The 72,089-nt window shown below is 40.3% G+C and overlaps 2 long non-coding RNA genes across 4 annotated transcripts; both read right to left on the reverse strand.

Annotated features, from left to right (window-relative positions):
- Positions 1-2,622: 2,622 nt before the first annotated feature.
- On the reverse strand, positions 2,623-22,596 carry LOC120401687. Of its 2 annotated transcripts, none has more exons than XR_005596646.1 (4): positions 22,330-22,596; positions 19,914-20,005; positions 14,100-14,230; positions 2,623-2,827 (listed from the first exon to the last, which is right to left on the reverse strand). It is a non-coding gene; the product is annotated as an uncharacterized LOC120401687 (long non-coding RNA). The 2 variants fall into 2 exon arrangements; XR_005596645.1 differs by lacking the exon at positions 14,100-14,230 and adding an exon at positions 14,587-14,635.
- A 5,878-nt stretch (positions 22,597-28,474) lies between these two features.
- On the reverse strand, positions 28,475-33,248 carry LOC120401686. 2 transcript variants are annotated; one of them, XR_005596644.1, is made up of 3 exons: positions 33,049-33,248; positions 31,751-31,840; positions 28,475-28,999 (listed from the first exon to the last, which is right to left on the reverse strand). It is a non-coding gene; the product is annotated as an uncharacterized LOC120401686 (long non-coding RNA). The 2 variants fall into 2 exon arrangements; XR_005596643.1 differs by lacking the exon at positions 31,751-31,840.
- Positions 33,249-72,089: the final 38,841 nt, after the last annotated feature.

Here is a 72,089-nt window from a genome sequence, read left to right on the forward strand (position 1 = left end):
CTCCCCCTTCTTCTTCCTCTTTTTCTTCTTCTTCTAGCCCTAGTCCCATCTACATGGGGTCAGCTCTTCGAGTCCTCCTTCTCCATTAGTCTGTCTTGAAGAAGTTCCTCAGAAACTCACAGCTAATCAGATCCTTTTGTATGACATCCATCCATCTAGTTTTGGGACTTCCAACTCTTCTCTTTCTCTCCACTTCTAAGTTTAACATCCTGTTTCCTGTATATTCTTCTGATATTCTTTTCACATGTCCAAACCATCTAAACCTGGATTTCTTCAGCTTTTCTATAATTGGTACGACCTTTACACCTCCCCTAATTCTTTTGTTCTGCACATGGTTCATCCTTGTAACTCCAAGCATCCATCTTCACATTTTCATTTCCACTATCTGCTTTTGTTTCTTCCTCAGTGCCTAGCATTCAGAGCCATACAAGGAGGCAGACCTAATCATCATCTTGTAGAGCTTAATTTTTAATTTCACAGGCATTCTCCTATTGCAGATCACTCCATTCACTTATCTCCATTTAGTTCATGATTAAGTTCACCACTATCCTGTACTATCAAATCTAGGCACTTGAATTTCTATACCTTTGGAAATGGCTGGCCTCCGGACTTACAGTCTTCTTGCACACACCATTTGAGTTAAAGTGTGGATGTAGGAATTGAAAGACAAGAAAAAACTGAATGAACCCAAAACTTTTAGTCATGGGAAAATTAGTTATGGATGGAAAGTTGCATGTCCAAATGTAAATGTAGATATATTTTATAAAATTATGGGTAAAAATGAGACAGTAGGTATTAAAATGAAGTGTATCAGTATATAGATTAAAAGTGGAACCAAGTTTGTCAAATATATACAGATGGGTCTAAAAATATTTTTAAAAACAGCAGGATAAGTAGAGATGGTATATTGTATAAAAAAATTAGAAATTAGTACATCCCGAGGAATATCAGACTATGTAACTGTCATGACAGCCAAACTAGTAGCAATAATCATTAACTTGGATCTGAGATGGACACCCACCAGTGAGTGTCATATTTTAGGAATCCATCTGAGGCCTTATGGCAATAAAAAAGGGTAGAAGTGATTTAATCAATGAAATTATATTTCTAATAACAGAGTTAGTACAGATGGGGATACACATAGCATTGCTTGGATCCCAGCATTTATCATGATAACAGGGAATGAAATGATGGAGAAAGCAGCTGAACACATAAGAAATATAAGGTTTGACAGAGAATAGCCTTAACCAAAAGGAATTCAAAAGCCTAGTACAGAAAAAAAATTTGGATTGATGAAAAAAGAGAAAGATGTTTTGAATTGTACCCTTGACTTGAGAATAAACACATATTTCAGGGCATGGATAGGACTAATGAAGTGCTTTTATTTAGAGTACTAATGACTAATGACCATTGTGTCTTAAACAAAAATCTTTTTTCAAATATAGTCTGGAAAAGAGAAGACTGAGAGGGGACATGATAACAGTTTTCAAGTACATAAAAGGTTGTTACAAGGAGGAGGAAGAAAATTTGTTTTTCTTAACCTCTGAGAATAGGACAAGAAGCAAGGGGCTTAAACTGCAGCAAGGGAGGTTTAGATTGGATGTTAGGAAAAACTTCATAACTGTCAGGGTGGTTAAGTACTGGAATAAATTGCCTAGGGAGGTTGTGGAGTCCCCATCATTGGGGATTTTTAAGAGCAGGTTAGACAAACACCTGTCAGGAATGGTCTAGATTGGGGTCTCCAAACTACGGCCCGTGGCTTTGATTTGTCCGCCCGCCCCCAACCAACATCAGGCAGCGGGACCCCGGCTGGCTGGATCCAGCACGGGGAATCCCAGCCTGCCGCCACTCTGGGGTTCCCGCCGCGGGCTTCTGCCAGCTCGGGTCTCAGCCCTCAGCCAGCCTGGGTTCCTTCACACAGGCCAGCAGCGGGCACTGGATGGGGCCAGCGGTGGGACCCCGGCTGGCAAGGAACCAGCAGCGGAAACCCCAGAATGGCGGTGGAACTTCATGACGTCACTGCATTCCTGCCAGGGTCATAGGGCCAATGAGCACACAGTAGGTAGGTTAGTAGTGGCAGAAGGAGCCAGATGTCATTGTTATTTCCCTCGTTTTTTGTATTAGTGCATGTCAGACTAGTGACAAAAGTATATTTGTTGTGTTTAAGTCCATTGCTATTGGGGTGATTATGTTGGGAAAAGGACAGAAGAGAAAGGTTGATTCTGAATGTTGCATGTTTAAAGAACAATGGAGTGTGGACTATTTCGTTATCAAATCAGGTAGTAAAGCATTGTGTTTAATATGTAACGAAACTATCGCAGTGCTAAAAAAATACAACATTATGAAACCAAGCACTTGTCGAACTACTCTCAATTTACTGGAAAGCTACATTCAGATAAATTAGAATCTATGAAATGTGGCTTATCATCACAGTAGTTTATATTTAAGAAGAAGAAATCTGAGAACAAAGCTGCAACAAGAGCCAGCTTCCTAGTGGCACACCTATTAGCAAAATGAGGAAAACCATTTACTGATGGCGAGCGAGTTAAAATATGTATGATTCAAGCAACCGAAGAAATATGTCCCGAAAAAGTAGATTTATTTAAGACAATTAGTCTTTCAACCAACACAGTTGCTCGCAGAATCGAGGACCTTGGCAGCTATATAATTTTACAGCTGAATGAAAAGACTAAGAACTGTGAGTGGTTTTCCCTCGCACTTGACGAGTCAACCGATGTTTCCGATACTTCACAGCTGCTGTTGTTTATTCGCGGGGTCGGCAGTAATTTTGAAGTTTTGGAAGAACTAGCTTCTGTGCATAGTATGCCTGGAACAACCAGAGGTGAAGAGATTTTCAAAGAAGTTGAAAAGTCACTTTCTCACTACAACCTGCAATGGAAACAACTGAAGTGTGTTACAATCGATGGAGGTAGAAACATGTGTGGTTCAAAAAAAGGTTTGGTTGGACAAATCTACAAAGCTTGTGAAAGTGCGAGCTGTCCCAAGCCTATGATTCTTCATTACATTCTTCATCAGCAAGTATTGTGTGGGAAATATTTGGATTTGTCATGTGTTATGACATGAATTTCATTCGCTTGCATGGACTTAACCATTGTCAGTTCCAAGCATTTCTGGTGGAAATAGAATACAAATATCACGATTTGCCCTAACACACTTCAGTTCGATGGCTTAGCTGTGGAAAGGTCATAATTTTTCGAGCTTAGAACTGAAATTGAAATGTTCTTAAATTAAAAAAGAACAACCTCTACCTTTACTCACAAACAGTGAATGGCTTTGGAAATTAGTTTTTTTCGTAGACTTGACCAAGCACATGAATGACTTCAGTCTTAGACTACAAGGGGGAAATGGGCTTATCTGTGACATGTACACCCAGTTGAAAGCATTCAGGCAAAAACTAGTTCTTTTCGAGTCCCACCTGATGAGGGACTGCTTTGCTCATTTTACATGTTGTGACAAGTTCAACCAAGAAACTGAATCATGATTCCCAACTAGGGGATATTGACGAATATCACTTTTCACATTGCCACTCTTAATTCTTTGCTGCTTCTTGCATGGCACTGCGTTTCAAGCTGGGTGCCTGACCAGCAGTCCCTGATCTCCGCTCTTCCTTCAGAGCTGGGTGGTGATATATGTACTTGTAGGGGTTAGATATGAATGACTACAGACACAAAGACAGGGGGACTGATCAAACAAGTTTGAGAACCAATGGTTTAGACCATAAATATAAAGTTTTTATATAAAACAGCTGTTTATTAAAAAGTAATTTGCAAAAACGAATGTTTATGCATCAGAATTGGACAGAAATGGGAGAGGGAGGAATACTTTGCTTTTGTTTGGGTTACTTTTTTTAGAATGCATCCAAGTCACATTTAGTCTTAATCTGCCACTAGCTATAAAGGGGTGGCTGTGGGGTGGGTCCTGCTTCCATTTCTTCACATGCCAACATTTAGCACGGAGCAGGAGAGAGATATGTTTTCGATGAAGAAAAAATCCCTCTCCCTCCCAAAAAAATCTGAAATACCATATGAAACATTCTGCATTAAAAATAATTTAAAATCATTCAAAACAGATTTTATTATCTATATTCCTGCATAGTATCCCTCACTGGGATGATGTAACTAAGGGCCTGCGCAACAAATTTTTTGACTACTTGGTTCTGATTTGTGGAAATCATATTTTGTTACTATACCAGTAAATAACCACTCAACACCAAAGACTCCAAAACCACATTTCTTAGTAGATGCTCTGAGTTACCTATATACATGTCTCTGTATGTGTGTTTCTGCACAACTTATTCTCCACAGTCACTGAGGGCCAGAATTTATGCCTGTGAATGGGGTGGATTATGCCACCTGGGCTGTTGCAGATGGCCAGAGGGCACTAGGGCCACTGCAGCTTTTTCCCAACCAGCTATTGTACCTGGGCAGGGTCCACAGTTGAGCATCTAATAGGATTTCTGGACACAAGGAGGGGAGGGGTTGTACGTATGTGGGAGGGGAGTGTGGTAAGTGGAAGCACTGTAGCACAGGAGTAGTATACCAAACTATAGGATGCCAAAAGAACAAACAAAGAACAAACACAAAGACTGTACCTGCCTACACAGATTTATCTGAAAATAGAAAAACAAACAAACCCAGCAGACAGCAAAAGAAAGGGTGAGGAAGTAGATAAGGGTGCATTACTAAATGAGGTAACTTTTCTGGGCTGTATGTACGCTCCATAAGCTGAAGGGGGTTGGAGTTGTTTTAAAATATAAGGTACAATTATATTACTTTTTTCCTGATATTAGGGTGGTCAGGTAGCATATGAAGATGGGCAGAAGTTGAAGGGAAGGTAAAAAGGGTACGGAGACGTATTTCTTGTCCTAGGAAAGGGGAAAGGAGAGAGGTGATGAAATTGAAAGTTAGATGGAGATGGGAAGAAGGTGGAAGAGATTAAGATATGGGAAGAAGGTGGGAAAGATTCAGAGATGAGAAGAAGATGGGAAAGGATACATGGGTAGGACAGAGAATATGGAGGCAGAAGGAGATTACATGCATGATGGACAGATGTAAGGGAGGCCAGGCTGTGGAGGGGAAATGCAGGTTGGGGAATGACTGGGCAAAGATCAACCACTACTGGTTACAGAACAAAGCTCAGTGAGGAGTCCATAAAATGTCCCAGGCTGCAGGTGATAGAGGAGCATAAAGTGGACTGGAATGCCTGATGTTCTCCTGGCTTCCTCTAGAACTGCAGGTGCATAAAGGGATAAGACCCCTGGGTTTCTTGGTGTCCTGAGCTTCCAAAAGAGAGTAGCTACTACTGAGCCTTGTAGTGCAGAGTTGCATGGACTAAATACAGCAATGAGAACAGGGGATTCCTGAGTTCTTTCTAATCCTGACCCTTACACAGATTCCCACTCTTAGGCCTTGGTCAAACCATACCCTTTCTGCTTTTATTTATACTTACTTTCTCACAGGGGTGTGGTGAGAATTAATTAGCTAATGCTTGTAAAAGCATTATATGAGGGCTAATATTCTCCAGAATACACACAAAACTCTCTACTGTTAAATTCCAGACATGCCAAAACATCATCTCAAATAATCCTTATACTGACCATATGGATAGAGGTGTTAGCACAGCTTCTAACATTTTCAAGGGTGTGGCAGTATACTCTTTGGAAGCTCACCCCAAAATGCTAATACCACCTTTGCTTATAATGCACCTAGTCAATTATGCAAAGCTTTACATGGGAGAGATAATTCAATGTTTGTAATTGTTAATGGGAGATGCATCTGTAACTCCCCACTTATTTGGCTGAAATTGTGTCCTGTACTGTATTGCTTTGGGCTTACTCAGCATTCAGTGTGTATTTTTGATACAGCACAGGCTGATCTAACTAGACACAATGTGACCCATGCATCAAATTGCACTAAAAAGATTTGTTTCCTTAATGGATAAAAACAGGCAATTCCTTTGACAAGAGCGTTTGCAGCTGCCCTTTCATATTAAAGATAACTATGCTTGCTAATAAGCACTTGACACTGAATCCACATTGCATTAATGTTTGTCCATTCGGAAAGCAGGAATGCCAACATGATGTTTTGAAGGCATTTACTAGCTTCTACAGCATAGTGTGCTAGTTGGGGATTCACTGCAACATCACAGAAGCTTTCAGAAATATGAAGTGTGGTGATAAGATCCTGCCCTTCATATTCTCAGCAATAGTAAAATTCAGACTACAAGACAAAATACATTTAAGGTGACCCTAAAATCAAGTGTTTTGCACATGATGAAAGTGCTACCTCATGGGAAAACTGGTTGAGACATTCTATATTAAGGGGGAGAACAGTCTGAACTGATATCTTGCCTACCTGGAATGAACAGTGCTGCCTAGAGCCTGGCAACATACAACACAGAATTGATTCATACTGACTGCAACAACTGTTGCCATTGCCAACCCAAGCACTTATAGAGGCAGTATCACCTACATTGCACAGTCAGTATGATCAGATAAGGAATTTCCTGGGGGTTGAGGGGGAGGAGCAAGGACTCACCCTGTCTCCTTGCTACTCCTAAGTGCAGATAACAGAAAAATACTCTGCTGAAGTTGAGAGACAAGTGAATATCCTTGACACTGAGCCTCCTAGTATTAGAACTACTTTTACGTTTACTCAGTCACATACAAAACCCTCCATGCCTGCAAGAGTACAGCTGTTAAAAACAGGAGGCCAAACCCTCAATGAGGCATCTGTAGAGCTACATCCATTGTTGTTGGACAGGGCCAATAGTTCAAGTAGTGCTTATAATGCATGGAGGCTTAATGAGAGATGGCAGGGTGAAAAACTGTGATTGCGGTACCTTCATCTACTGTTCCAGCTCCCAGATGTCTGCTGTTAGCAAAACACACAGTTGAAGGTACACAGAGTACAGTTCACATTTTTCTCTAGGCAAGTGCCCTGTCCAGCTCTCCTCTGATTGAGTACTTTCCGGTCTGGACATTGTATCCCAGTGATGTTATTCTGGGATCTTAAAACAAAAACATTTTTATAAACCAATAAACTGCACTGAGAATAGACCCTGTTATAAACAACTTGTTTTATCCTTCGAGCACAAGAAGCTGAAGACTGTTCTGCTTTTGACCCACTGGTTCACAAAGTAGAAGAGATTGTTTGAGGGTCCCAAATCCCTGTTTCTGAGAGAATAGTTGCTTTGAGGTGGAAAAAAGATACAAGACAATCCTTGATTTCAGAAGATGATAAAGTTATGGGTGACTATAATTTTCATCCTTCATTTTGTGTGAATTAAATGTTCATAAAAGTGAACTAATATCACTGCATAGATGCTATGTAAAGAGCTTGCCAACACCCTACTCCAGCTCTGCAAATGCAACTCAATCCACCTCTATTGTTCTAGCCTGTGCAGTACTTTAGCAACATAAACAATATATCACTAAAGGATACAGGTGAAAGCTCTTAAATTCTTTACAATTGAGACTAATGCCAGGATGTAGGGATTTGACAAATCCATTTGTTCCAGATTATTCAAATATTGAATACCTGCTCTGACATTAATCAGACATTGATATAGGTATTGATACTAGTATAGCTATGAGAAGGGTCCTGTTATTGGTATCAATATAGTAACTGGTATCAGTATAAGTATCTATATGGGTACTATTATGGAACTTCGTAATGGTACTACTATGTGTGTAATAGTACTGCTTTCTGTTTCATCCACTGATGCATTGAAACTTGCCACGTTTTAAAACCTGTCAGGGATGGTCTAGATAAGGCTTGGTTCAGGGGAGTAGGTCACAAGGTCTCTTCCTGTCTTATGATTCTATGTTCTAAAGCTCAAAGCCAACACAATAGGCAAAGTTAATTGAAGGATTGCAAAAATTAAATAAAATCTGCATGCCAGGAGCTAGAAAAATACAGTAGGAATGAGTGAGATGGTATGTAATGGCCTAGATTAAGGAACTATACACCAACTATGCTTATTTACCTGGTATACTAATAAACTTCCTCAGACTGTTCCAGGAACTAGTACAGATGTTTGATGCATTCGTATTTTGAAAGTTGCTGCTGCAACCAATACCGCCAGATTCTGTAGCTGCCCCATCCATCCAAACTCCACAGCCATTGAAGGTTCTGGTTAGAGGCTGTGCTGCCTTGGAAAGCCATATTGGCTCTGCAGGGTGCCAGGTGGCAGCAGCAGCAACAACAAAAGCTTTTACAAGACTTTTTACTCTATTAAACAAAAACAAAGGTAACTGTTTAGAGAGGAAAGGGAGCAAGAAGTGAGAGGGTGCCTTGCCTTTCCCTATTTTCATTCTTCTCTTGCCCACTGCTGTCTTAGTTTTCCTCTAATCATCCTTACTTTTTTTCATCCAAAAGGCACAAGAACAGTGAATCTGTGCCCCTAAGTATATACAAAGTAATTGCAGACACGACAATACACAGTGTAAGCGTTACAATAACAGGATCATGGGTTTATTCACCTAATGCCTGAACACATCTTGGAGTTTTTTTAAATTAATGTGGCTATTTTTAACTAGCTCATTTTTTGTAGCTGAGGCAACAGAAATGTGACTTTCAGATGACTGAATGATAGCCTGGTAGTCAAGTTTAAGGAAAGAGGTTCCCTGCACAGGATGGAGCACGGAAGAAGCCACAGAAGCAGAAAATGGAGAAGAAAATGAAGGGAGTGTTGAGGTTGGCTTTTATGGAATGGAGGGGCAGGAAGGAAATGTGGCAGAAGATAGGTCAGAGATGTAGGTCAGAGTTCAGTAATGCAGGACCACTCTCATTCCTTTATTAATGAGTTGTATGGTGTCAGTCCATTCTAAGCCTTATATTAAACCTTCTGTCCAGAGGGGGGAGGGAGAACAAATCCCTTCCACATCTTTGCATAAAAACCTATAAACCATCATTTGTCCTGAATATTCTCTCATTTCCACAGAAGCCAGGAGAGATGTGTGTTCGATGGTTCACAGTAAATCAGCCAAGCCCATTTTGAACTGTGGATATTGTAAGCGTAACATCCATTTTATTTAAAAAAAATGTGTCTAAAGGCTTGAGAAGCTATACTACAATATGGTCTGATTTTCACCTGTTCACACTTTTCATGGACTTCGACCTACATGAGAACTACCGTAGAACATAGGCTAGTTTTCTGTGTCTTAGGTACTTATATAAACACCAATCCTAGTATCTAGGTGCCAGTTTTGACAAAATTTAGTTGAAAAGGAAATTTATTATAGGTTTCATTGCGAAATGACTGGTTATGTGTCAGCAGTTACAGCAGAGAACTGCATATGCATCAGTGACTCTGAACAGAATGTGTGCTACCACAATCTGATATGCATCACTGAATGTTACAGAGATTACAATCACTGCAGAAGACATTAATTGCCATACTCTGTAGAAGACAAAAACATATAGAAGACCCCTGCAGCGATGGCAATCATCATAGGAAACCAAAGTGTAGTACAAAGAGTATAAAACATGGAGGTCGTAATCCCAGAAAATGATTATTTCTTTCTAGCAGAGCTGGGTGAAATTTTTCATCCAAAACTTTTTTTTCACTGAAAAAGTGCATATTCGGAGCAACTGACACGTTTCATGATTTTGTGTTGGTTTGGAAAAATGTTTCAGTCAAAACTAAACCCTTCCCTTTTTCAAGCTAGATTCACAAAGGGTTTTAATAGGCACCATTCACAAAACAGAAGAGGAGATACCCACCAATATCCAATAGTCCAGTGGTTAGGGCACTCACCTGAAAGGGGTATGACTTCAGTTGAAGTCTTTGCTCTGGAGCAGGGATTCAAACCCACGTCTCCCCCTCCAGGTGAGGGGCCTACCCAGAACAGCCAGGTGGTTAGGGCATTCTCAGTCTCTCCTGCTGAGTGGTCATTGAGTCATGGGTGGTGGGAAACCCAAGTCCCTGCCCTAATAATTGTATTAAATGAAATGGTTCTTTTTATCTTCAACAGATGAGACTGACAGCAATTCACCCCAGAGTAGTCTATAACTTGGTAGTTAAGGCATTGGTGTGGGAGTGCTCTAGAGTGGAAATCTGAATCTAGGTCTCTAATACCACAACTGAAGGCTATAACCACTGAGCTACTGGGTATGAGAGGGCAGGCATTCCCTCCACTTCAGTTTTGTGAATCTGGTCCTTCATTTTCTTGCCTTTTATTAAAAAAGGATAAAAATGCCCAAAATGAAATTTTCCCAACACTTTTCCAAAAATTGTTGGTATCAAACTGACTTGATTTTAGGAAGGCATCTGACACAGTCTCACATGACAGTCTCATAAGAAAACTAGGGAAATGTGGCCTAAATGAAATTACAAGGGTGGGTGCACAACTGGTTGAAAGAACATATTCAAAGAGCAGCTATCAATGTTTCACTGTCACGCTGGGAGAGTGTAGCTAGTGAGATCCTGCAGGTGTCTGTTCTGGGTCTGGTACTAGTCCATATTTTTATTAATGACTCGGATAATGGAGTGGAGCGTATGCTTATAAAATCTGCAGATGACACCAACCTGAGAGGGGTGGCAAGCAGTTTGGAGCACAGCATTAGAATTCAAAATGATCTCGACAAATTGGAGAATTGGTCTGAAATCAACAAGATAAAATTCAATAAAAATATTTGAAGTACTTTGCACACGGGTAGAAAAAAATCAAATGCACAACTACAAAATGGAAAACAACTGGTTAGCAAGTAGTACTGCTGAAAAGGATCTGGGGGTCATAGGAGTTCACAACTGAATATGAATCAACAATGTGATGCAATTGCAAAAATGCTAATATCATTCTGGATTGTATTAACAGGAGTGTTTTATGTAAGACAGTGAGGTAATTTTCCCACTCTACTCAACACTGGTGAAGTCACAGTCTAGAGTACTGTGTCTGGGCACCACACAGTAGGAAAGATGTGGATAAACTGGAGAGTGTTCAGAGGAGAGCAACAAAAATAATAAAAATTTTAGAAACCTGACCCATGAGGAAAAGTTAAAAATCTGGCCATGTTTAGTCTTGAGAAAAGAATATGAGGGGGACCCGATAATAGTCTTCAAATGTGTTAAGGGCTGTTATAAAGAGGACTGTGATCAATTGAACTCCACTGACTGTAGTAGGACAAGAAGCAATGAGTTTAATCTACAGCAAGGGTGGTTTAGGTTAATAGGAAAAACTTTCTAACTATAAGGGTAGGTAAGGTCTGGAGCAAGGTTCCAAGAGAGGTAGTGGAAGTCCCAGTACTGGTGGTGTGACGCTGGCCAGGTGCCAGCTCATGCCAAAGTCCCCATGTCTCAGTAGAACACTGACAAATACATAGTTGGAGTCAGTCTGACTCGCCTATGTGCTATTACTGTTAAAATAGGTATAGAACTATACAAATGTGTTTAGTGTTCAGACTTTATTGAATGCTTGTGAGTTGGTGCATTAATCTCACTTATAACATCTGTAGCCCTTATTGTAAGGTAATGTTTGCACAGTTGTATGGTAAGACTCTGTCCTGGTGTAAATCATCAGACAGGAGAGACACATTAACTAGTGTGAAATACTAATCTCCAACAGAAGGTGTTACGTCCTGCCCAACAGGAAAGGTTCATCAACACAGAAGGACTGTTGTGGGATAATAAAGAGGACAGAAGATATTCCCCCCACAACTGTGAAGAGGAGTCATGCAAGTGGATTCCTCCCATAAGCTGATTTTGCAGCTCACTGTACAAAAGTGGAGGGGGATAACAAGAAAGAACTGCTTGGACTCTGGGGGGCACAGTTTTCTAGGCATAAGCAAGAGGTCCCCAGCTGCTTAGCTTGGATTAGCCCTAAAGGACATATAGCGCTTGCTTTTTTATAGAAGCTTCTATTCTTTTTAAGATTATAACTCATTTGTGAATCTATGTTTACCTGCTTTAACCTTGTAAATAACTTTTGTTTCCTCTTTCTGTAAATAAATCTGTGTATAGTTTATTATATGATTGGCTACAAACATTTTCCTTGGTATGGGATCTAAGGTGTAATTGACTTGGGGTAAGTGACTCATCCTTTAGGACTGGGAGTAACCTGAATATTGCTGTGATTCTTGGTGTAAGGCAGCATCTATCATAAAGGTAAGCTCACCTGGGTGGTAAGATAGATTGGAGTACCAAGGGGACTTTCTTTGACTCTGTGTTTAGGCTGTTAACAGCACCTGTGGAGTTTACACTTGATAATTGCTTGGTGAAATCAAAATATAGAATACACAATCAGTTTGGAGTTTGTGCCCTGCTTCCTAGCAGTGTGCCCCAAGTTTAGTACTCATGCTCTTGAGTCACTGCAGGCATCTTGAGAGGAGATTTTTAAGAACAGGTTGGACAAACACCTGTCAGGAATGTTCTAAGAACTTAAGAATGACCATACTGGGTCAGACCAATGGTCCATTTAGCCCAATAACCTGTCTTCTGACAGTGGCCAATGCTAGATGCTTCAAAGGGAAAGAACAGAACAGGGCAATCATCAAGTGATCCAAGGTTTACTTGGTCCTGCCTCAGTGCAGGGCTGGACTTGACTTCTTGAGGTGCCTTCCAGCCTTACAATTTGCAGAGCTTTACTTTCAATGTAAATAGAAAATTAAAAGCACCTTAGAAAAATATTGCCATTAAATATTTTATGGATTCTACAATCACTATTTAATACCCTAATCTGTACAGAAGACTCGTGTAGAGATGACAATGTCTGTAGAATACTGTAACCTGTGTAGTAGACTCATACAGAGATTAGCATCTCAGTAGGAAACTAATGTATTACATAATATGTTACATAGGTTGTATTTTACTGTAGAAAATATAACCCACAGGCTTGATGCTGCAAGCCAAATGTTTGCTAAAGTGAGCAGTTCTATTGATACTTAGATCAGGCCCTGCTATTCTAATCTACAGCACTAACTAGCATCGACTACAACACAGGCAAGAGAATGCTATATTTCTATCCAGATTTGCAGAACAGCTAGTCTCCAACTCATGGCAGGAAACTCCTCTACAAGACTTTCTTTGCACCTTGTGATCCATGGGGAGAGGAAGATCCATGCCTCCCAATCTCATAATCTGTAGAGAGACAATTCCCCACTGGAATCCCACAATGCACCAAGGAGCGCCATTATGGATTCCTCCCAACATCGAGGGATCTTTGTACTAATAGATAAGCTGAGGGAGTGCTTAGAACTCCTGTCTATTTCTTGAATGTATAGTTCCCAGTTAGTCCATTGAGATATGTCCAAGTATTTGGATATAAAGATCATAGGAGGCAAAAGAAATGATCCCACTTGGATGAGCCACTGGCAGGTGGTATACATGATATACTGATTTCACGGGACCTTTGTCCTTTATTAAGGAAACTATTATAAGCATCTTAATTTTCTATCTTGGACATTGTTGGTGAAATTCTGGCCCCACTGAAACTAATAGTAAAAACCCCATTGACTACAGTGGGACCAGGATTTCACCTTGTAACATGTTTGGTTTATGCAGCCAACAAGGAAATCCACTGAAAATATTATTTTAAAGTATTTACACAAACATCAGTAATAGAAGCGGACAAATACTACAAGAAGTCCCTGAGGCTGTTTGATTGCTTTTTAAATGAAATCTGAGTGATCAGATTTTAATATAATAATAGCCCAGCTCATGTGTGTCACTTCTCATCAGTCTCAAAGCACTTTGAGGTTAAATATCATTATCTCCATATTACATATAGGGAAATAGAGGCATGGGGGAGTGAAGTGACTTTCCCAAGGTAACACAACAAATCATTAGCAGTGTTGAGAATAGACTCCAGGTCTCCAGTTCAGTGCTCTGTCCACTAAGTTACACAGCCTCCTGTGATAAAGTTAGTGTCATGAGTGGATATATTTTAGCCTACTTTATGGATGTTGTGTCCTTGATGAAGAAACGGGCAGTTCAAGTCTGATGAAAGACTCTCTTCCTGACTGATTTCAATGGGTGAGAGTACTCACTCTCAGACACAGCTTTAAGTAAGCTTAAAAATATATTTTTAGAATGTGTGTATATTATATAGGAAATAAACACACACTATACATATTACATACCAAAAACAACATTAAAAAATTATTCAGGTTGCAAAGTTGAAAGTTTGGAAATGCCCATTTTACAGTTGCCTTTGCAATGTTAATTCTGCCCCCTTTTACATTCATCCTGTGCAGCGAGTGAGGCAGGTGCCCTACAAAAAAGAAAATGTGATTATGTAAAGCGTGTGTCATACAGCATATGAACCAAAGGGTCTTTTATGTTGGCACAGCACCAAGCACAAGAAAATAATAACTAATAACATCCCAATACAGAAATAAGGATAAGAAATAAAATTATAAACGCCAAACAAAAATTTGGGAACTTACAAGATGTGCTAACTTCATTATTGCTATTGTGTTCCATCTATTTACCTATTTAGATTGTAAGACCTTGTATTCAAGTACCTGGACCCTGATCCTACAAACCTTTCTCTCACAGTCCCGTGTTAAGGCCTCTAGGAAGCACCTGTCTCCACTATTCTGTTGCTATGACTTTGTTGTCTCATACCTTTCAGCTGATTTCCAAATAAAGGACGATGGTCTTCGGACTGGGCCTACTGAAATCAATGGGAATTTGTTTATTGCTTACTATGTTTTTTTAATCAGATGCTATATCCCTTGATTTTAGATCACTAAAGAATTTTCAGAGTGCAACATTGGCTAAACATACGTAACCTAATTTTGAATACAAGGTGGTTTCACTGCCGATATAATAATTAATGATGTGCAAACATACAAAACCTCTGAGGTTCAATTAAAATAAATATCTCCAGTTAGTCGTACTTTCTAAACCTTTTATTCTAAAATATTGGAGAGGAAACATATGATCCTAGAAAAATTAACCTTTAACAGCTTCTCTTCTTCCCATCCTCTAAAAAGACTTATTTTGAGTGTTGGGCAAATGTAGGGATCATTCCTTATTTTTATCAGAATTAGTTTGCCCATCTTAATTAAAGTCAGTGTTCTATGCAATTCTGTGAGATTGCAGGAATGGAGAGTTTGTTAATTTACATTTAAATCAAACTGCTATTCTGAACTTCTGATGTAGTTGCATTTTTAATTTGTATGCTTCAAATACATTTATAAATGCTACTACTGGAATTATAGAGAGCCTTATTCCATAGCTCTAAGTCATTGTAGATCTTTGCTAAGGCAATATGTGCACCATTGCCCTTGGCTGGATGGAATCAGACCTACCTGGTTGTTTCCACTCCAGAGGCTGGAGTTTTCCGCTCCAGACTATCCCCTACTACTACCACCAATAGTTGTGGAAATTCTCCTTTTGCTAAGCGATAGGGACTCTCAGAGTTAGGCACCCAGGTGCTCCCTGCATCCTGGACTTACTTTTGCAATCAAATCAGGGGAACTCATGTGTGGGGCCCAATCCAGTAGCTGTGCTTGGGGGCCATCTAACTACACATGATGCCTCCACTGTCACTGCACTACTTCAGCCTCCTTTATAACAGTTAGCCCAGGGGTCAGGTCACTAAGCTGGGATGTAAGTCGAGTTCACCCTTTGCCTGAGGAGGAGAGATCTGAACAAGGCTTTACCCACCTCTCAGGAAAGTGCTCTAATCACTGTGCTATAGAGCATTCTGATGGTGGGCTTCCTCACTCTCTCCTATTGAAGCTGTTCCAATTTAATTACATAATTGAATATTAATTTCACCATGGAGTGAGACTAACTCTATAGCCCAGTGGTTAAGTCACTCAGCTGAGAGGTGGTAGATCCCTGATCAAATACCTTTTCCTCAGGTAGCTGTAGGGGTTTTGAATAGGGGCTTTAGCACTTCCAAGGTGAGTACTGTAGCCCCTAGGCTAAAGGAAGCTTGTAGCAGTAACAGCATCATGCATAGTTAGATGGCCTCTGAGGGTACGTCTACACTACGGGACTAATCCGAATTTGCATAAACCGGTTTTGTAAAACAGATTGTATAAAATCGAGTGCGCGCGGCCACACTAAACACATTAAATCGGTGGTGTGCGTCCACGGTCCGAGGCTAGCATCGACTTCTGGAGCGTTGCACTGTGGGTAGCTATTCCGTAGCTATCCCATAGTTCCCGCAGCCTCCCCCGCCCCTTGGAATTTCCGGGTTGAGATCCCAGTGCCTGATGGGGCAATAATCATTGTCGTGGGTGGTTCTGGGTAAATGTCGTCAGTCACTCCTTCCTCTGGGAAAGCAACGGCAGACAAGCATTTCGCGCCTTTTTTCCCTGGATTGCCCTGGCAGATGCCATAGCATGGCAATCATGGAGCCTGTTTTGCCTTTTGTGACTGTCACCGTATGTGTACTAGATGCCGCTGACAGAGGCGATTCAGCAGCGCTACACAGCAGCATGCTTTTGCTTTTGCATGACAGCAGAGATGGTTATCAGCCATACTGTACCATCTACCAATCCATAAATTGGTAATAAGATGATCGTGGCTACCAGTCCTTTTGCACTGTTCCATTTGCTGCTGTCATAAGTGCCCCTGGCTGCTCTTAGCCAGGGGCGCAAAAGCCAAAATTGGGAATGACTCCCTGAGTCAATCCCTCCTTTTTGGTATCTAAAAATAGAATCAGTCCTGCCTAGAATATGGGCAAGTGTACTAGAGAACCACTGTATCAGAGAACCAGAGAGCACAGCTGCTCTGTGTCAGATCCTGCAGAAATTATGAGCTGTATGCTATTCACAGGGGGTGCTCCTGCAACAACCCCACCTGTTCATTCCATTCTTCCCCCAGCCTTCCTGGGCTACCGTAGCACTGCCCCATGTGCTAATAGGTTGATGACGAGGACGGGTACCAGTCGTATTGTACCATCAGCCAGCCATAGCGTGGGGGGAGCAAGGATGTTGGTGTTGAGTGCTGCACCATCGCGTCTATCTGCAGCATTCAGTAAAGATAGGGTGACATGTAAAAGAGTCAAGAGAGGATTGTTTTCCCTTTCACTTCTGGGGGTGGGTGGGGGGGTGAGTAAATTGCCGAGCTATGCCCTGACCCACCGCGGACACTGTTTTTGACCCTAGAAGCATTTGGAGCTCAGCCAAGAATGCAAATGCTTTTCAGAGACTGCAGGAACTGTGGGATAGCTTGAGTCCTCCAGTCCATGAGCATCCATTTGATTCTTTGGCTTTCCGTTACGCTTGTCACGCAGCAGTGCGCTGAGTCCCTGCTATGGCGTCTGTCTGGAGATATTTAAAAAATGATTTTGAATTTCGTCTTCTGTAATGGAGCGCTGATAGAACAGATTTGCCTGCCCTTACAGCGATCACGTCCGCATCGTCCATGCGGGAGCTCTTTCTTTATTTTCATTTTTAACTGCATCACCACCCGTGCTGATCGGAGCTCCACGCTGGGCAAACAGGAAATATTCAAAAGTTTGTGGGGCTTTTCCTGTCTACCTGGCCACTGCATCCGAGTTCAGATTGCTGTCCAGAGCGGTCAGTGGTGCACTGTGGGATACCGCCCGGAGGCCAATACCGTCGATCTGCGGCCACACTAACCCCAATCCGATATGTTAATACCGATATTAGTGCTACTCCTCTCGTTAGGGAGGAGTACAGAAACCGGTTTAAAGAGCCCTTTATACCAATATAAAGGGCCTCTTAGTGTGGACGGGTGTGGCGTTAAATCGGTTTTACGCTCCTAAAACCGGTTTAAACGCGTAGTGTAGACCAGGCTTGAGCATAGCTACTGGATCAGGCCCCACGCATGAGTTAGGCGGAGGCACTCTTCCCTTGGTTTGTAAATCACTAGCAAAGATAAATCAGGGGGGTATGTAGGTGCCTGACTTTGAGAGAGGCAGGGCTCTTACCAGCATCAATGTGTGTAGATTGTGTAGAGGTCACCTGGCACTCCCCATTCATTATATAAGGAGCATAAGTGTGTAACTCAGGCTCTGTAGATCATAGTGTTGTTCCTTTGATTTTTGTAGGTGCTTAAAAGTTAGATATTGCAATGTTCAGGAATCCTAACAATCCTTTTGAACTCATATGTTCTTCTAAAATGACACTTGTCAATCTGCACTTGACAATGTATCTTCTTGTGTAAAGCACTAATTCCATCTTATAGATTGTCTCTGATTTGGAGGTAACAAGCTCTGAGAACCTTCATGGAGACTACTTATAAGTCTTTGATTGACACTAGTGGAATTGTCACTTCCATTCACCTCCTACTTTGCAGCAAATAGCTTCTCCAGAGGAGTGGGAGTCTTAGCTTTCTTTTAGTTTGCAGTCAATGTTACTATGAAGTCAGGTGGTAAAAAGGAATGAAAGAGCAGTTCATCTACCACCATCAACTTCAGTTACCCAGGATCTTCCTTACCTGGGGAAATAGAATGACAGTTTTGACCTCACGCTACTCTGGTCTCCATCAAAAATAGAGCAACAAGTCACTCAGCAAGCATAGGGCATTCTCTTTAAAGTGCAAAAGTAACAAATATGTGTTCTGAAAGGTGTATTGAATGCATTTAGGCAACAGTGATTTTTTAGTAGGAAATTATATGAAAAAATGATTGGATAATTTATCCATGGTATGTACTAAGCTTCTCTGAGAACCCCCACTAGCTTTCTGACAGTTCTGTATCTAACATTTCTCACATCTTGCTCAGACTATCCCCTAATGAAAGATGGTATACTTAAGACAATTCTGATGTGGATCAGAGAATATTACTATTTGAAATTTGTGCAGCCAGAAATCTAAACCTTTTAGGATCTTTTTTTCCCCAAACTGCTAAATCTTTAAAGATTCACACATCAATAGACAAGATAAACTCAGTGACAGTTTTGAGGCCTGAAAAATTGTCTTTAAAAAGGTTGAAATTTTCTCTTTTAAACAAAACAGTTTTTAGCCAATTTCAATTTCCTGAGCTTGAAACTTATCAAAACATTGTGTCATACACAGCTACTAATTAATTTCATTATGCTGTGCAGTAGAACTTGCCACTAAAATAAAGTATGAGGTCTGTTTTTGCAACAAGTCTGGAAAATTCAGAGAGAGATGCAATATACTTAAATCTCCAGTTCCCACATCCTCATGACCTATTAATATTGTTTGAAACTTCTTGACAAATGCATTGTCATGAACAGTCTGTTTCCATGGTTGGAATATTGGTCAATTATACCCAAATCACTCACTGTGGCATTTAATCTTTAATACAAAGTTAATGATTATCTATTAATGAATATGTTGTAGTACCTAAAAAAGCCATTTGCATTTTTGCATGGCAACCATGTAGGTATTTAATATCCTGTAAAAACTATCTGTAAGAATTCATTTTAATAGTACAATCATATTTTTGTTTTCCTTGGCAAAGAACCTCAGATTGTATGATGAACAGAAGAATAAAGCTACTTTGCTAATGCATTATTTTCTCTATTTGTCATTTAAATACTGTATGCTTTTGATGCCTTTAGTATTTCCATTTTACTATATGTGGTCTGTGAGCCAAATATTCTTTCTTTTAAATTCTGAGTGTTACAATGGTACACTTAAACCCCAGGAAAAACTATAATGGTTTAACTTAGTTTAATTACAGTTGTAAAATAAATAAATGAACTGGCAGGAAAAGAGAGGGAGAAAAATATCTGCTCACCTAGCTAGAAAAGCACTGACAGTCCAGTGCAGGACATTTTATGTCAAGTATACTTTATTTTTCTGTGTCACACCTAATCAATCATTTGTCAGAATCTGTGATAATACATTCAAAAATGCAAACTTAATAGAGAGAAACTCAGAGATGGACCTGAATAGTACCTTTAATGATATCATTCAGGCACCATCCTTCAACCAGAAGGATAGTGACAAATATTAAAAATGCATCATGGTTTAGACAAAAATATATGAATTTGTACCTTACAATGGGTTGTCCAAGGAATTGTTGTTGTTCTTCTTTTTCTTCAGAATAAAAATCACACTAATTTTTTGGAAGTTTAAGATCCTCATCCTGCAAAGATTTGCGCACATGCTTAGCTTTATGTATTGAAAGTAATCCCATTGACTTCAGCAGGATTATGCACAATGGATAAACTTTTTCAGATTTAAGAGCTAAGTTGGTATGAATACAACTACTGACTACCTCTTTTGAAAGTATCAGTGCTTTGGGAGCACAGCCATATCCAAAGTCATCCCCTCTTGATATAGCAATTGACTAAATCAAAATTATAATCTTCTAAATATTAGAAATCATCTGACTAACTGATCCTTAGGTTCTGATCCTGCAAACACTCGCACATGTACTTAACTTTACAAGCATGGACAGACAGGTCCACTGATTTCAATGAGATTACCCACAGTAGTAAAGGTATGCATGTGCTTAAGTGTTTGCAAGATCAGGGCCTGATTTCAATGGAGTCAGATGCCTACACTCTTTTAAAAATCCCACTAGGCAGCTATGTACATTGTTAGGGGCCTAAATATCTTTAAAAATCTGACACTTAATGTCTCTCACTCTTAGGGTCATGTCTCTTTCTGCCCAATCTACTTCACCTGGAATCTCCTCCCTAATCCAATCTGCTACGCTTCCCACCCCCAGTTCCTTCAAATCCCTCTTTAAAATACATTCCTTTCAAAAAGGTCTATAATGATACTTTCATACAATTTTAACCTTGTGCTCTTTGGGCTTGCCTACACTTGAAATGCTTTAGCAGCACAGCTTCGCCACTGTAGAGCTTCACTGTAGACACTACCTATGCTAACAGAAGAGGTTCTCCCATCAACATAGGGTAATTCACCTTGTGCTGTCTACAACGGGGGGGCGGGGGGGGGTGTAGGTCAGTTTAACTGCGCCATGTAGAAATGTCGATTTTTCACACCCCTGAGCAACATAGTTAAGATGACACCATTTTCTAGGGTGGACCAGGACTTTGTCTGTTTCACATACTGCACCCTGAGTTAAGCTCTGATCCTGAAATAACCCCTGTGCAAGAAGATCCCTGTGCCCATGCAGAGTTCTTTGCAGGATCAAGGCATTATTTAATACCAAACTCTACTTTTAATTTTTAATATAAAAACTCCTTCTTGCAAGAAGTGGACTGACAAGAATCAGACTATCATGTGAAAACATTCCCATTTCTTGGTGCTTCTCTTAAAAACTTTCTTCTTGAAACTTTCCTCATAAAAATGATACCAAAAATACTGCAGTAACATTATACGATTTTTATTCTAGTCTGATGGATTGCATTTTAATGTCTTGTTGGGAAGCCTACATCCTGGAATAGAAGTCTATTGTTTTTACTTGTATTTAAATGAAATAAATATTAAGCTGTAGTATTTCATAAAGTACTGTACAATACAGTATTGTAACATGCATATGAACTTTCCATGGGGATGAAATTCCTTGCTGTGAAGTCCATGCAAATTATTAGTGTCCATTCATTATTTTCAGCTGAAATTTTTTAATCAAGGAAGAAATTAGAAAGTTAAACAAAAATTTCAGTTGTTAAAATGAATGTCCATTGTAGCAAAGTGCATGGAATTAACAGGAGAGAGAGGACTATTTTTTAGAGCTCATGAAATCTTCTAAATTATGGAAATGGGCAACCTGAATAAAAAATTTCCATAAATATCTCACATACGATTATACATTTTATGCTATGGTGATGAACATGGTATAAACACAATAGACAGATGAATGGAAGATGTTCAGTGAGGTAAATATCAATCAAAGTATGAGACTGCTTGGTCTGAGTGCACAAAAAACAAATGGTTCAAGACTAGTGACAAGGGTTAGATGGAGGTTTCCAAGTCTCAAAAAAATATTCCAGCCAATCAGCTTTAGAACTTCTGTGATAAAACCTATTTGATTCAGCTATTCAGTAGATCAGAATTTCTCAGTTTTTTCCATACTAGGACTATCCCCTCATTCCCAAGAAGCTCCCACCAGCTAACTGGGATTTAGCGGAGACTCTCCCCCCACACACCCGTTAGCAAAGTGGAAAGGATAGGATAGTTATGGCCCCATGTCACCACCAGTTCAGAATATCTCTGTTTTAGTCAGTTCTCTAGTTGTTTTAGATGCTGTTTTGGAGGAGGCACTTGGCTGCCCTCCTCTTAGTGCCACTTTGAAAACATTAGCTGTGTTCTCATTCCAAAAAATAGATTACACTCTCTAAAACTACACCTATTTAGAGAGTAAACTTCCTGAAGGTAGGCACCGTCTCTTAGTATGCATTTATACTATATGTAGTCCAGAACAATGGAGCCCTGATATTGTTAGAAGCTTTTAAGCACTACCCTAACATAGTTCTCTAATGTGATCAATCTACTCACCTCTGAAGCAGGCATTTCATGGGAAGGTCTTACAGTCCCTCATACAAGAACCTGAAGGAGTTTGCTGGAGATCTGCTGTCTCTCAGAGGAGCCACAAATAGCAACCAGGAACCCAAGGCCCAGTAACTCCTTTTTTTTTTTTTCCCAGCAAAAACTCCTATGTGGAAAGTTAGGAGTGTGGAAGCCAAGTAAGAATGCAGTTCAACACTCTCTCCTTCATCAGGAAACATCTTGTGTGAAGATGTTAGTGGCCTGATACCCCGACCTTCCTGAAGTGGAAGAATATTTGTGGTAAAACTGTGATGGGACAAAAAATACTGTATCAAGTTACAAGGCTTTGAAGATGCAGTTGTGAAAAAGAATGTTCAAAAATTTGGATGCAAATTTTGTGGCTTCAATCCATTGCAGACTATTCTCAAACCAAAATATAACACATGAAAGATTTTGCACTAAGAATTCCAAGTAGTGCAGTGAAACCAAAAGCAATTTTGCCTGAACAAAAAGTTCAGGATCAGACCCTAAACTGGCACCTTGTTAAAATGTCTGCTTAAAATAAATGATTGTAGGAAACAGATTAAGTGCAATGCATTTCAGTGACCAATGGATAGAAAACTGGCACACCTAGTCAAATTAAAATGCCTATATGATATTGTCCACAAGACTATTCAAAGTAGTCTGCAGCTGTGAGATTGTTTTGTGTAATAAAGTTCTCCACTACAGCCCTGTTCACTTCATGCTGATTCCTTGTTCTATTATGGTTGTTACATGAGTCACATACCTTAATATAGTTTAAATATTTTAAGCTTTGTATTCTATTATTTTTAAGGCAATTGCTGAAATAAAAATGAACGTCTCCCAGCATTGTGTATTCCTATCAGGTTCTTACCATCAGGATGATCGCTTAATTAGCATGTTTGTTTCCACTTGGGTGTATCAATTAAGAGGATACTTCTGCACTGATGTACATTCCTATTAATGTGCTTTCTAAATTTGAATTAAGACCACATTTTAGCTAGTGTAAGTTCCAACATTAAAGGAAGATCTTTCCATAGGATATTGAGTGGTTTCACCATCTGTTCTTTCAATAAGTGCCAATATTCTTAAATTACTAGAAACTAGAGACCAGCTTTCATAAAGCTGTCATACTGACAAACTTTATTTTACAGTTTACACAAACATATACAAGCTAAGATTTTTAAAAAGTGTTAGCTGACGTGACTACTGATATCACAGAATTACTCCTTCCAAAGAGGCATTGTCCCAAATAATTTTACTTTTTGTGTGCTACCACAGTGTACTTGGCAATTATGATGCCAACGTTTTTGTCAAGAGCTATATTGGCTTTCCTTCTCCATTACAAAGGACAAATATCACCAAGTTTCATCATTTTTTTAAATTAAATGGTTTTCCCCCTTGTTATGAGCCTGATGCAAAATACATTGAATACAATGGAAAGGCCCCCATTAATTTTAATGGACTTTGGATCAGGATCTAGAAACTTTAGGCATTCATGTGCTCTAAGCATTAATATTAAAAGCTATTTTGACATATCATTTCTCACAACTAAATTTGAAGTTAATTTAGTAGTTCATCTTTCTTGACTCTTTTCTGCAAGGTTTACAAAAATGCAGCAGGTGAGGGGATTTTTGTAAGTTAACCAAAGCATTCTAATATGTAATATGTAAACCAAAGTGTTGATTATTGATGTCTAATGATAACTGATGTCTAACTGACTGTGAATTTCACATGCGCAAAAGGTGAAAACTGTTCTTAAATATGTGCACAATTTCCTAGTACAGAGACGTAAGAATCCACCTGCATTTCAATTAGTTTTCTGCTAATTTGTCTGTGATATACCTAATTTATGCATTTGAAGTGATAAAACCTACAGTAGGCACCATTTAAAAACTCAACATTAGAAGCCTCAGGTACAACATTTGCAATTCAGTATTGCAATACCACAAGCTATCAAAAATCAGGAGTCAGTTTCTGAAAAATCATTGGCTTAAAATCATGATACTCTTTTAAAAAATGTTACAGTCTTCATCTTACGATGTTTGAGCTTTCAGGTTGACCTCAAATCATACAACCAGGAGGGCTAGAATTATTTTTTTAAAGGAAAACGGAGATTCTCCCATTCACATGACCCCAGGATCTGAAGGTTTAAGAAAAACATCAAATATGGAAACTCTTGTGATAAAACCAAGAACATGTGACAGTTCATGTGGTTTCTTGCTATTATTAAACTAGGAAATTCCACTATACCATAGCTGATGTGGAGTGGTAATTGCTGAGTCTTTAATACAGTCTGATGTGTACATCATATGAGCATAACTAAATAGTAAGACAGATGATTTTTGTCTATTTAGCATGTATCTAGTGACTTTTAAATGAAAAAGACATTCAAGGCTGGAATATTTTACCCCCACCCACCCAGTTTTTACAGATGTGAAGTAGTTCAGCTCATTATAGGCAACACAGGTAGCCTGAAACTTTCCAGAATAAGACTCTATTTCCAGTTTATAATTTTGCCACACTTCAACCATTTGGGCTTAAATTTTCCATGCCAGGTGTCTGCCTCAGTCTGATTATTTTTATTGATTAATTTCAGAAAAAATGTGTAATGTTCCCCTCTGGTGTTATCTGGACCAGTGATCTGCTAGGTCACTCCAATCCTTGACTCTGGAAGCCAGCCTTACCCTGCTCTGCTGTGAGAACCCCCACTTCTGGGCTGTTCACACACAGCCCCTGGCATGTAAGCTGCTCCTAGCTACTTGCAAGTGAATGACACTGGCCAATATCTCTGGTCCCAGACACAACCCTAGGAACCTCCGTCTTGCAGTTATGCCTGCTGAACGCTGCAAGCTTATGAGTTCATCAATTTAACAAAGAAATTGATATGTACCAAACTTGTTATCCCAAGGGGAGTGTCTGACACCCTTCAAATCAAATACACTGCTTCAGGTAGAATAAACAAACAGATTTATTAACTTTGAAAGATAGATTTTAAGTGATTATAAGTCAAAGCACAAGAAGTCAGATTTGGTCAAATGAAATAAAAGTAAAACACATTCTAAGCTGATCTTAACACTTTCAATGCCCTTACAAACTTAGATGCTTCTCACCACAGTCTGGCTGGTTGCTTTTCAGCCAGGCTCTCCCCTTTGATCAGCGCTTCAGTCACTTTGTGTGGTGTCTGTAGATGTAGGTGGAAGAGAGAGAGAGCATAGCAAATGTCTCTCCTTTTATCATGTCCTTTCTTCCCTCTTGGCTTTGCCCCCACCCCTTCAGAGTCAGGTGAGCATTACCTCATCGCAGTTCCAAACTGACCAAAGGAAGAGGGGGTTGACTCCCTCAAGAGTCCAGCAGATCCTTTTGTTGCTTCCTAGGCCAGCATCCTTTGTTCCTGTGAGAGTGGGCTGGGTTTGTCCCATACCTGCCCTGATGAGGTGAGAACTGCTGCTCTGTTCTTGGAGAGTTTTTGCCTGGGCCTCTGCTCCTGGAGAGTTTTTGCCTGGGCTTGCCTTAAGCCATGAGGATACATTTTCAGTCTCATAACTATATACATGAAATTATAACCTGTAACATTATTGTAACAGTTACTATAACATCACTATAACAACCATGCTCAGTGCATCATGAGCCTTCCGAAGACACCCAACATGACAAACTTTGCATTGGATACAAACAATCATTTTACAAGGATGAACATGGGGGTTCTGGGGGTTCTCCCGAGGTACAGAGCATCACAAAATGGTTCAGACTTTTCTCAGGACAAAATTAGGGGAAAGTATGCTGTCCTGCCCATGTTTAAAACATCCATATAACTGTTTCATTGAGAAATTCTAGTACCCCCATGCTTTGAAGCAAGCGCTTGAAATTTGACACAAGGAGTGCCCTGGTGTAAGGGATATGCCTTTTGCTGTCCCTCTAAAACTCTGCCCAAATTGGTTCAAGTTCTGAGCCTCTCAAAATCTCACTTTGCACATGTTCAGTTATGGCTTTTTACAGTTTGGCAGCTAAATTATCTGAAGATTCCATCCATAACTCAGCAAGTCCCACAGGAGTGTAGGGGTTCAGCAATACTTTCTCCCTCACATCAGCCATGGGCCGTTGTCATGCTGGGCACTAGAAATAGGAGCAGGGAGACTGTCTCTCCTGTGCTGTCAATGCTCCTGATGCTAGTGCCCAGGCAGCATGGAGGAAAATGAAAAAGCAGCCTGGGAGCCCAGTTGGAATGCACAGGGCTCGTGAGAATCTGGGCCTCTGGGATTGATGGGGGAGGGGGATATTGAGACAAGGAACAAAAGGGGGTGAGGGGACTGGGACAAGTGGAGGGGGAACATGGAGTCGAGGAGGGGGAGACTGAGAAGAGGAGGAGGAGTGGGGATGGGGGAGTGGATGTGAGGAGAAGGCCAGGGAGGACTAGGATGAGGACAAACTAGAAGGTATCAGGCTTGAGGGTGCCCTGAGAAGGATCTGTGATGACTAGAGAATGCTCCCTCAGTAAGGTGGGCCCTATGTGTTTCATAACACAGGGTGGAAAATGTTTTCTGTGTCCCGTGAATGGCCGAGAAAAAAACTCTGATTTGGTGACACACACACAGATATTGATTTGGCACCCAGGACGATTGCCCTGGTCGCTCACCCTTAAGACTGGCCCCACCCCCTCAGAACCAGGAATAGAATCCAGAATTCCTATCACTAGTCCGCTGATTCCAGCCAATAGCTGTGAAACTCATTAGCAAAATGTGTGCCTCAACTCTCTCTAGTGGCTGGCCTGAAACTTGCAAGTGCTATCAGTTATTCTGTTAGCTTAATTGTCAGAGGTCAGTGCAGGGAATCTAAAGGTTGCAACCCTGCTAATGAACCATGCTGAAGTCAGTATGGCTCCACATGATGGAATTTGTTTTTTAAAGTATTGTTTTTTAAAAACCAAAACACAACCTAGGAAGTTACACAGAAAACTACATTAAAAGAACATTAATACAGCTACAAAGTCAAGCACTCAGATGTTGAGTATTGCCAAAATTAAGTTTGCCCATGCAACCTTAATTTGGTCCCTTTGTGCATATGCATTATGATATAGGATTTAAATATATGACCAGTGACTGGTTTCCCCCGTCTCACCCCTGCCTAAGTTTGCTTTTTCCAAACTAATTTTTAAAAAATAAAAATCATGCACTTACAATATTGCTTACATGTGTTCTCATTTCGGTTTGGTCATCATTACCACTTTAGAGCTACATCCATTATGTGACTAAGCCCAGAAAATCACTGGGGTTGATTACCTGCACTAGACCTCTGGAAATTTGTCCATCATACATTTCTATATACTCTGCTTAACATGTATTCATGACACTGATTGACCAGACTCTCGTCATCATCGCTCAGAGCAGTGTGACTACCCCATCACCCCCTCAAAAAAAAATTTAAATGCAGATCTGAAATCCTAACCAGAGACTACACCATGACTAGGGGCGGCTCTAGCCATTTCGCCGTCCCAAGCACGGCTGCACGCCACAGGGGGCGCTCTGCCGGTCGCTGGTCCCACGGCTCCGGTGGACCTCCTGCAGGCGTGCCTGCGGATGCTCCACCGAAGCCGCGGGACCAGCGGACCCTCCACAGGCACGTCTACAGGAGGTCCACCGGAGCTGCCTGCCGCCCTCCCAGCAACCAGCAGAGCGCCCCCCGCGGCATGCCGCCCCAAGCATGCGCTTGGCGTGCTGGGGCCTGGAGCCGCCCCTGACCATGACTAATAATTAGATGTACTAACCTAGAATTTTTTTGTAAGAAGGAAAAAGGAAGAAGAAAAATAGTTGTATCTGTGCTGACAGCTTGTACACCGAGTTCCAGCCCAAGGTAATTTAAAATTTTTGAATTATAGCATCCCTGAAAAGCAGGTTGTGCAGTACAAACACCATAGACATACAGTACCTCTAACTATATCAGTGCTACTGGGCACTGTGGTAATAACAGCAACAATAATGAAACAAGACCTGTTGTACAGCTGAGTAGCTGCACTAGAATTTTCAGTGTTCAGATGTAATTAGAAAACAGCTGTGAAGGAAAATCAATTGTAACTGGTAGTCAATGGCTGATTTTCAACAATCAGAATAAAGAATGCAATATGACATGTTTGAAATGAGCTAGTAATTGTTTCTCTTTTGTTTATTGTTTAACAGTTTTCCATTTTATTTGTGCAAGCTGTCATTTATTTGCTCCAGGACTACTCTCAGTTCTCAGCCTCTTCCAGCCATTTTTAACCCTGATTTGCTGTAGAAACTAGCTCAGTGTTGCTATGAAGTTTTTAAAGGTGGTGATTTGTGATTCATGAAGGAAGTTTTGGGCAAGCATGTATAAATTACAATGTGCTGCTTTCATAACTGACTTTCTAAATGAAAAAAAAAGTGGAATCCCATCAGTAAACCTGCACACCTATAAATATTAATAAGGTTTAAACCCATCAGAGGAATAGTTTCCAAATTCATTGTCCTGATCTTCAACGTGTCTTTGAAGCAAATCTGTATTCCAGTACATTCATTTTCCTTTTGTTGACATTCGTAGAGGGTGGGAAGTAGGTGGAGGGGATGGGAGGTGCATGTCTGTCATATTGTATGAGTAACAGATAGTAGGAGGAACCTCTGCAATCCAAATCTAGAAACCAAATCTGCAATGCATTCAAATTCTGGAATGAGTTTTCAGTTGTTATTTGTATTACAGTAGCATTGTTAACACTGGTTACACTCATATAGAAGCAGAAATTGAAATATCAGGAATTATAACAATGCTGTGCTGTTTGAGCATTTAAAATGTTTATGTTATATTGTTCCATAAAATCACCCCACCCACATATTTATTTTAATCTGCTCTGTACATTTAATTTTCATTATAATATTTGAATACTACCTTACATGAGATTATATATGGGTGAGCAAAATATACAAGTTGACTTCAATTATATCTGGGACCCTTTTAGTCTCTTTACGCAAATAACTAATTTTTGTTTGCAGAATATTCACATAGAGAGATGTATACTCCTGCGACTATGTGTTAAAATGAGTTTTTGTACTATCATGTTGTTATGCGTTTGTTTTGTGTCTAACAAGGAGGCTATGCTCCAGGACTGGCACTACCACAGTAGAAATAGTTTATTAATTAATATTATATGAGTTCAGGTGGCCATTTTAGCAGCTCTTTGGGAAATATTTTTTTAAAAAGTCAATACCATGTTCTCCAGCCACTTAGAGTTCTCTACTGGGGTGGTATTGGCTGGTTTCCTCAATGTAGTGGACTATGGGGTTAACATCCCGTTGAGCTGTGTGGGATACTTCACACATCTTAGGCTACATCTACACTTGGAGCGAGGGGTGTGATTCCCAGCATGTGCACAGTAGCTTTTGTCAAAGAAGCATGCTAAACATACTAGTGTAGAGGTGTTACAATGGGCCATAGCAGACATTCCTGACACAAAAGCCAGCCTCCAAAGCATAGGGATTGTTCAAAGAAAAGATTACCAGAATTTTTAAACATGGGGAAAACAATGTATTTTTTCCAAAGGCTCCATATATAAAAAATGGGCTAGCTGCCGTGAGTACAAACCTGCTTGGACCCCATAGGTTCCTACTCGGGGCAGCTAGCCCATACTGCTGCTCACCACTGCTCATGCTACCACAGCGACATAACTATTTTTAGTGTGCTAGTTCAATGACAGCTAGTGTCTACACTAGCTGGGAGTCATACTCCTAGCTCCACCTGGAGATGTAACCTTAGAGCTATTGTTTCAGGCTACAGCCTCAGGCAGTCATCCTTGCATCATTCTGGTCCTGCTTTGAGCAGGGAGTTGGACTAGATGACCTCCTGAGGTCCCTTCCAACCCTGATATTCTATGATTCTACGAACCCTTTGAGTCACATTTTCCAACTTTACTTCATATAGACTAGAAACACTTTGTTTTTTAAATGAAAGTTAGGCACAGGCCTATAGTTCCTGAGTCTTTATCCAACCCCACTTTGATTAGTTTCCTTAGCTGTATGTGAGATTATGGAAAAACAGAAACCTTCTAACATTTAATAGTAAATACATAAGAGCAAAAAGACCTGTCACAATCATATTAAGAAGAAATAAGAATCTGAAGCTCCCACATTCCTATAGGGGAGAAGCAAAGTACAGTCACGGCCATCCAGTGGTCAGCCAGAAACCTTTTGATTCAGAGTTCAATTATTTCCTTTTGGGGAGAAAAAGCAACCGACACAGAAAAAAAAGTCTTTATCATAGTACCAATTATTTAGAGCAGGTATATTCCTCAAGAGTTACTAGGTAGCAAAAGCTATGCGTACATTAGATTCCAAATAAAAAACAAAATGTTTTCAGTATATTACTGGGGATAGATAAACTGTCATACATGTGTTTCTACCTAAAAATTTTAGGAGGCTATGACTTCTTGTCAAGGAAAAACAGAATGGCACAAACATAAATTAATCTATGACAAGAGATGTCCATTAATTCAGGATGTTAGAAATAACTCAGGGAGCATATCAGACATTGACAATTGAAATACTTTTAGAGAAAAACTCTAGCAACCTGATATCCCTACTTAAAACAGTTTTACATCAGTGGGAATTAATTGACTTCACTGAAGTTACTCCTTATTTACACCAGTGTACATGAGATAAGAATTAGGTCCTATGGGACCAAATTGCTTCAGGACAGAGTGCCATTAATTTCTCAGCAGCTGTTTCAGATTCAAATTAGGCAAATTAGGAGCCCAAAAGTCACATCATCCAGTAGTTCAGTGGTCTTTGTTAAATGAATCTTGTGATCTTAGTCCTGTTCCCAGTGGACAAGTGTCCTCAAAAAACACAACCACACACCACCAGAACCACAATTGACACTGCTGGTGACAGTCACTGCAAAAAAATCAAACAGAGTGGGTAAGGGCTGAACAGGCATGGAGACCAAGCTATGTTTTTACCTTGTAAATAGTCAGGATCATTAATGAGGCAGCAGTTGGGGCAGAATACTCTGGCACTGCCAGATTACACCAGTTCTGTACATAGAAAACATCAGGCTCTAGGTCTGTCAGCTGGTACCTTTCATGAACACTGAATTCATACAAACATTTTTTTAAAAAAACTGAAAAATAGACAGGTGTGATTTTTATAAGTTAACAGAAAGAGGTACATGATATGTGGCTCATGTGTGAGTGCATTGTCAATCATACTGCAGTGGGCTGGCTGACCATGGACTAATCTGTAGGAAAAAAAGACAGAATTAGGTGGAGAGTAATGGTGGCATTGGAGAATGAATGGATAGTGTAGATGAGCAATGGTGCTTGCCTGCAGAAGATGCGAGACATGTCATTAGGAGAAAACTGGTAATTCAGTTTATGAATTCTGATGAGATTATGATCTCTAGGTACCTTTACCAAGCTGCAAATGCCATTCTAAATGTGCAGCATTTGCCTTCTCTGCGGTTGATTTCCATCCATGTTGGCCTCAGATTTCAAAGGCTGGTGACAAAAGTATAACAAAACAGGGTCATTGCCTTAAAATGCTTGACCACAGACAATAGACTGGTTCCCTACCTGGAGAACCAGGGATTTAGCAAGAGACAGATCATTTTGGCAAACAAGTCACCTGACAGGGTTTTCTGCTCATGTGGGAAAGCTGGCAGGGATGTTACCTGACAAAGCGGGGAGGAGCGCGCTGATCTTTCTCAGGGCTTTGGAAATTTTGTATCTAACTGAAAAGGAGAGAGCAGGGCCAGAGAAGCCATTGAATAAGTTGCATCCTGCATGAGACAAGGGACATCATGCCTGCCTGTCTTCCTGGCAACAGATGGCACCCATGGACTCCCAAAGGAAGGGAGAGCTAGTGAAGAAAATGAGGGAGGGTAATGTTTTTAAGGTTTATTGTTCTGTGTGTTCTATATTCTTTAGTGCTTTACATGATTAAGTAAAGAACAATTGTATGAGACTCTAGCAAAACATCACTGTATGTCGAATGCTTTACCACTACAACGTTGCCCCGTGAGTGAATTAAACTGTAAGCCAGAAACTTCACATAATTGGGGTGAAGTTCTGGGAGAGGATGTGTCTAAGTACAGGGGAGTCTGAAAGGTCACCATTGTGCCCAGACAGGGATGACAGTGGACAGCAGGTTTTATTTATCAGAAGGGAGTGTTAGATTGCTGATGAATATGCACCTCCACCAGACTGGGACAGTGGCTGGGCTCTATTCAGGCTCTGGAGGCTTAAAACACCTGAGGATCCAGGGACAGAGGCTTGGGTTCCTCTCACAGCAGTTTTGTCGATGGCCAACAAGTGGGTGCCCAAATGGATCTGTGACAGAGAACTACAAGAAATTGAAAATGCACACAGAATAGAAGGTGCAATAGAGAGGAGGAGGAGATGTTTTCCTTAAGGTTTGCAGCAGGTAGCGGAGTGGGTAGCAGCTGAGAAGATGAGCCAGGCAGATGTGAAAAAGGATGAAGAAGGTCTAAGAGGGACAAAAGGAGGAGGGGCCTTGGAGGCACACGGTAAAGAATTTTGGGGAATAGAGAAAGGGCTGCAGAGACAAAGAAATACAGGAGGAGTTGAGTTTAAGCTCTCTGGGTGTGTCTCAAATGGAGAAAAAAAAAGGTAAAGAATATTGCTAAGGGATCTAACCCTACGATTTTTCTTTATGTTTATTTTCCATACAACAAATTTGTACTTACTGATTTAGGTAGACAGATGTACTATTGCTTGTAGTCTAATTACCCTTTGTGGGGGGAAAAGCAATGGTTTTCAAGAAGTTCTAAACATCTTCATATTTGATTAAACAAACTAGGGCAGAAACAGATCCCCAAATTTATCTGAGTTCATCCATTCCTAGTTGGCACCTCCGTTTGCTGTGGATTTTTGACCTCTGTCCCTTTTGCAGGTGATGATATTAAGATTCCAGAATGCACAGGAGGGCATTGTGATTCTCTGCAGGCACTGAATCTCTGTCCATTGATCTATGTGTCATTTCACAATGCACTCATGCACAGCGATGTTACACACCAGCAGCAGATCATGGTGACTTAAAAATATTCAAATTTAATTAAAAAAGGGAAATGCTATCAACCCTTTATTAAGGGTCAGTGATGTCTCTGTTGCCTAAAGAAGTGTTTACTGTATTCAGAATTTTGATTTAAAAACTAGCTTATTCTGTCAGAGGCTGAGCAGACGGTCATCAGTTTATATAAAGAATTAAAGGGTGCTGTTGCCGGGGGGGGGGGGCGGGGGAGAAGAAAACATGGCATCTGACTAAACACTGAAAAATGGTGTAGATAGAAGAAAGGGGGGGAAAGGCAGACACTTGAGAAATTTTTCAAGCATGATTCTTTGTCTTCTTGAACTCTGATTTAAAGGTTGCCTAGCAACAGTGGCAGTAACAGCTGGGACACCCTTGATCTTGTTGTGTAAACTATTAAAAATAGGTGATGGAAAGTGGCACCATGGAAACAATGACAATTCTGAAGCAGGTGTCTGTAATGCTTCTTTTCAGCTTAATGTCTGAGGTGTAAATTACAAAATGCCTTTCTCACTCTAATCTGGAATTTTAGGAAGGAGAGATCTTTATTTCTCTCAGATTAAATAAAGTTGAAAATAACATGATCTCATTTTGTTGCATTGACTTCTGATTTACTGTTTTATATTGAAGATCTTCATTTAAAGACTCTTAGATCATTTTGAACTGGTGTATTATTACAGCATTGCTGTAGCAAAGGGTCTAATTGATATTTTCATTATTAAACTCATTAGTTATGGGCTCAAACTTTGATTTCAGGTGGATAGTCCAGCCTAAACATCCCCAAAATTATTATCACTAGAATGGTAACATGAAGGTGCTTCCCTTTGTAATAACTATATCTTGGGGTGAGTAAACACAGAAACTGAAGGCTGAGGTACTCATACCAAACAACCTCAGAGACCAAAGGCCAAAATTTTCTAAAGTGACTAGTGATTTTGCGTGCCACAGATTTGGGGATGAGAATAGGGACAATGAAATGGCTAAGTATTTCCATTGGAAATCAGGCCTCTTTAAAGTATCTCAGATTGGCTACCTAAAAATGGTGGCATCCAAAATTATTAGTCTCTTGAAAATATTGGTCAAGGAGTTTTACTTGACTAGGATATTATGACTACTGAGTTTAAATGGAAGCACCCTTAAGTTATTATTAGGTTCACATTTTAATTAAGCTTTTAACATTATATAAAAAAAGAAGGAAATGTTACAAAAATGTGGCCCGTGAAACTGCTGAATGCTGTAGAGAAAATTTTGAATATTGCATCAACTTACTGAAAAATAACCATTATAGAGTCAAATTTTCAAAAGGGCCTCAGTCCCACTGAAAGTGAATGGCAGTTAGGCTCCTAAGCCATTTAGGCATTTTTGAAGATTCTACTCATTGTTATTACAAGGCATATATGCATTATGATGACTAATACTATCTATCAGCCATTTAGAGTATTGGGATTTGCACACAATGGCATTAAAAATAATATGCAAGACAGATATCTGGGACAAGAATGTAAGGAATTGCATAACTGATAAAACAAAATTGAGGCTATATTATTTACCAGTATTCCCGCATTCTGGTTACTGAGACAATTCCATTTCAGTATTATAATAAATCTCAGGAATATAGCTCAACTGTTTAGTATTACAGATCAAGTTAAAATTTACATCCTCCTTTGAGTACTTATTTCTATTACACCCAGTAGGATGCCATTAAGGCAGCAACCCAGATCAATCCATCTTTGCACAAATCTTGAAAGGTAGACACTTTAGGATAGTATTGGAACTTGTAGCCCTTATATGACTGTCGGATAGTAGAGTGCACTATGTTCCCCCTCCCACAGAATTCAACTTAAATTCTTGATTCAGTCTTATAGCAATATAGTTCCAGGAAAACAGGACCAGTGTAGTGAATGAAGGTAACTTTGGCAAATATTTTATGAGGAAAATACATCTGATCACTCTTGTCCAGCCCTATATAGAAACCGGCAGCTCTAGATATATTGTTTCAATGAAACTAGAATCATGACAGGTGAAATGGCTTTTCAGTATTCCATGCATAAATTATTCAGTGCCTGCCTAGCAACAACTTAGTAACTAATTCACATAGGAGACTACTAAAACAGAAATTTCATTAGGATACTCAGGCAATGAGCTTATTTCAAGCAATGGTAGAGCTAAGGGTGGGACTGACTAGAGATCAGGCCAACAGGGCCTGATCTCTTGGGGCCTATTGGGTTCTTCATCCAGAGTCAGATTGTGAACCCCTAACTCAATGAATAGCAGTTTACGTCAAAAATAGTTTCATTGAAGTAAATGGGGATCCACATTGAGGTGCCATTCAAAGCAATAGCTCTTATGTCTTGACAAAGTCCTAGAGTTGGGCAGGAAATGGTTTTCCCCATCCCTCAAATACTTTTGAGATTTTGGAAATGTTTCCCATTCCACTTTGGGACAAAACCAAGACTTTTTACAATGAGAAAGAGAGTGAGTGTCACCAGGGATGTGGGAAATCTGGATTCAAGCCCCTTCTGGACTCAGTTTGATTCAGGGACTTGATCCCAATGTCCCACCTCTGAGGTGAGTGCCTTACCTAATCTCCATGATATTGGCTATTCTGGTGCTCTCTCTCTGGATTTGACCAGAAATTCCATTATGGACCTGAGAAACTTTTCCTACCTAAATCTTTGTTGAGCCTGGTGCATTCCTGCAAAAAAGTTTTGGCTTAATGAACCAGCCTTTTCTGACCTCCCTGCCCTCTGCGCCCCCCCCCCCCCCCCAAAAAAAAAAAGTTTGTTTGAAAACATTTTGGCCAGCTCTACATAATACTTCAAGAATGACAGCAAATTTAGGAAAGAGGTATGTACGTTTCTGCAATTTTGTTTTGGAGATTAAAACATATAGCTGTTGATCTGAGTCAGGGCTAATCTTTAGGTTCTTGTTTCCTCAGCATCAAAACAATTCATGCTTTATGGGAAAGAAAACTATGTCAGGCTTATAGGTTTCATAGCAGGAAGGATTTATAGGAGGGTACCACTTTTTACCCTCCTCCATTGCAACCTACATTCCTACCACACCATTTTGGAGGTTTTTGGTTTTCTTCGCACACAAATATATAGTTAGTAACAGAAGCAACTGCAAGAGGACATTACAGTCAAATGAACTCCATCTCTCAAGAGAACTATTGGTTAGAACAAAGTTTTGAAATAACACTAGCACACCAAAAAGTGTCAGAAGTACATGTCATCTGCATATCCTAAATATACCTGACATCTGTTATCCTTGGCTATAATACTCCAACTAGTACAGAATGCTGAAACACATCTCCTCAGCAACACAAGCTAGCATGACCACCTCAGACCTGTGTTCTGTTCTGTACACTGGAATTCTGATTCAAATTCAAGATCCTTATCTTCAAGGCGCTTCATGGCCTGGTCTCAGATTATCTAAAAGACTATCTAAAGCTCTGGACTAAAGACCATGGTTAACAATTACGGTACCATGGCACAATCAAACTCTTTTCACTAAGGGTAAAGTTAATCTGTGCAGGAGAGAAAACTTTCTTGGGGGCTGGTCCAAGACTGTAAAATGAACTCCCCCAGGAATTAAGGACCACCACAAACCTTCTTCAGCAGCAAGTGTGAGGTGAATTTCTTTGACCTTGCCGGGTCTAGCATAAATATATTCATAAGAACATAAGACCAGCCACATTTGGTCAGACCAAAGATCCATCTAGCCCAGTATCCTGTCTTTCAACAGTGGCCAATGCCAGGTGCCCCAGAAGGAATGGACAGAACAGGTAATTATCAAGTGACCCATCCCCTGTAGTCCATTCACAGCTTCTGGCAAAAAGAGGTTATGGACACCATTCCTGCCCATCCTGGCTAATAGCCATTGATGGACTTGTCCTCCATGAATTTATCTAGTTCTTTTTTGAACTTTGTTATAGTCTTGGCCCTCACAACATCCTCTGGCAAAGAGTTCCACAGGTTGACTGTGTGTTGTGTGACAAAATACTTCCTTTTGTTTGGTTTAAACCTACTACCTATTAATTTCATTTGTTGACCCCTAGTTCTTGTGTTATGAGAAGGAGTAAATAACACTTTCTTATTTACTTTCTCCACACAAGTCATGATTTTATAGACTGGAGTCATATCCCCCCTTAGTTGTGTCTTTTCCAAGCTGAAAAGTACTAGTCTTATTAATCTCTACTCATTTGGAAGCTGTTCCATATCCCTAATCATTTTTGTTGCTCTTTTCTGAACCTTTTCCAATTCCAATATATCTTTTTCGAGATGAGGCGACCACAACTGCACACAGTATTCAAGATGTGGGCATACCATGGATTTATATAGAGGCAATACAATATTTTCTGTCTTATTATCTATCCCTTTCTTAATGATTCCCAACATTTTGCTTTTTGACTTCCACTACACATTGAGTGGATGTTTTCAGAGAACTATCCACAATAACTTCAAGATCTCTTTCTTGAGTGGTAACATCTAATTTAGAACCCAACATTTTTTATGTATAGTTGGGATTTTGTTTTCCATAGTGCATTACTTTGCATTTATCAACACTGAATTTCATCTGCCATTTTGTTGCCCAGTCACCTAGTTTTAAGAGATCCTTCAGTAGCTCTTCACCGTTTGCCTCGGACATAACTATCTTGAGTAGTTTTGTATCATCTGCAAATTTTGCCACCTCACTGTTTACCCCTTTTTCCAGATCATTTATGAATATGTTGAATAGGACTAGTCCCCAGACCCCTGGGGAACACCACTATTTACCTCTCTCCATTCTGAAAACTGACCATTTATTCCTATCCTTTGTTTCCTATCTTTTAATCAGTTACCAATCCATTAAAGGACCTTCCCTCTTATCCCATGACAGCTTATTTTGCTCAAGAGCCTTTGGTGAGAGACTTTGTCAAAGGCTTTCTGAAAATCTAAGTACACTATATCTACGGAATCCTCCTTGTTGACATGCTTGTTGACAGCCTCAAAGAATTCTAGTAGATTGGTGAGGCATGGTTTCCCTTTTCAAAAATCATGTTGACTCTTCCCCCACAAATTATGTTCATTTATGTGCCTGACAATTTTGTTCTTTACTATCGTTTCAACCATTTTGGCCGGTATTGAAGTCAGGCTTACCGGCCTGTAATTGACGGATCACATCTGGAGCCCTTTTTAAAAATTGGCATCATATTAGCTATCCTCCAGTCATTTGGTACAAAGGCTGATTTAAATGATAGGTTACAGCAGTGGTGGGCAACCTGTGGCCCACAGGACAAATGTGGCCTGTCAGGGTAATCCGCTGGCAGGCCACCAGACAGTTTTTTACATTTGCACAGCCACCCTCAGCTCCCAGTGGCTTCAGTTCACTGTTCTCAGCCAATGGGAGCTGTGGGAAGTGGCGGCTAGCACATCTCTGCAACCCGTGCCACTTCCCGCAGGTCCCATTGGCCAGGAACAGTGAACAGTGGCCGCTGGGAGCTGCGGGTGGCCATGCAAATGTAAACAAACTGTCTGATGGCCTGCCAGCAGATTACCCTGTTAGGCCCCATGTGGCCCGCAGGCCACAGGTTGCCCACCACTGAGTTACAGACTACACTTAATAGTTCTTCAGTTTCACATCTGAGTTCCTTCAGAAATCTTGGGTGAATACCATCCGGTCCTAGTGACTTATTACTGTTTAGTTTATTAATTTGTTCCAAAGCCTCCTCTAATGACACCTCAATCTGGGATAGTTCCTCAGATTTGTCACCTAAAAAGAATGGCTCAGATTTGGGAATCTCCCTAACATCCTCAGCTGTGAAGACCGATGCAAAGAATTCATTTAGTTTCTCCGCAATCGTCCATGAGTGCTCCTTTAGCATCTTGATTGTCCAGTGGCCCCACTGGTTGTTTAGCAGGCTTCCTGCTACTGAAGTATATACAATTTATTTTGCTATTACTTTTTGAGTCTTTGGCTAGCTGTTTTTCAAATTAATTTTTTTGCTTTCCTAATTATATTTTTACACTTCATTTGCCAGAGTTTATGTTCCTTTCTATTTTCCTCACTAAGATTTAACTTCCACTTTTTCAAGGATGCCTTTTTGCCTCTCACTGCTTCTTTTACTTTGTTGTTTAGCTATGGTGACACTTTTTTGGTTCTCTTACTGTGTTTTTTCAATTTGTGTTCCATCAATTTATACATATAAGTTGAGCCTCTATTATATATATTATTATAGTGCCTTTAAAAAGTTTCCATGCAGCTTGCAGGGATTTCACTTTTGCAGCTTTACCTTTTTATTTCTGTTTATCTAGCCTCCTCATTTTTGTGTAGCTCCCCTTTCTGAAATTAAATGCTACAGTGTATATTCCTACATATATGTATGTGTGTGTACATATATAAAGCCCTACCAAACCAAGACACTCCACCGCACCTGCTTCTCCTCCCAGGGAGGAGATGGGAGAACAACATATGACAGACGTTAGTCACATTGCTTAATGCACTCCTGGGAGGCACTCAGATATGATAAGCATGATATAAGAACCCTTTCACTGGATACCCTAACTGCTGGGGAGCCTCCTGGTGGTTGAATCTGGGGATTAACTCCACTCTGGTCCTATGCCCCTTTTCATACCCAGTGGTGTCTCTCTCTCTTTCTCTGGGACTCAGGGTACTTCTTCTTCGTGACTCAGCCCTCTGGCCAAGTGACTGTACAGTCCTCCCCTTCTGGGGTACCAAATTATCATTGGACAACTGTTCTAGGAAGTCTTTGGCTCCATTGCCCAGTATATGCTACTTCCCCAGCAGCTGGCAAGGGAATCCAGGCCTGCCCACTATTCCAGGTTCCAGTCCGGGGACCCTACGTCCAGCAACTATGGTCTGCTTGCACCCAGACCCTATTTCTGTTTCCCTAGACCCCTTCCTACTTCTCAGCTCTTATCTTCTGGCCTCTCCCATTTCTGGTCTTATCAGCCTAAATGCCCTCCTCCCAGGGAACAACTGAAGACTACTTCCCCTGCAGCCCTTTTCTGCTGCCAGCTTCCTGGATTTATACCAGCCCTGCCTATTCCTTCTTAGCTAAACTCCATCTTTCATCAGCCTTTCAATCTCTGGCTGTCCCTCAGTTGCCGCTTATCAGGTTAATTAACCTGCACTGCCTTGTGTGGGTGGACATCACCAACATATATAGAATTGAAGGGAGGAGCGGGAAGTCAGAGTGGAGATGTCCCTCAATCCTGGGCTGGCCAGCAGGTTGAAAAATATGCCAGCTGCTCTAACTTGCACTGGGAAGAATAGGCCCCTGGGGACTTTTGTTCCAACTACAGAGATTGTAAACTCTTCAAGACAGGGGCTTTTTGTTGTCTGTTAATATTTCGCCTGGCACAATGGTGCCATGATCTATGACTGAGGACTCAAAGGGAAAAAAATAAATGTATTAGCAGGACACACTACGCTCTGGCCCTTGAAGTGTCTTTCTTCTTCTCTTGGAACATAGCCCATCCTGCCTCCAGCCACTCTTATACTTTTCCTGCATTGATTGGTTGGGAGAAGAGGTATAGGACAGGTGATGGTGATTCCTTCACATCAGGTGAATCTTCATCAGCCCCTTTAGAGATTGTTTCAGGTCTATTTGCACTTGGTACCTCAAAGAGACCTTACAAAAGACCTAGGATCCAGTCCCTTGGTTTTTCCCATACACTTATTTTGCTCCATTACCACAAAAAAGGTTCCCTTTCTGCATTTCAGAGTCTCTTCTTCTCACCCCCCACTCTCTCCTTCCGAGCTTCACTGCATTTGCTTTAGTCAGCATTTTTAGGATATGTGTCTGATGCTTTTTCTGTATATGCTAGCAAATAAACATATGGAGTAACCCAACAAGCCCGTGCTCTTGCTGATTTCACTGCCTGCTGGGCAATATAATGAATCACTGAATAAACAATTTGCCTGCAATATTTGAGCTTTATGCTTAAAAAATGTGGTAATATACATTTTGAAAACTGGACTACTTGTATTTCCCAATTATTATAAGGTATGTACATAAAAATATTCCAAATTATAACATACATCAGTTTTGCAATTTCTCGACAGCTGTCTTCCCACCAGGGCTGGGATTTGTGATATAGAAATCAATTGAATGTGCAAGATGATTTTTTTGAAAAATGTTCCTTCTGAAGGAGGGTGTTTTGATTGTACGTGTTGGGTTTTTTGTTTGTTTGTTTTTGGGGGGCATTTTTTGTGACTCTTGCCTAAATTGGCAGAGGTGTTGTCAGTGTTTTGAGAGTTTTCTCCTCCTCACACATGAGAAGCCTAACCTAGCTTTATATTAATTTTCAACCTGTTTTCAGAATCACAGTTCTAGCTCAGAAATTCTATGACAATTTATCTGAAACAAAATTCATATAATCTGATATTTTGGGCTAGTTCTAGTGTTTACTACAGAGAAAAAAATGAAAAGAATAGTTTATGTTGACAAGAGGAAACGTTGCCACTCACTTGTTTCAATGCACATAGTTTTGTTCTCCTCCCGAGGGTCATTAGACATTCATTAAGGTAATCATTGAATCATAGGACTGGAAGGGACCTCGAGAGGTCATCTAGTCCAGTCTCCTGCACTCATAGCAAGACTAATTATTATCTAGACCATTCCTGACAGATGTTTGTCTAACCTGCTCTTAAAAATCTCCAATGATGGAAATTGCACCACCTCCCTAGGCAATTTATTCCAGTGCTTAACCACTCTGACAGTTAGGAAGTTTTTCCTAATGTCCAACCTAAACCTCCCTTGCTGCAATTTAAGCCCATTGCTTCTTGTCCTATCCTCAGAGGTTAAGAAGAACAATTCTTCTCCCCGCTCCTGGTAAAAACCTTTTATGTACTTGTAAACGGTTATCATGTCCCCTTTCAATCTTCTCTTTTCCAGACTAAACAAACCCAGTTATTTCAATCTTCCCTTGTAGGTCATGTTTTCTAGACCTTTAATCATTTTTGTTGATCTTCTCTGGACTTTTTCCAATTTGTCCTCATCTTTCCTGAAATGTGGCACCAAGAACTGGACACAATACTCCAGTTGAGGCCTAACCAGCACGGAGTAGAGCGGAAGAATTACTTCTTGTGTCTTGCTTACAACACTCTTGCTAATACATTGCAGAATGATGTTTGCTTTTTTTGCAACACTGTTACACTGTTGATTCATATTTAGCTTGTGATCCATTATGACCCCCAGATCCCTTTCTGTGGTACTCCTTTCTTGGTAGTCATTTCCCATTTTGTAGGTGTGCAACCGATTACTCCACTTAGCCCTGGTCTACACTGGGGGCAGGGGGAAGGGAGATCAATCTAAGTTACGCAACTTCAGCTACGTGAATAACGTAGCTGAAGTCGATGTACTTAGATCAACTTACCGTGGTGTTTTCACCACAGTGAGTCGACTGCTGCCACTCTCCCATCGACTCTGCCTGTGCCTCTTGCGACGCTGGAGTACAGGAGTCGATGGGAGAGCGCTCGGGGTCGATTTATCACGTCATGACTAGACGCAATAAATCAATCCCCGTTGGATCGATCGCTGCCCACCAATTCAGCGGGTAGTGTAGACATATCCTTAGCAAGGAACATTTTGCATTTGTGCTTATTGAATTCCATCCTATTTACTTCAGACCATTTCTGCAGTTTGTCCAGATCATTTTGAATTTTAATCCTATTCACCAAAACACTTGCAACCCCTCCCAGCTTGCTATTGTCTGAAAACTTTATAAATGTACTCTCTATGCCATTATCTAAATCATTTATGAAGATATTGAACAGAACCAAACTGATCCCTGCAGGACCCCACTCATTATACCTTTCCAGCATGACTATGATCCACTGATAGCTCCTCTCTGGGAATAGTTTTCCAACCAGTTTTGCACCCACCTTGGTAGCTCCATCTAGGTTGCATTTCCCTAGTTTGTTTATGAGACGGTAATGCAAGATAGTATCAAAAGTTTTACTAAAGTCAAGTTATACCACGTCTACCACTTCCCCCCATCCACAAGTCTTGTTACACTGTCAGAGAAAGCTATCAGGTTGGTTTGACATGATTTGTTCTTGAAAAATCCATGCTGACTGTTACTTATCACCTTATAATCTTCTAATGATTCATTATGGGTAACTGGGGCAGGTTGCCTCTGCAAATATTACATCTTTTGGTTTGTGATTGTTCTGTGGAGGGTGTCTGCCCAGTGAAATTGAATTTATTGTTCTTTCATTTTGTGTTAATGTTCACAACAGTTAGCAAGACCATAGTTTATGGGGAATTACTCAAGGCTTGAAAGATCTGGAGAAAAGGATTGATGAAGGAGTTGGGAGGGGCTTTTACAACTGGTTTCTACCAACTGTGATTGTGAGCAGGGACAACTTTCTGATCAAGACTATAACCCACTTGTGTCCCCACTGCAAAGGAACACTGTGTTGTGTTTGTGCAGCCCCCAGAGCAGATCCCTCACCCAACCCCATTTCTCCCAGATTGTACGGCATGGTTCCAAGTGGGGAGACACCCAGGCATGGGAATGCTTGAAAAATTTGTACTGTGACAGAGGACTGCAGTGACTTTCTTTGGAAAAGCAAAGGTTTCCCCTTCTTTTTTTTCCTATACATAACTGGCCCAGATATTAAACCTACTCCCCACCTTCTGCACAGCTCCTCTTTGTAAGAGGTGGGGATTACTGTGGTGAAAGTTGTGACCTTGAAAGAAGCAGAAAAATAGTTGTAACTTTGAAGAATCATTAATCTTTTATAAATGTCCTTTATCTAAACTGGGCCTTTCCACCCCCTCCCTAGCTGTCAGCCTGTGGCCTGACAAAAGCACAGACCGAAGGGCAATATGATAATTCTCTGAAAATCTGTTCTAGAGCGTCTACCAGAAGTTTTATAGCGGTTTGTGGAAATTCAATAAAATGTTGAAATTATAGTTGTGTCTTTGTTGGGGGAGGAGTGGCCTTTCAGTCCTACATGCAGCCCCAGAGGAAAAGGGATGAGCTGTTGATGGGGAGGGGAGGGTTTTAACTTACCATCCTCAGGTTCCAGTTTCTGCTGAGTCTTGGGATCCTCTGGCTCATCAGGAGGTGCTTGATGAACCAGCTCCTCCAGGAAGAGGTGAAGGATAACTTGGTCTTCTTCCTCCTCAGCTTCTGGAGCTGCCTCTTCCACAGTACCCATTACCACCCTGGCCTTCATTGGCTTCCTGTCAGATGATGAGGCCAGTGGAGTTAAGGAGGGGGGTTATGAATTACCTTAGGTTCAATATATGGAGCACTGGAGATCACTTGGTCCAACTCCTTAAAGAACAGGCATATTTGGAGGACTCCTCCCAGAGCATCTACTGGAATCTTTTTTGCTTTCCAGTACCGGAACCTCAGGTGCTTTATCTGTTCCTGGCACTGGGACAGAGTATGGTGAATGCCTGCCTGTGCCACCCTCTCCAAAACTTCTCAGTACAGGTGTAAGTTCCTGATGTTGAAGGAGAAGTTACAGAGGATAATGAACTACAACCACATACTGATGAACACTTTGTAATGGGGTGGTCACCCTGCTCCAGCCCAGAAGGGGTTAAAGCAGCCCTGGAGAGGGCTGTGGCGGAGAAATGCTAGGCTGATTGGGGGAAGCAGCCACAGGTGGGATCATGCCTCAGTCAGACCACAGCTGGCTCTATAAGAGGGCTGAGGGCCAGAGACTGAAAAAGACAGACACTCTCTCCAGCTTCCTTGAGAGAGAAGGGCCTGGCTGCCTGGGAAGCTGAGAAGGGTATCTAGGGTGGAGCAGTGCTGGGGAAGGGCAGAGGGAGCTGAGGAGCTTCAGCCTAGCAAAGCCCCAGACTGCAGGCCAAGTTAAGGGCCCACAAAAGGGTACTAGGGCTGCAGAGGGGCAGCCCAGATATAGGCAGTGGCAGCTGGTCCAACCCCCCTTGCCAATGATGAGTGGTTTATAGACTGCATTCTGCCCCAGGGAGTGGGGGCTAGATGATGACTGGCAGTAGCCACTGAGGCAAGGTGGGGATAGGGGGTTGGGGTTTCCCCTGGGCAGGGAGACCCAAATTGTGAGTTACTGCCGGGGGCAGGACCCTGACAGAGGGGCACTGGGGTCCAGGAGGGACATGGGGCCAGGGCAGGCGGGACACTGGCCTGCAGAGGGCGCTCTGGGCTGGGAAGAGCTAATTCCCTAGATGACCAGCAGGAGGCGCTGTGCTGGTGAGTTGTCACTTCGCTACACACCTGAATGTGGTTGGTGGTCCAGGTGGCTGCTCTCGGAGCATGTTGCATGTTCATGAATACTGGTGAAAAGAGTGAAGTAGAGAACTGTTCTGAAATGGTCCACACAACTTACTACTACCAGTGAGAATGGCAGGACAAGGACCTTTATAGATTTGGGTAAGGATCAGTCAGGAAAGGGTCAGCACATTGTAGGAACAGAGCTGGAGGACTACTGAACTCAGGACATGGTATATGCCCCTTACACTCATCCACACTACAAACTGGCACAGACAGAGGGCCATGCCACAGCCCAAGGCATGTTCAGATCCACACTCATCAGGTGAGCTAGTGTTTTTGCCCCTACATGCCTTGAAACTGAAACCTGTGCTTCTGGGGTTTAGAGGTAGACAGTAGGGGGTTTGGGCACAACAAGGCACATGGACCCATGTCCAGTTGCTAGTGCAGACGTAACCTTTACATAATTTCTGGCCACTTCAATTTATTGAATAACTCATTTTTAATTTTTTTTTTTTTTTGCAGGGGTTGGTTTTGTTTTAAAGAAAAGCTTGCTCCTTTCAAGGCTCACTGTCCCTTCCAGCACTGAAGTCCTATAATGCTGAATTTGTGTGACACCACATTAATTTCCATAGCAAGGGATTATGATGTTACAGACATAGGATTAGGACTTCGCTAAAGGATCAAAGCGAAAAAAGACGCTGGGATTTGAAGAATGACCTTTCTCTAAGCAAACAAATATCTAAAGTAATAGCTAAAGGAAAATAGAAAGTGATTGGCCAAGTGAGCGCTTATGACTTAACCTGAACTCATGATCCTTAGGGATATTGGATGTTACCTGCTACATTTCTTACCAGTAGACAAGTTTTGAATTTGTTTTCTTTTGTTTTCTACTGCAGCCGTGCTAGTCATACAGACTGCAATACAGTACAAAATCTGAAACAATATCCTGGGGCTAGTGTCATACAATTTTGCATCTTGTATTCATCTGCACTAGACAGCAGCTATGCTTCTCATTCATGTTGCTAAGTTATTGCACTACATTTTCTAGCTGATGTTTCCATTGATATTAGAGCAGGGTGAATAATTAGCTGCGATTAATTTATTCCATGAACTCAGCCTTATTTTCTGTTTGTAGAATGTCCACAAACATATAACAAATTTTAAGATTTTATTCTTCATTCTCATTTTCTAAAAAAAGCTTTATCTACATTCTTTTTTTAACACTTGGTATTTGTGAGTAGTTTGGTTCAATTATTCAGAAACTGATTTTTGGAAGCGGAAGGTGTGTTTAGCAGCTATGAGTCGTCACATAATTAGTCCCGCTTTTTTGTCCTTAAATTAGATGAGCATTACTGTTTTAAGGAATTACTTGTGTGACTAATGACAGAAAACTGCGTGCCTGTGGGAGGTCCGCCGAAGCTGCGGGACCAGCGGACCTTCCGCAGGCAAACCCCCGGAGGCAGCCTGCCTGCCGTGCTTGGGGCGGCAAAATCCCTAGAGCCGCCCCTGTGCATAGGTAAAATTCAGTCTCTCACATATTCATAGAAAACATAGTTAGAAATGAATTCGCTTCAGCTTGCTTGCACTTCTTAATATTTATGGAAACATTTTTGCACTGTATCCCTGGCTCTAGATGTTACTCTGAACAGTCACTCTTCCCTCCCCCAAGTACTTTGAAAGCACTCAGATATTACTGTTATGGCAGTCATGGAATAAATTATCAGAGCTGGGTAGATTTAAGGTCTGATCCAAAATTCATGGAAGTCTTCATTGACCTCAATGGGTTTGGGATGAGACCCTTAAAATTTCTATGGTATTTACAGGAAATATCTTCCAAAATGGTAAAAACTTGCATTTTAGGCATTTCAAGTGTAACTGTTTGGTATGTAGGTAGGTAGTACACTAGATGAAGACAAATAGGATTAGCTGGAGCCTCCACTTGCCAAGGTTCAACTGTGGCAAAGAAAACCCTTTAAAAACTCCCCAAATAAAGCTTCAAATTGAAGTTTGCCAAGCAGACTCAGAAATCATGAGTAAGTTAAAAGTAAATAGGTTGTGTCAATGCATGAATCACAAAACTACCAGGATATGTATTATCGGATATGCAGCTTGAATATTGTGCTGGGGGACGGGGAAATGGAGATTTCTTCATTGAAATTAATTTAACTCACTTTAGGCTCTATAGCCTGGAGAATTTAAAAGTAAAAAAAAAAAAAAAAAAAGACAGTTTGCTTGCCAGGCATATTTATCCAAGATCACAGTTCAAAATTAATCCATAAGGACAAGGAGCCAGCAGATTAAGGAGCTAAACACAGTTTTCATTTCTTACTGTATTTTGTTTTTACGCTGTGAAGTTGTTTGAAGGAATATGTTTAAACAACACAGCCTGTTAAGCAAAAGCATTGTTCACACAATAAATATCCCCTGCACTTAAACATGAACATGCACACAATCACACAACAGAAGCCAGCCTCTCACAGAAGCTGCTGATGGATTTATCATGTTTTGCAATATCAGCAACACGGGCAGGAAGACCATATTTGCATTAAGATGTGGTAGCCTGGCAATTCATAACAATAATGTGACCAAAGTAAATTCCTCATCCAAAATCAGAAAATTCCACCTACGCTTATGGGCCTGATTCACCGTTGATGTAAATTGGCACAAAGCTTCATTATCCAAGGATCTTACAGCTCAGGATCTGATCCACAATAAAATCCTTCTACAAACACAAGTATTCTGTCTCTAAAGATTCCTATAATATGCCCTTCACAATGTTAAAGGCAGATATTGTAAAAAAAAACCTCATAAATATTTATTAATATTTTTAAATAAATTAAATCCCTTTCCTGTGGTCTTACCCCTTTGTGTTACCTTTCTCTAATTATTCTCATGAAACACAAGCCCAGTACTCTTAAAGTAAATATTGCAGAATGTTAATGGAAAGAAAATGTCAAATTCATAATCATGAATATTTGCCCTGAAAACCCAAAATCTAAGAGTTAAGTTCATCCAATCTGGCAACAGAAATGTACTATATGCCCTACATATCTAGTTAAAACCACATAGTTTGTCTATTGAAAATTCAATGATCTGCTCACAAACAAGCTACAGATCAATTATTTGGTGAATAAATTCTGAATAATGCATAAAATTAGGCTAATGTGTTTACAGATAATTTGCGGACACAAAAAAAGTCAAAATGTGTCAAATTATTTGTTATGAGCTATTTGCCCAGTTCTAACAAGTATACACATTGTAGTGATGGGACTGTGCAGAAGTTAGTTATTTTTCTGCCACTGTGATCATGCTACCCGTTGTATATCTAAAGGTATTTGGTGTGTCTGAAGCTGTCTTAATTGGAACCAATTAAAAAAATATTGTGTTGATGGCATCTCATGTAAAGAGGTAAAAACAGACCTTGTATGGACACACTTAAGAAAACTCATGGAAGAGAAGAGTTATCTAACTAATACAGTCATATGGTCATACCAGAGAAGAAAAGATTTCTAGAAAATGAAGAAATTGATAAGGCAGAAAAGTGAAACATTGGAGCCAGCTGTGGATGAAGAAGAAGATAGATAAGAGCAAGCAAAACATGGAGAATTTACTGACCTAAGGACTTTAGATTAGGGTAAAGACTACAGACTAGTTATACTGGTGCAAACCTCCAATGCAGACACTTCAAAATGGAGCTTGCACCTATGTGAATAAGCCTGTGCCCCATTGTTCAAGGCTAGCTACTCTCGCCCTAGGCCTCATGAATCTGTTTGTACTTAATTAATATTTAATATTTAATAATTGATCTGATATATATATAGTGAAATATACCTGTAAATTCCTGGACTTTTTTCTGAGAAATACCCACAAGTTTGCTTAATGGTATTCAATACCATTTTAAAATTTGTTTCCCTCCCCCTGCCCCCCAAAGAACCTTAATATAGGTGACATTTATTCACAAGAACTCCATGGAAACAAAAAATGTAAACAAATGCACAGATAAGGTGACTGCCTATAATGTGAGGCAGTGGAAAACTGGGCCCCAGAGGCCAGATTCACAAAGGTGCACTGTTCCCTGAAGAGGCAGTTAGTGCTTAAGCCCAACATTTAGATGGCAAATCTACTGTTCAACCAATGGCTGCCTAACCCTGTAGACACCTTAAGTCCCATGGTGAAGTTTCTACCATCAGGCATGCACAAAGCTGCCTAAGTCCTGATGCTGCCCCACAGCTAGTGAGTCCTCACTTCTGCCATCTCCGGTTGGATTCTCAAAGCAGGGATTCCCCTGCCAATTTTGCCTGTGGGCCTGATCTAGTATGCGTGCTCTGAATGCACCTAACACACACAAGACAGTTTGGGGTGAGCAAGTCAGAAATTTTGGGGCCTGGTCCAAAAATGTATGTGTGTGTGTCCCAGAACACCCAAATGATTGGGGCACTCACCTGGGACATGGGAGACCCAAGTTCAAATGCCTGATTTGGAGCAGGGAGGTGAACCCAGGTATCCCACACCTCAGTGAGTGTCCTAATAACCAGGCTGCAGGGCAGTCACTTGGAAGACCTAGGTTCAAATACCTTCTCCAAATCCAGCAGAACAGGGATTTGATGGTCCCCCACATCACAGAATTGTAATGCTGCAAGGGATGTTGAGAGGTCATCTAGTCTAGTCCCTTGCACTGAGGCAGGATCAAATATACCTAAACTATCCTTGATAGGTGTTTGGTTTGTCTAACCTGTTCTTAAAAGCTTCAATGATGGGGATTCCACAACCTCCCTTTTAACCTGTTTCAGTACTTAACAATCCCCTATAGTTAGAAAGATTTTCCTAAGATTTGTCTACATGCTGCAGTAATGCACACTAGTGGGGAAGGAATTTTAATGTGCATACTCATCACACAGTGGCCCACATAGACCCCGGTATCGTGCACTAACACTTCCCTAGGGCATATTAGGTTAATGCCAGCAAGGTCTACATAGATTAGTTAGCATGCAACACACTGGTGCACAATTCACACCTCACTGATGTGCATTACCACACTGCACAGACAAGCACCTAATATCTAACCTAAGTCTCCCTTACTGAAGATTAAGCCCATTGCTTCTTGTCCTACTTTCAGTGGACATGGAGCAGTTGCTCATAATCTGTAACAGCCCCTAACATATTTGAAGGTTGCTTTTATCTTTATTGAATTTTGTCTTTTGAAATCAGACCAATTCTCCAATTGGTGAAGGTAGTTTTGAATTCCAATTCCTGTTCTCCAAAGTGCTTGCAACCCCTACCTGCTTGGAATCATTTACAAATTTTATAAGCATGCTCTCAACTCCATTGTACAAATCATTAATAGAAATATTGAATAGTACCAGACCCAGGACAGACCCCTGTGGGACCTAACAAGATAAATCAGCCTGGTTTGACAGCAAACCATTGAAAAGGACTGACTTTGAACCAATTTGCATCCACCTTATAATCTCATCTAGACCACATTTCTCTAGTTTACTAATGATAACGTCATAGGATGTCAAAACCTTACTAAAAATCAAGATACATCATGTCTACTGGGCCAGTAAGCCGGTCAAAGAGGAAATTAGGTTGGTCTAGCAATATTTGTTCTTGACAAATCCATATTTTATATTAGTTATCCCCCTGTTATCTTCTAGGTGCTTACACACTGTTTGTTTAATAATTTGTTCCAGTATCTTTCTGTGTAGTGAAGTTAGGCTGATTTTTGTTCTCTTTTTTGAAGAGGTACTATACTTTCTCTTCTCCAGACCTCATCTGTCCTTCAAAAGTTCTTAAAGATAATTGCTCAGGATTATGAGATTGTTTCAGCTAGTTCCTTAAGTAATAAATGAATTTCATCATGTCCTGCTTGAATACATCTAACTTAACTAAATATTTTTAACCTGTTCTTTCCTTATTCTAGTTTGTATTTCTTCTCCCTTGTTGTTAATATTAAATGTGTGAAGCATTTGGTCACTATTAAACTTTAAGGACGACTGAAGCAAAATAGGCATTAAACCCCTCAGACTACTCAATGTCGTCAGTGCTTTCCTTCACTGCTAAGTACTGGGTCTACACTTTTCTTCATCTTTCTCTTGCTCCTAATGTATTTATAGAACCAATTCTCATTGCCTTTCATATCCCTTGCTAGGTGCCCCTACATGTTTGTGCTGTTTTTTCATATTTATCCTTAGCAATTTGTCTGTTTCCACTATTTGTAGAATTCCGTTTTGATAAATCTGGTAATTAACAAACTCCTGATGCAGCTACGTGGCCTCTTACTATTCTTCCTCTCTTTCCTTTGGGTCAGGATAGGTTGCTGTTGTGCTTTTAACATTATCTGTTTGAGAAACTGCTGACGATCCTGAACTCCTTTTTCCCTTAGATTTTCTTTGCATTTGACCCTACTTACTAGTTTTGTTAATTCAGGCACTCTGTGATGGGGCACTTGTCCTACACTGGGCTCCAAGGGATTAATAGATCCCTAGTGAGGCTGCACAGGAGGCAGCCAATCAGAGAAGGGCTAAAGGGAGCAGCCAACCAGGGCCAAACAGCCCATATAAAAAAGGAGCTGCAGAGCAGAGGAAGCAGTTCTCTGATGGGAGTCCAGGGAGGAAGAACTGTGTCTCTGGAGGGCTGTGAGAACTGCTAGCACCCTGGACAGAGCAGTGCTGCTAGTAGGGACCAGAGGAGTGAGAGACAGCTCCTGGCTGGCTGCTGGAGTTTGCAGGCTGAGGCTCTGAGGCAAGAGCAAAGAGGATTCTGTGGCTACAAGGAAGTGGCCAGACAATTCGCTGCAGTAGCCACTAAGGGAAGTGGCTGAACAGTGGACTGCAGGTACTTCAGAAGAGGAGAGCACAGTGTATGGCATGGCTGGAGGGCTGTGTCAAAGAAGAAGATGCTGTGGTCCTTGGAGAGATGTGGGTCCTAGAGCAGGAGTGATGGTGGCAAGGCACCACCCAAAGAGGGCACACTAACATGCAGAGCTAATCCCCAAGATGGTGAGCAGGAGGTATCATAGTGGTGAGTGAACCCCGTTACATACTCACATCTCAAGTGAGTGCTCTAATCACTTGACTATAATGGAGTGGTTCTCTCTCATTTGTTTGTGGGGGTGGGGGGGGAGGTGGCAAGAAAGGACTGACCTGACTTCGGTGCCTAACTCTAGGAGAGGGTTCACAGCTGAAAATCTTGGGTGAAGAGAGGTGCCTCCCTCCAGGCTATCAGTCAGGCACCTAAAGTCCAGATCAATGGAAATTAGGCTCCTAAGCACCTTTGTGAATATAGGCTGTAAGCCCCTCCCCTTTCCTCTGCATTTCACTCCTGACTAGCTTTGGCGGGTCTGCATTCAGCTTGCTGGCTTCTGAGATCCTTTCTTAACTCTCCCTGTGCAGTTTATGGGGAGCCTGGGCACCTAACTTGGGGCTGTGAATTCCACTGGGTAGCAGAAGTGCTTAGGCCCTGATAGGCTTAATTCCTAAGTCTTTCTGTGAATCGATTCCTATGGGATGTAAGTGACCGAACAGGCCAAATAATTAACAGCAAATGATCAGAGACAGAGTCAACACAAGCAGCTAGAGAAAGGTAATGGTATAAAAACTATTTAAAACAATATTGGATAAATGCAACCATCTGCTTTTTCTCTGTGTGCAATCTCCATCACCGAGTGTGATCAGACTTTTATTTCCAGTGATCATGTGTCAAGCAACAAGGCAAAACCTTTGGGGGGAAAAATATTGCCTCTATATAAGTTGGAATGAAACCAGCAACAAACATCTGAAATTATTTCTTTTCCTAGTCCTGCAAGTCTTCATATCCAATTTGCTGGAGATATCTGCCAAATGACATAGAGATGTGCTTAGATTCATTGGTTTCAGTCTTGACAACAGTGACAGTTCTTCTCAGTCATTGGAAGTGCATTGTCAGAGAATACATCCTAAATATGGCTGATGAATGCAAGGCAAGCAGTCAAACAGTCCATCTAGACCCTTATGAGCATTTTAGTATCTAAAGTAAAAATAGGAACATACAATTATTTCATAGGTTCATGTGAACTAAGTATCTCACTAAATTACCAGCACTTTAATGTCACCAGTATGTCTTCTTCAAACCCTGTATACATATAAAGGGCCCTCAAAAACACAAAAGATGGGTATTTTTGGATTCTGAATGTCTCCAGCAGTACAGCTGACTTTTGTAGCACCGCTCATTTCATCTTCTTTACAACTTCTGGATCTCATGCAATGTTTCTTAATAACTGTAATAAAGTGGCTCCACACAGGACAGTGACAAATTGCATTCTGCCAGCAAACAAAAGGCAACTTTTGCCTGTTACCTTGAATGTACTCTGTGTAGTGAAGAACTGATAATTTTCCTCACCATGTGCTTTATAGTCTGCTGACAAATCTGGCTTTTCATGTCAGACCACAGCGAAGTGTCCATTATTATGGCATACAGCCAGTGCTCAAAATACTGTAGTAAGAAAATGGATGAGAGACAAAGGAGAAAGAAAATTGATCAAGTGCTGCAGTGTAGTTAAAATAAGATAGAAAATTGGTTTTGTGGTAATAAAACCTGTCTTAATTAACACGTGTAGTTCTCATCTGCTCAACATTTAAAACATTAGGTATTTTTCTCTTTTAATATGTATGACCACAGCTATTCCTTTGATCTTTACCTTACTTTTCCTAATCCTGTGGTACAGAGTTTTTTGTTTTTAAATTAAAGATGTGTGCTGGAATTTAGTTCTAGGGTTGTGCAGGTTCTCTATGTAACTGGTGAACCACAAATAATGTGGCTGGTTTGCTTACAGAAGGCCTGAATGTATTAGGGAGATTGAAAGGATGAGGAAGAGGTCTCACTCTCATGGGTCCTACTATGTTTTCTAGAAGCAACCAGACAGGTGATAAGCATGCTTCAAAAGGTTACCATAGCTTTGGTTTAGTTAAGATATGAATGCTGCTCTGCATCTTTTCATGCCTCCCTTTGTCAAACTTGCATTACCCTTAATGTTTACTCCTCTGAGCCCCAGAAAGCCCCTTACACTAAAGATATAATGCAAGTAGGGTAGTTTGCAATTTTGCTTGAAGAAATGTTTTTTTAAATAAAGTAATATTTAGCTCAGTTCTGTCCTTGGTCATGCATACCTAACTCCCATTGACTTCAGCAGTGAACTGCTGAAAGCAAAACTGGAAAAATCCTGCAACTTCAATGTGACTTGCTTAAAGTTACACAATTGTGTAAGTGCTTTGCTGGGGTTGGAACAATATTGTGTGTTGAAAGAGCATGCAAGCAAGAGAGAAGAATACTGGAAATCTTTACAAAGGAATCTTCAAGCTGAAAAAAGCACTATTGACCAAAGCATTTCCACAGAGCTAATCAGCATCTGAGAAAAATGTTTAAATATTTAAATAGCAATATTGAAAAGATGACATGTGTATGAGGACATATAGATGCCATCAGTATGTTAGAGCCATTCACTGTCTTCTTTACAACACTTTCAATTTGCTTTCTGCGTTATTCTTAGTAGGCTCAGATAATTCTTAGTCTTCCCGTGCCAAACCTGTCAACCCACAGTACTTTCTTTCAGAAGAGACTGTCAAGTTTGCTCAGCCCTTCAATAATTAGTTTGTGACATAACAATTTAGTCACAGGAAAGGAAAATATCTTGATTAAAATATTTCAGCAAGATCCTAGATTTTCCTGTGTAAGGCGACTGTGTCATAAGTGATTAGCTATTATTACTACTAAAGAATTTTGCCATTGACTGATTACCTACGGATGTAGCAAGATATACTTTAGTCAGTAAGTCCCACATCTTCCTTTAGTGAGAGCTCAAAGCATGAAAGCAACAGGACCACCTGTTACCTTTGGAGTTTGGAGTAGCAGCTCCTTTAAGCTGGAAAGGAGGGGAAAACTTCCAGGTTCCACCAGAGGAAAATATAATCAGTCATAGGACAGCTCTTTTGGCTACAGGTTCAAGTAAAAGTAGACTGAAGGATCCTCACATCAGTGCTGAGGAAATATGGGGTGTCTGAGGATTTAATAACTACAGTGAATGCCCTATATAGAGCACCTAAAACCATGATCTGAACGTGTTTTGGGATGGTGAGTCCCTTTGAAGTGGAAGTCAGACTGCATCAGGGGTCGGCCCTCAGTCCGCTGCTGGTTTATCATATTGATGGACTATGCCAGCAGGAAGATCCCAATGGGAAAAGGGTGAGGCACTGTGATATGCAGAAGACATATAAATAAAGGTGTCATCAAAAAAATACCTAGGGGGAAAAGGTAACCAGTGGTATGATCAGCTAAGCAGACGTGAGATAAAAATGAACATAACTAAAACTGAGATCTAGTGGGTCAGTAGAGGTGCCACAGGGAAATTTGACATCGAGATTAATGGAGTATGACTAAACCAGACAGACCAGTTCAAGTGCCTTGACAGCTGGATTACAGAAGATAGTGAGTCTAAATATGAGATACAGTTCAAACTGGGGAGTGCTGGAAAAGTGTGGAACAACTCGGGTGTTGTGTGTGCAAGCATGTGCCACTCAGACTGAAAGCCCAGATGTATGGAACAATGGTGCAGCCTCCAATGCTGTCTGCTCTATGGCAGAAGCCTGGGTGGAAAAGAGACAGATTCAATGCCTACGGGAGTTCAAGATGAGAGGTCTCTGTGCTACAAAAAGAGTTACACAAAGAGCTTTTAAAAGTGAAAGCATTGAGATGCAAGTAAAAGTCTGATGTAGCTGGCAAAATCTAGGAAGCATTTGTTCAGATATGTACAGAGGACGAATGAAGAGGACCTTGTGAAGATGAATGGCAGAAGGGGTTGGTAGGAAAGAGATCCCAAAGAAAGGAAGCGATAGATGGATTGCATCAGAGATGTGGTAAGCAGGTGATCTTAATGTGCCTTGCACAGATGCAGATGCTTGCATGACGACCTAACCCCAGATGATGGGATAAAGGAAAGAAGAAGTAGTAATAGTAGTTCAAGTAAAACAAAGGAAATGTAGGGCAGCTAGTTTGCGTCCAGTTAAAGTGACTGCAAATAGCACAAGGCTGCTTCATTCAACCAAGGATCCACTAGGGGGGCGGGCGGGGGAGGGAAGAGAGAATAATGAAAGCAATTCTTATAGTCTCTTGGCATCAGTACAGTCCTGCTCACTATAGATTAGGAAAATAATTGCCTGGTCTCTTCTTTCCTCTAGCCAGGATGTGGTTCAGAAATCTCCCAGGTTAAGAGACAGACAAAACCAGCATCAACTCCAGTACCTCCTTTCTGGAAACATGCTTCCTTTTTATACTTTCCCCCACTTTGGAGGCACAGCTCTCAGTTCCACCTCCAAGGAACCGAACAATCCATAGCCACTAGCTTTCTCTCCAGGTTTACCTGCTCAGATGGGTTCTAAGGACTTGTTTCCACCTTCTGCCTATTTAAAGGGGTATAAAATCTTCCACTCTCAGCCAAGAGTTAAAAGAAATATCCTGGAAGTCTGTGACATGTATTACTTTTTTCTATCCAGCACCCCAGAAGAGCCATGGTTTAGTTATTGTCAGAAGCCGGGTTTGGTGAGCAGTGAGAAACTGTACTCACAACTAGAGCTAGTTGGGAAATTGTCAACTAAATGTTTTTTACACAACACAAATATTTTAAAAAGAGAAAAGATCAAAATCAAAATGAAACGTGATACTAGCAGGACAAAATGTTTTAGGTGACTGGTTTCAGGAGACAGATTTTTAAAAAAAAGGAAATTTCTTCACACAACACACAGTCAACCTGTGGAACTTGTTGCCATGGAATGTTGTCAAGGCCAAAAGTATAACTGGGTTAAAAAAGAATTAAATAAGTTCATGGAGGATAAGTCCATCAATGGCTATTAGCCAAGATGATCATGCTCTGGGGATCCTAAGCCTCTAGCTGCCAGACACTGGGAGTGGACAAGAAGGGATGAATCATGCAATAGTTGCCTGTTTCTGTTAATTCCCTCTGATGCATCTGGCATTGGCCACTTTCAGAAGACAGGATATTGGGCTAGATGGACCATTGGTCTGACACAGTATGGCAGTTCTTAAGTTCTTGATGGATTTGGGCAGGGAAAGTTGTCTTTTCATGAAAATTTGACATTTCATATGTTGATCCTGATTTGGGACAGAAAGTTTTCAAAAATCTTAAACCATTTCCCACAAAGCTCTATTAACAAATGTTCAATATATCTGTTTTTTTCCAGTTTGAGCTCTAACAAGCAAAAAGATAATAAAATTGAAAATGTCACATTTGTCTGCCATTTCTCCCCCTCCATAAAAATTCAAAAATGTGTAAACTTTCTACTTACAGCTCAGTCTAACCAAGTTCAAACCTTATTGCATTTACTTCTCCCAGTCAGTGTAGACCCTTTTCTTTACACGTGGTTTTGGGAAGAAGCTTTCATTTGTGTGAATAGACCTAGCTTTTAGCATTTTCATCAGGAGCTGTGAGACAATTTTCCACTGCTCCATTGAATACAAGCTCATTCATGCCAACCATGATCATACCACTTTGCACAAGGTTAGCCTACAGGTTTGGAGGAGGCAATTTTTTTGGGATACACTCAAACATAACTTACTCATTCACGTGTGTGGCGGTAGTAGCAGGGAGAATCTTTAGGGTCCCACAGCTTCTTGGAGGAGAAGAGAATCCCACTTGTTCCTTTTAAACTTAGGAACAAGATCGGCAGGTAGTGATCGACCTATCAGGGATTGATTTATCGTGTCTATTGTAGACGCGATAAAATCGATCCCCAATTGCTCTGCTATTGACTCCGGAACTCCACTGCTGCAAGAGGTGGAAGCAGGGGAGTTGACTCGCTGCTGTCCTCACGGTCAGGTAAATCAACCTAAGATACGCCGACTTCAGCTACGCTATTCGCACAGCTGAAGTTGTGTATCTTAGATCAACCTCCTCCCCAGTGTAGTGTACATAGTCTTCCTCTAAAAAGGGATAGAGACTTGGGTCCAGATTCACTTATGCAGCTGAGCTATGTTTGACACAACTCCAGGGCTGGTGGCATAGATGTCCCATATTACGGGACAGAATAAGAGTGGGCCAGAAATGGAAGAACAGAAAAAAATAGAGTAACAAATGGACTGTAACAAGCAAAACACCATTTAGGAGTTTTAGGAAAGTGAAATAAGCTTGGATATGTATTCCACTTATGAATATGGTTCTTGCAGAAGATACAGCACAGAATTAGGAAGTAGTGTATGTGAAATTCTTTCATCGAGGAAACATTTGAAAGCGAGACAGTAGTCATAAAAAATGAACAATATTTTCCCATAATAGTTGCTTGTAAATGTGACAACATTATACAGATTGCAAAACACTGCTGCAGACTCTTTCAAAGCTCAATGTATTTTCATTGAAGCTAAACTTCAGAAGTGCAAACTGTTTCAAGCAACAGTATCCTAAACAGTTATCTTATTCTCATTTTAAAGAAGTGTGATTAGTGTCCAATAATGATATACATCTTTATATTATAACAAGAATATCACATACCCTTTAAATATAGGGAAGATATGTTTTTCTAGGGACTTAATAGCTTCCATAAGGCTACTATCAAGGAAATTTTGTGAGAGCCCTCTGTACAAAAATGCTCTAAAAGTAAAGAGATATAAGTTCTTGAGGGAAAAGAAAAGTAATTTAAAGAAGATCAGAACAAGTTCTTGGAAAACACATATTTCAAAGTAAATTTCAAATAATTCTGGCATTGCAATAACCCCAGAACAGTTTTTAAATGCATTCTTTCAATAAGGCTACTATTTTTTGTTAAATAAAATACTTTCAGTTAAGCAATGGTTGGCAGGAATAATAACCCAACATCAAAGGAAGTTTTTGAAGAACAACTAACCCCCCCCCAAAAAAAAATTATATGACAAACACAAAGTTCCAACACCAGCATGCTTGCTACACAGTTAAATCAAACACCCAATATGTCTTCCACTTTCTTACAGAGAAGATAGGAATAATGCTTTAGAGTAACATATAAATGAGAGTGAGTAATTCTTTATCTTACTGGGCCTACTGAGAAACAGCTGATTAATTTCAGGCTTATTACAATATATAGGCAAGTTAACTAAAAATAGGTGCCACTTACTTCATAGACTTGTAGGACTGGAAGGGACCTTGAAATATCATCTAGTCTGGTCTCCTGCACTCATATCAGGACTAAAGACTATCCCTGACAGGTGTTTGTCTAACCTGCTCTTAAAAATCTCCAATGATGGAGATTCCACAACCTCCCTAGCCAATTTATTCCAGTGCTTAACTACCCTGACAGATGTTTTTCCTAATGTCCAACCTACACCTTCCTTGCTGCAATTTAAGCCCATTGCTTCTCATCCTATCCTCAGAGGTTAAGGAAAATATTTTTTCTCTCTCCTCCATGTAACAACCTTTTATGTACTTGAAAACTGTTATCATGTTCCCTCTCAGTCTTCTTTTCCCCAGACTAAAGAAACCAAATGTTTTCAATCTTTCCTCATAGATCATGCTTTCTAGACCTTTAGTCGTTTTTGTGGCTCTTCTCTGGTCTTTCCCCAATTTGTCCACATGAGGGACCAATTTCCACTGGCCTTACTCCTTCTGAACGCCATATGCAGATGGCATGCCTGCTAAAATAATCAGAAAAATTGCTTGTATATGGACAGCTTGATAGGTCCTTCAACTTTATTCAGTACAGAGTCAATCCTTCAATGTGCTGAGTGTCTGAGAAGCCTTAATCCCCACTGACCTCATTCAAAGTGAAAGGTATTCAGCTGCTTGCAGGATCAAGTCCTAAATGTCTGCCTAAAGAGTGTAATGTTTGGTTTAGGGTAATTAACATTTTTGTTCATAACCAGCGTACAATGTACACAAGTATCTGACTCATTCAAAGTGAAAGGTATTCAGCTGCTTGCAGGATCAAGTCCTAAATGTCTGCCTAAAGAGTGTAATGTTTGGTTTAGGGTAATTAACATTTTTGTTCATAACCAGCGTACAATGTACACAAGTATGTTGTGTGTGCTTGCTTAACTCTAGGGGAGGGCCACAGTTAACTAGCTTAATTTCCTTTATTTAATAGCAAATACTAAAAAAGAATCTAAACCACAGTATGTTGCAATAGCAACTTGCACCTATCTGAATAGCAGATGCATATTTATTAATTCCCCATGCTGTGTATGGCAACTGTTTTGCATTTTCAATATAAATTCCAGTGCCTATAATAAAATATATTAAATGTGACAGTTAAGGGAACTTGTTTTTTAAATTGTGCAAACAAAAGTGAAGAAAAGTATCCGAGTCAGTTACAAGCATCTTATCTACAAACTATAAGAGAACAATCCCAAATAATCAGCTCCTTATATAGTAGATATTTGAACATTTTTAACCATAATACCATTGTATGAAATGGGACTGACTGTACTTTGCCATCCACCCACAGTGCCAGCACAGTATAGTAATTTCAAAAGAAATAATGTATTTAAGTACTTTGCTGTTACATAACTATTTAGACATTACTTATCCTACCCTAATATTGTAGAGAAATAAATATGCAAACCATTGACACTAGAACCTTTTATGAAGTTTGAACTAAAACTCATAAAATAGTCACACAATGGATCAAAGCTAGAAATGTGACTAATACTGATTGATCTGTACAGGACTCTATTTAATTGCATGTGGAATTACTAAGATAAAAAGTATATGGATCTCTGAGATTCACCCATCACCTAGTCCTGTTGATTTGTGTGTGTGTTGATTGGTCAGTCAACCTTAAAAGGGCAAGGTTGGCTGATTTTGAAGTGAAAGGCCTCCATTTTGAAGCACTGTAGAGAAAGAAAGGCCTTGTCTGGGAACTTCTCAGGGAGCAATAGGAACCTGGTGAAAGCTGAGGCTATGCTCTGTAAAACAGAAATCTCTTCAAGGAGTGCTGTTTCTGGCTACTGAAATTAGCCATTGGAAAGCTTGTAAGCATGTTGAAACAAGTATCAACCCCTTACAGAAGTACACTGAAAGAGGAAGGGGGACCAAGTATCTATTGGGTTTCCGGGAAACGGGGCAGGCTAATGGATCCCCCCCAGTCTTTGATCTATCTGCAAACATCAAGAGCCATACAGAACACTCAGGAATTTCAAGAGGCCATAGACAGACTAGGGATTGGTAAAATCAACATTGCCCCAGGGGAAATGACTACAATTGATATACAGCCAATTTCTGTTAGAGTTGAGCCTGAACTGAAACCCTATATTTGAACTACTGTGAAACAGGGGAGGGAGGTCCAGAAATCAAATTGCACAGCTCTCCATCACTATACTGCTCTAAGCCAAATCCATGAGTCCAGTGCCTATAATGAGTCCAAACATTCACAGACTTTGAGGTATAAGAGCTCTTGTTCTAAATTTTGTGGCTGAAGCCTTTAATTTATGTTGTGGAACAAATTTTGCAGGTGCAAATTAAGGCCACAAACAAAGACCAGGCCTCAGACCATTTCAAAACACTATCCATTAAAAGTTTGATCCTGCACCCAGTGAAGGCAATGGCAAAGCTCTCACTGAATTCAGTGGTGCAGACTCAGGTCCTGTGCACTGAGAAAGCTGGTGAATAATTCATTCTGGCTTTTCTCCAGTCTTCATTTTAGGTAAATTTGTATATTGCTGTAACAGGTATCAAAAATACATTTAAAAGCCCTCATTTTAAAAACATCTGCAGAACAAATGGCCTCTGACACTTTTCTGTTCAGAGGCAAAAGTTTAGGTAGGAGGCTAGTGTAATGCCGAAAGACCCCCGTTGTCAGTGGGCAGGATCAAACCAGGGACCTCTTCAGTTTAGTGCATGAGCTAAAAGCCAACTGGCTGTTAGCTAAGGCTATAGAAGAGACTCATTTTAACTCTCTCTTTAAGTTGTCTCGGTGCTACTAAATGGGACAGAATACCACACCCAGAAGGTGTGTGGGTTACACTAGCACAGTGGAGTCTAGCAGGATAAATTTTTGAAAGATTCTGAGGCACTGAGCTACTACAGTAAGAGGAGAGGCAAAGAAGAGAGTGGGGCCTGAGAGGGACTCAGAATACCTGGTTTCTGTTCATGGCTCTGCCACTGGCCTATGGGTAACCTTGAACCAGTCACTTAACCTGTCTGTGCCTCAATTTCCTGACATAAAAATGGGGCTAATTATATTGATCTCCTTTGTGAAGCGCTTTGAGATCTACTGATGAAAAGCACTATATAAGAGCTGAGCATTATTGCAGACCTTGGATAAATAGTATTTCTTCCATAGAGAGAGCTCACCCAAACTTCGATGTACCAAGTCAAGAAAACTGAGCCATATAAATAGAAAATTTCAACTGTTATCCACTATATGATTGTTTCAGCAGGAATGGGTCACAGTATGTCCCATAATTTGAAGATGTGAAATGGTTCCTTTTGAATTGACTTTAAATAAAAAAAGTTCAGGGGGAAAGAATGGTTATGTTATCGAACATGATTTATGAACCCCTAACGTGGGGGTTGCAATATATAGATTTTCCAACTTTGGGCCAGTGCTTTAGTCACACTCTCTCACCTCCAAATTAGATTTAATTACATTAAATGGGATGAGGTGTTGCTGAAAGCATTTTCTGATTTAATTTTATAATGTTGGACAGCACCACAGCAGGGCACAATGCATCTCAATTGGACTATTGCACATTGGGAGATATGACAGTTTCCAACTGGATATTGTGGTATCATAGCCAGGATGCCAGACACAATAGAGTGAAATTAATTATTAACAGTACTGCTATCTTTCTATCTTGCTATCTTTACTCTCAGTGAAGGTTCTAATTTCTCAGCTGTTCTGGATAGAACAAATTGCTTGTGCTTCTCAATCTTCAGCCTTCCGTCTAAAACAAATTTATAACCACAGATCCTTCCATTCCTTGAATAGGCGGGTCCTGTGGTTTGTGATTTAAACTGTAAACATCTCTAATGTGGTTGTGATGTACACAGAATCAGGCTAGGATTCTTAGTCTGATCTGGCAGATACACTTGAAACTGATCGCATTAAAGGAGATTGGCTGTCGAGGGGCTATAAATTCATATATCCCAAGTTAATCAACATACATTCTGTTCTGTAATTAAAGATGAGAAATGAAATGTTTTTATTGCTGTTTTCCAGGTGACAGCTGTTATCCCTTCAAGACCCAGGTAATGACTTTCAAAATCTCCAAATATCTTTAGAAATATGATGATGATCAAGGACATACCTGATCAATCAAAGGTTTTGACATCTTAAATTTCCAATATCTTCATAATTCTGGTGCTGCATTTTTTCTTCATGATCAACATTATATCTGTTTTGTATCTTATATAGTCACATAAAAAAATCCATTTAGAATAAAAAATATTCCTGGCTTGTTGTATACTACACAGGTATCAGAGAGGTAGCCGTGTTAGTCGGGTTCTGTAAAAGCAGCAAAGAATCCTGTGGCACCTTATAGACTAACAGACGTTTTGCAGCATGAGCTTTCGTGGGTGAATGCCCACTTCTTCAGATGCAACGGATGCTGATCAGGTGGTTCCTCAGTTTCTTTGATAGAGTATGGCATAATCTCTCACTGTGGTCTGTGTAGTATGTAGATAGCAGTGGATTTTTTACCTTTAGTCCATTAGGTATGATGTCCATCCGTTTGCATTTGGAAAGGAAGATGATATCCGTCTGTATTTGTGCAAGTTTCTTCATGAGGTTGATGGATTTCCACTCCATACGGCTAAATGCAGTGCCTTGCATGGTGTCAAGTATCAGAGAGGTAGCCGTGTTAGTCTGGTTCTGTAAAAGCAGCAAAGAATCCTGTGGCACCTTATAGACTAACAGACGTTTTGCAGCATGAGCTTTCGTGGGTGAATGCCCACTTCGTTGGATGCAAGATACTATATATACTACACAGTTGCTCTCAAATCCTGTCTATTTTAGCTATAACAGGATGAGGCAACTAAAAAGTTACGTGAGAAAATAAAGTATGAGGAGAGAGATTGCCAGAGGACCATAAAATGAACACACATGTATTTGCTGACATGACCCAGGTAAGACAGTGATAAAGTTATTTGGTTTGTTATTATTTATATACTGCCAAAGCTGAGAATGGCACTTTACAGGCATATCAAAAGATAAGGGTTTAAAAATATAAAATAAAGTGATCAAGTTACTGAGTAAACTAAGTCCCATTGACTTTCCAGTCCTGAGGTGTTTACAATCTAAGGACCTATTCATGCAAACACTCATGTACATGTACAATTGGGTGGGAAATGTTTTTTCCATGCTAGAAAATATTTGAGATTTCAAAAGAAAAAATTCCCAGCCCAAATCAGGATGAAAATTCAGTATCTCAGAAAGTTTGCAAATCAATAAACAGAATTTATTTTTTTGTTCGGGTCAATCAAAATGTTTTATTTTAATAATATGGAAATGTTTCATTTAAATTTGACCAGTTTAAAAAGAATACTCAAAATTAGCTCAAATTTTGAAACAAAATCACATTTAGAATGGAAAAATAGAACTTTTTTGCTTAGAAAGTGTCAAAATGGGGCATTTTGACATTCTTGAAACTTTTTTTGAATTCTTTTTTTCAAGTCAAGAAATTAATTGAAACTGATCCTTTCCTGCCAACAGGTTCAGTTTTGATTAATCAGAAATTTTGGTGGGAAAATGGCTCACTGAAAATTCCTGAGCAGCTCAAAGCATGTACCTAATGTTATTCATTTGAGTGGTATTGTTGCTCGTTTAAGCAGTATTGTGAATGGGAATACTCATAATTTAAAGTTTTGGATGGGAAAAATACCCTTTGTGGCACAATTTCTTGCAGAACACATGAAGTGAAAAAAATCCAATATGGAAACAACTTTTATCTATTTGCCTACAGTTAGGGTTCAAAATCCATATTGAGGAACCTAAATAAGTGGCTTGGTTTTTTAAAATGCTGAGTAGCATCCTTTAAAGTCAGTGAGAGCTAGTGACTGCTTCAGCAAAATAAGTGAGTTTATCCATTTTTGCCAAAAATAAAAAAAAAAAAACCTAACATTTCAACATTCATTGAAATTTCAAAATTTTTCAGCCACTTCTATTGCTCAGCAATCTTAATCTATTGGACCTATTTATACTATTAGTAGTGCCTAACTTTAAGCACTTCAGAACACCTTGGTTATTTTATATGTATACAAATGGATGATTATTAATGGTACACTTTACAAAGGAAATGAGCTTTAAGGAGGGAATTTGAATGTACTGTATTGTCTTAAGAATTGGTGACACAGTGCATTATAGGGCCTCATATAATTAGAAGTTGCTGTGGCATAATGTTTTTGTTCTTTTCAAAGTTTGACAGGAAATAAGAAAAGGAGAGAATATAATAATCAAAACACTAATAATAAAGATATTGCTTTCTTGTCAAATTATTGCACTTTCACTCAAACTAAAATTTGACATCTTGAAATACTGCCTTTTGCGTAAGTCTATATTTCATAAAATCAGAGGGAGAAGAGAGAAAAATATAATTTTAACACTTTAATAACTCTTCAAAACTTCCTAAGACTGAATTTATTTTAAATGTTATGTAGTCAAGAACACAAATTATGCTTAGTCAAATAATGCAATAAAGCATTTAAGCTTAAAAATACATGTAGCTGGGACAGACTTGCCACATATATTCAGACAAGCAGTCTGTTGTGGGGGGCGGGATTTCTATAAGTAATATTTGAAATCTCTTAGAACAGAGGTAGGATGCAGATTCCTTCTATTTTTTTCTGAAAAGTCAGTTCCTAGGTTGCCGGAATCCTAGACTTAGCTACAAGCCACTAGGCTGTCCCTAAACAGAAGTGGAAGGAGGAGGTACCTAGATGGATGATCCTTTCTGGCTTTGATGCAGAAATATAATCAGTTCTTAGTGCATGAATAGTTCATCAAAAGCTAATTAACTCCAGAACTTTTAACTTGGGGGAAAGCTTTAGAAGCAGATTCCAAATTTGCAAGTGCTTATAAGTGCTGATGCAACTGATTTAGACACCTCTATATTTGATTGTACCCTTAGTTTGAGATCTTGCTTTATTCTTTGGCCTTGCTGAATATTTTCTGTGGGGTCTTGGGCAAATCACATATGGCCACATGCTGCTCTTCATGAAGAGGATAGCAACCCTCCTTGAGACTTGAGGGGTGAGAGAATAGACATGGTGAGTCAGTCCTGGGGCATGCTCACCCTTTCTCTCATATCAGTCCAGTCCTTGGCTGTGTCACAGGATCAGGTTCTGTGGATGGTGAATAAAAGCTGCTTTCCATGACCTCATTCTTCCCTGAAGGGATTTCTAGGCTAACTTAATGCAGTTTGGTGGTTTGTGAAACAGGTACTTCATAGGAGTATGGCTCATTGAGGAGGTGGAGCTAGGAGGCTGTATAGTGGCACAATGTCCTGATCTACATAGCTCTTAGGAGATCTACGGTTTCAGGGGTTAGACTTGCTGTCACTTCCACAAGGAGGCACAAGCTGAATGCCTCCCCACCAACACAAATTCTGCCAGACAGCCCTTATGAACTTTTCAGTCCGTTATCTGGGAAAAATAAATACAGACGGGATAAATTGGCCCAAAAACTTTCTGTCCCTCAGTTTACCCATCTCCAAAATAGGCATAACACTTATCTATGGTACCTCACAGGAGCGTTGTGAGGTTAAGCTGGAAGTTTTTAAAAGCATATTGAAATCCTTGGATGGAAGATGCTATACAAAGGATTGATCAAATGCTCACTGAAACAAACATGTATCTTTCCATTGACTTCAATGGATGTTGGACAGGCCTTACGTACAGAGAATTGTTGCACATTTTTGCATTTCAGTTACTTGTGTGTTTACTTCTTTTCACAGAAGATTCTCCATTAAGCAAGATATAAAATATATGAGCAATGCTAACATCTGTATGAGAAATGGATATTTTAATTATTCACTGTGTTAAATAACATCCCTTTAATGTCTAACATTTATTTTGAATGGTTGAATCTAATTACTATATAACAAAAGAGCCTAGCAATGTTATATCTTGCAGCACAGGGAATTTATTAAGACAGTTTCCATCCATTATTAGTACATTTCCGATTTGTTTTGTATGAAAGTATAATTAGGGAGAAATATAGCAGAATGGAAAACAGTTTCATTTTATCAGAACTGTATACAAACACTGCATGATACAGAGAGGACAATGCAGACAAGGTATCAGAAAAGGAGGAAGTAAAGCATTTAGCTAACCAAATAACCTGATGTACAAGAGAATTCAATTGAAAAAGGAGAGAGATGATTGAGTAACTCGGTTATATATGACCCTGTTAAAGATGATCATAGTGAATCCCTGAAATAAATGTCAATATGATCCAAAATACTCCCAAGGGATACCAGAGCTAAGACAAGTGACAATCTAGTATGTCTTTGTCTGACAGAACTGATGTTTCTCTAGCAATAGCGAGAGATAATATCACCCAGGACACAGAAGACATTTTCAGAGAACCCTGTAAAAGTGCATTTAGATAGACAGGCTAGTATAATCACTTCTTTTAAAGCTTTAAAAATGGAAAATAATAAAAAAGAGACAAAGCTATTCTCTACTTATAAGAAAGAGAGAAGGGCAAACTGATAAAGAAGATTATGAGAGATAGTGACTACAGAAGATTATACTCTACTCTGTAACAAACTGCAGTAAGAAGACAAGAGCTGCATACAGCACAGATCCAAGTATAGAGAAACCTGGATAAATGAAATAAAATCATAACTTTTATAGTCATAGTTTTGGTCAAGACACTTAAGGCATTCAGAGACCTATCTTTTCTGCAGTATCTACATGCCAAGTCATAAAACAATTGAGACATTAGAACTGGACATTATTGGCGCTGTGACAGTTTATTGGGATGGACACTATTTTAAAAGCATTCCAAAACTACCATATTTATGATATAAGGTGAGGTGGCCAAACTTACTGGCCCTCCGAGCCGCATATGACAATCTTCAGAAGTTTGAGAGCCGGAGCACACCTGCTGGGGGCCAGGGCTCAGAGCTTCAGCCTCTCAGGAAGTGCCTGACAGGGTTTGGGGCTTCAGCCCTGCTCCTGTTGAAGCCCCAAGCCCCAGCAGGTGCGCCCCACAGGGCTGAAGGCCCAAGACCCCCCTCCCTGCTGAGCAGAAGCCAGTACCTCACCACCCTGCTGCAAAGCAGAGGTCCCAAGCTCCCCCTCCCACCCCTAGTCTGGTAGGTGGAGAATGGGGCAGGGGGGACTTTAATAGTAAAAGACCTGCATGTGGCTCATGAGCCACAGTTTGGCCACCCCTGATATAAGGTGTCATGGTAGGCCTTGAAGACATTAAGGAAAAAGTCTTAATTTTACTGTGTATAAAGCTCAGATTCCCTGTCATACCTGATGTTTATCATGGCAATATCTAGCATTGGAATTTTACTTTTTGTGCTTTTTTTTACTCAATTTAAAATCATTTACAGACTATATTACATTTGATTCTGACATGTAAATGGTCCTATGGCTACCTTAATCGGATGTCCATATCCTACTTTTGATCTAGCAAAAAGGCATGTGGGACAAGAGCCTAAATCAATATTTGGAGAGCTAAACACCCTGCACCCAAGTTAGAAACTTTGTCCCCTGGAATATTTTACTTCTCTAGTAAAAGTGTGAGATGATATGTCCTATATTTTGCCCCTATATTTCCCCATAAATAGTATATATTTTGAATTTTTAAAAAATTGTTACTAGAATGACTGATACAGTGTGTCTGTAAAAAGAGTAAGGAGTGTAAAGTCTATGTGGCTTACATTTTCTAACATAACTAGTGATTTTGGATGTCTCAGTACTTGATGAAATGTCAAGCCTGTTCTAGGATCTACAAACTCCGTACTGGAAAGGATGGGGTTAAAGACCTGCTCTGGGCCTAGGTGGCCCTCCTGCCTCACCAACATGCATGGGCTGGAGCAGGAGCTTAAAAGGGGAGAGAGTAAAGCAGCTCAGTAGGAAGCAGACAGTGGAAGAGAAGGGATCTGTGTTTCTGGAGTTCTTGCTGCCTGAGACCTGGTTATAGTCAGTTGGTCAAGCCCATGAAGGACGGACTTGACACTCTCTGAAGGTTTGTGACTGACTACAGTTCTGTGATAACTTCACTTTATCTGTTGGGAAGAGAGGGGGCTGGTAGGAAGTGATCCAGGGAAGCAGCAGTATGACACTGTCAAGGTTCCTTCCCCACTCTGAACTTTAGAGTACAGATGTGGGGGACCTGCATGGACAATTCTAAGCTTAATTACCAGCTTAGATCTGGTATCGCTGCCACCATTCACAAGCACTTCCTTCCTTGGGTAGCCTTGAGAAACTTCCCCAATTCCCTGGTGAACACAGATCCAAACCCCTTGGATCTTAAAACAAGGAGAAATTAACCATCCCCCTTCCTTTCTCCCACCAACTCCTGGTGGATCCAGATCCAACCCCCTTGGATCTAAAAAATAAGGAAAAATCAGGAATTAAGAAAAAAGGCTTTTAATTAAAGAAAAGAAAGGTAAAAGAAAACCCTCTGGGAGAGATTAGCATACCAGCTACTCTCACAGACAACAGATTCAAAACACAGAGGATGTTCCCCTGGGCAAAAACTTTAATACACACAAGAATACCCAAATTTGATAATTCCCTTAATGGTACCAAGACAAGTTACAAAGAAAATAAACATAAACCTATTTATTCCTTTCTAAAACTTACTACTCTGATAAGAGGCTGGTTCCTTGATCTTTTTCACTCTGGCTGAAACTGAAAAACTGACTAAACAAAACATCAGATGCAAAACATCAGATGCAAAACATCTGTTAGTCTATAAGGTGCCACAGGATTCTTTGCTGCTTAAACAAAGGAAAACTTCCCTCCTTCCTTTTGAAATATCTTGTTCCCCCATTGGTTCCTCTGGACAGGTGTTAGCTAGGCTAGGTGAACTTCTTAACCCTTTACAGGTAAAAGAGGCATTAATCCTTAACTATCTGTTTATGACAGACACTTTGGGATGCAGGACTTAGCTGCTTACCACTGGGCCCTAGATTGCAACTTGGTGGAGAGGGTGGACTGGAATTCCCCTACCAATCCCTTGGGGGTGCCAAAAGTCTCCCCCTGGTATGGGGAATCCAGTTGAGAGGAGTCCCTGAAGACAGAAGGGTCTGGACCATGAGACCCTGATCCAAGGGGAAGCCCAGAGCCCCTTGTGTAACCCAGAGGGCTACCCTCTGGACTCTTTATATAGCCCTAAATGGACAGAGACAAATGAGCAACCTGGCTGGAGGGCTGAGTTGTGGAAGGAGCAGGCCACTGCAGGGTTGGAGTGGCTGTCAGCAGGGGTTGCCCATAAAGGAGATGCCCCTGCCTGACTACTAGGTGGCTCCAGCAGTGAGTGAACTCCTTCACAAGCCCCTCTAACATGTCTCAAGTTGGTCACCCAGAAATCAGTATTATCTTAGATATATCTGGAACCTTCATCGCTGTGTATATAAGTGCTGTGTGTAGGCTTATGAACTACAAAACTATCTTAAAGCAAGATATCTTTAAGATTATTATTCAGTTAACTGAAATAAATTGTTTGTACTTGATGCCATTCAAGTAAGCTCAGTTGGATGGAACCTAGAGAATATCTATTGTGGATGAGCATAGAATGAGATGATCCGTATGCCCTTGTGCGTGTGATTGAGTTTTTCCTTAGACAATTTCTCTCTGCTGATGTTTTCTGGTATCAGTGTAGTTAAAAGCAAACTACAATACTTAATGGCCAGCCAAGAATGGTGCTCCATTGTGGTAGGCATTGTACACCACCTGATATGGAAGTTTCTCCAATTTTAAATCTTATGCCAATATTTAGATTTAAGGGTTGGGAGATGTGGGGAAAATATTTCAACATCTTGATAAGTTTAAGGGTTTGGGGTTTGTTTTGCCTTGAATCAGGGTGATGGCCAGGATAAGATTCGCTGTTACTAATAGGGCTGGCAGAGTCGTTCTGGATAAAACAAGAACCAAACCAAACCCCTCTTGAGATTTAAAAATATTTGGATTACTTTTTAACTCACTGTTTCATGTGGCTCTGAATTTCCTTGTTCTGAACAGGATGGAAAGCGAATGGAAGGCTGAAATAATGCAGACTATAAAGATATATGTTTAAGATGGAACATTGTGTTAAAAATGCTCTGATGGATCATGGTTAAATGGAAACAATATATTGCTGCTGTGCTAGTAAAACAGATGTATTATAAATCAGAAGGCTCCCAAAACTTCACCTATCCTTTGAACAAGATCACATTTAAATTTTTAGTGAGGTTTGAGAGTTTGAATAATGAACCCCATATGAATGATTCTTCCACATTTTCCTTTCTTAGCTTTATAGTTACCCTCAAGTAACTTAATGAGTAATAATACTTGAGTGGTGCT

This window comes from Mauremys reevesii, linkage group 3 (genome assembly GCF_016161935.1).
Source record: "Mauremys reevesii isolate NIE-2019 linkage group 3, ASM1616193v1, whole genome shotgun sequence".
NCBI lineage: Eukaryota > Metazoa > Chordata > Testudines > Geoemydidae > Mauremys > Mauremys reevesii.